Source organism: Equus przewalskii, chromosome 1 (assembly GCF_037783145.1).
Source record: "Equus przewalskii isolate Varuska chromosome 1, EquPr2, whole genome shotgun sequence".
NCBI classification, from domain to species: Eukaryota; Metazoa; Chordata; class Mammalia; order Perissodactyla; family Equidae; genus Equus; species Equus przewalskii.
In genome coordinates, this window is record NC_091831.1 from 94,867,123 (window position 1) to 94,937,449 (window position 70,327).

Here is a 70,327-nt window from a genome sequence, read left to right on the forward strand (position 1 = left end):
AAAAGTATAAGTCTGGGAACGGTGGCGAGGGATGAAGGAAAGGCAGAGAAGGAAAGCTCCACTGGGGAAGGGACAGTGGAACTGGATAAATGGCAGTGTGTTGTGTGACCCAGGGCAAAGGACATTCCAAGGAGAGACCCAGCATGTGCAAGGGCGTAGAGGCATCTACAGGGCTGTTGAGGTTTTGAGCGGCAGTCTGATATGGCCTCAGCAGGAGCTGGGAGGGGCAGGGAAATGTGACTGAATCATGAGGAGAAGTCTTGGGCACGGTGCTAGGGTTTTACGCATGGAAGGGATAAGAGAATTCCACAAAGGTAACTTTCAGCAGTCTGAAGATCACTTGGAGGGAATCAAGATGAGAGAGAGGGGGCCCAGGCAAGTCAGCAGTGGGAATACGAAGGGGCATCACTGGGCATCTGGGGGAATGAAACAGTAGGTGTTCTCCTAGATTCTAAGTAGGCTGTGACAAAATCAAGGACCCAAAGCAGTCACGTGTTTGGGGGGCTGAACCACCCTTTTCTTGGAGAAGCGGTTTACCTGCAGCTCTCTCTTTGTCACAGGTTGCTTGATGGGACCTGAAGACTTGGCAGAGTGGAAGGAGCCTGGAGGGTGAAGTTGCTCAGGCCTCAGTGTGAAGCCTGGCCCTGCGGCTCATTAGCTGTGTGACTGTGGGCTGATTTCCTAGCATTTCTGAGGCTAATATGTGCTTCCCTCCCCGTTAGTCATACATTCCCTTGGTCGTATCTTAGGTCTTTTCTTCACCTCTAACTACCATCCCCGAAATCTCAATTTAGTACACTCCCCTCTGACCCACCTCACCTTGCTTTACTACCTCCACAGACGGTCTTTGACCTCACTGAAGCCTCCACCCCCTGCCCAATCTGGACCAGTAGGGAAGTTAAACTGCTCCAGCTGAAACACCCCACAACGCAGTGGCTCGACCAACATAGCAGTTTCTCTCTCAGGGAACAGCACAGGGCAGATGTGCACAGTCAGTGAGTGCTTCTGCCACACACAGCCCTTCAGGGACCCGAGTCCTGTGGCATCCTCCTGGATTGAGCTGGGGAGAGGGTGGTGGAAGGGTGTGGAGGAGGCTCTGCCTGGTCTTAACGCCCCTGTCCATTAGGGGCACACATTGCTGCCGCTCATGTTGGAGGGATCGTAATCACTTGGCCACTTAGAACAAACGAGAGAGCCTGGGAAATGTGTGCCTGGCCTGCCAGGTGCCAGGAGTCCTCTCATGTTCACATGAGGGGGAATGAGTTTGGTGGACAGCTGGCTGTCGCCTCCCCTCAGGTCCTCTCCTCTTTCCTTATTCAGCCCGGGTTGTATATCGTCTATCGCTGTAGTCACTGTGTCGCAATTGCCCTTAATTTCCTTGTTGCTCCACCTCCTCCATGCTAATTTAGAAAAACTGCAACTCTACACGTGTCTGTGTCTGAACAGCTGGAAATTGCTGCAGAAAACCCACGTCTGTTCTTCAGTTCAGGACCACAAGCCTAAAGTGGACACTCAAGACTGCTGGGCAATCCTCATATCCTTTCCTTGTCTGTTTCCTTTCATTCCCTGAACTTGCTGTTTTACACTTTTACCTCCCTTCAAAACCCCTCCTCCCATTTCTCACCCATCACCTGCCACCTGCTTCGTGGCAGAAGTGAAACCATCGGGTGGGAATCCCCTCACCTTACCCCATCAGCCACGTGACTGCATCTGTGCTCCTTCTCTGCCCTTCTGAATGAGATGTCTCTGCTTCTATAAAAGGCCAGCTTCTCCACCTGTTCACTGAAGCCTGTGTCTTTCTCACTTCTCGCGGTCTTTGCTTCTGTGATTATTTTCTCTCCTACATCATCTTTGTTTTGATGGGCCATTTCCATTGGCATATTGATAAGCTCTGTGATCTTCTTTCTTTAAAAACTGCTTTGACCCCAATTTCCCCTTGAGTTACTGCCCATTTCTCTGCTGTTCTTCACAGAAAAACTTCTTGAAAGATTTGTCTAAATTAAATGTTTTCACTTCCCCAAATCCTATTTTTCCTCAACCCACTCCAGATAGGTTTCTGTCCCCATCACTTCACTGAAACTGCAGCTGTCTAGATCACCAGTGAGTCCATGTTGCCAATACAGTGCTCACCTCTTGTCCCTCTTACTTAGCCTCCCAACGTTGGATGTAACTGATTTCTCTATATATCAAGAAACACTTGCTTCTCCTGATTTCCAGGACAGTGCATGTTTCTGGTTTTCTTCCTCCTTAGTGATTGTTACTTCTTGGTTTCCTTTGCTGGCTTCTTCTCCTCTACTCTACCTTTCTGTGTTGGAGTGCCCCAGCCCTCAGCCTTGGATCCTCACCTCTTTTTCTCTATATATTCTCTCTTTAGTTATTTCATCCATTCCCCTGGTTTTAGATCCTAGCTATATGCTGATGTTTCTCAAAGTTATAACTTCAGCCCTGACCCCTTCCTTGAGCTCCAAATTCATCTATCCCATGGCTTACATGGCATCTTTGTTTGGGTATCTCATAGGCATTTTGAAACTAGCGTGTTCAAAACGTTGCTCCTGATTCCCACCCCCACCTCCAACCTGTTTTTCCTCTGAGATTTCCCATATGGCTTCTGGATCTACCTGTTTACTTGAGCCAAAAACTTAGTAATTATTCTTTCTCTTTTTTTCTGTCCCCCTCCTTTCCTTCCACCACCCACATATCTGATTTTGCTCTGAGGATGTGTCCTGAGCACTCTGAACCAATCACAATAGCCTATACTCCTTGCTTGTGACTAGAACTAGAAGGGATTAGTTTAGGTATATCATGTGACTTAATTCAGGTCAATGATACTATGAGGTAAAGGTTTCTTGGGCTTCCAGGGGAACATTTCCCTTTTGAAAATGTCAGTCAGGAAACATGTAGCTCACATTTCCACTTTCCAGCACCCTATGATCACACTCAAAAAGAATCAGCCTTAGGATGAAGCTGACCTTCTGGATGGCAGAAGGAAGAGGAAAGAACCTGGATTGTATATGATGTAGTTGGTTGACTAGATCACACAACGCTGAAACCCACCCTGCACCTGGATTTCCAGTTCTGTGAGACCGTATCCTTACTATTTAAGCCACTTTGAATTGGATTATCTATTTCTTGCAGTTGAAAGCAAATTTATAGATGCAAAGAGAAAGGCAGGTCCCCTGTGGAGGGTCGTGAAATTCCTGATGGCTGGGAACCTTCTTAGATTCAGTTCCAGTTTCCATGAGACCCTATGATTCCTATTCTTGGATTTCTATAAGATTCCTGGCTCTCCTATAGCCCTCGCAGCATACCTGAGCTGGCCTGACAGTTTCTTGTAACTAAAAGGATATAACTAAAATGGGAGGTAAAAGAACTCAGCCCATTGAGTACTTGACCCATGTTACTTTCTCAACCCCTATGTGTTTGTTTATATTAACTTTGTTTCTAAAGGATTTAAGGCTTCTCTCAGTAAATCTAGAGTCTTCTCTCCACAAATGTCCAATGAATCTCAAGAATCTTTGGAAAAACAAGTTCTTTGGAACCAAAATGTTTAAGAAAAATAGGGACTTCAGGGGATCTATCTTTCCGATCTAAATTCTTTCCTGAGCCTGTCTCCTCACCTCCCTCCTCTGCAGGAAGCTGACATGTCATCCATCCGCGGGAAGCTGCTCTGGACCTTTGAGAGAAAGGCTCCATTTAGATTTAGCAAAACCCTTTCATTCAGAGTCCTTGCAGAGAAGCACAGCATAAATGAGTGTAAGGCCTAAATTAGATAATTTTTAAAAGAACAGTAGCTTCATTATGTTCAAGTACACAGAGTAACTCCATCTCCGCCGTGAAGTGTTCCTTTGTAGAAGCCCTTCGGGACTTTCCTTAATGAGTAGATTATAATTATTGGTAATCAGCATAATGTTCTCTGCAAAGCGTGCTTCGAAAGCAGTTGAGCATATTAAGTGATTTTGATGTTCTGGGGGCAATTTTGTTTAAAGCATTAATCTGTTCAGCGTATACCCTTTATAGCCGTAACCCTCTGTTGTTTAAAAAGAATTCTGAAGGCTCCCTCCATCCTACAACATTTGATTAGCAGAGGCAGAAATAATGCAGGAGGAGAGGGAGGCATAGTAGGACTCAGATTCTTTACCTACGGGTGCCTGACAGGATTGTGGGAACAGCTCAGGCTTGCAAACGAGGCCCGGTGCAAAGCCTGGCTCTGTCACCCACTAGCTAGGATAATAAGAACTTTACTGTCTCAGTTTCTCCTCTGTAAAATGGGGATAATTTCTACTCTGCAGGGTTGATTTGAGCACTAAGTGACTATTAATTAAAGCTCTTAATCCAGTAAGTACTTGAGAAAAGCTGGCCCCTTCTCCTCTAGGTCTCTTGGCCTGTGCCGGAGGCTCTCTTACCTCTTTAGTGTCACAGAGACTACAACCAGCCCTGGTAGTACCTCTTCATTCTCTGCTGACCAAGCAGCAAAAGCTGGCCCCTTCTCCAGGCAAGCCCCTGCTTACCCACTGGAGACCAGTGGCATCCCAGGTGGTGCTGTTCTGCTGCCATAGTCTCTGTCCTCTCATACCCGGGTCTGAGTAGACCAGAACATTCCTAACCCTCTTTGCAGCCAAACGCGTTGGCTAAAAGGAGCTTTGTTTGCTGAGAGTTTGTTTTGTTGATTATGAACATTTATTAAGAGCTTCCTATGGGCCAGAAGCTATGCTAAGCACCTTAGGTAGGAAGATACTTCTGTCAGCTCATCAATTCTGAGATGCATTTTTCAAAATTGTAGTGTATCTAAAATTGGCGTCAGTGTCAGCCACGCAGCAGTTGTGACATCACTGCTGTCATCGCTTGTGCATGTGCAAATTGAACACGCTCTTCACATTGTCATCATTTCTGTTGAGCAATATGCACTGTTGATACCACGTTAAATGTACATGCTGTTTACGATGTCTTCGAAAAGATTATACTATGGTTCAGTATTGTAATGAAAGGTTATTTTGTACTTAGAAAGGCAAAGAAGCAGAGTGGGGGTTAATTTTGGTATGAGTGAAGCAAACGTTTGCCACTGGAGGAATGAACATGAGGCCATATTGTTTGCAAAGCAGCAACCAAGTGCTTTTCAGAACTAGGAAAGCAAGACCCTCACTAGTAAATGAAGTTTTACCAACATACTGAAGTTCGTGCAAAAGGATTGCCTATCAAACCCCGAACGAGACAAATGAATGAAGAGGAAATTGTCGCATCCCTTGGCATAGATGGAAGAAGTTTTAATGCAGTGAGAGGCCTAGTGTGACCAATGCGGAGCACAGGACTAATCGTGAAGGCAGGAACCAGTTGGCCAGGGACTCCATGCTGACTTTGAACAGAAGCTGATTAACTTCCAGGGAGATGTGATTCAATACAGGAAAAAAATGGAACTCGAATTGAAGTCCAAATGGAAATGCTGATGCAACTGGGTGCTCTTCAACGTGCCTCAGGGCCAGCCCCTGCGGCCCAGCGGTTAAGTTCAGCGTGCTCCGCTTCGCTGGCCCGGCTTCAGTTCCTGGACACGGACCTACACTGCTCTATTAGCGGCCATGCTATACTGGTGGCCCACATCCTAAAAAATAGAGGAAGATTGGCACAGATATTAGTTCAGAGTGAATCTTCCTCAGCAAAACAATACAAAACAAAACAACCCCCCCCCAAAACATGCCTCAAATGCCTCTGAATCTAGAAAAGGTGTAAAGTGCTTTTTGGATAAGTATATGTTTTAAGGATACTGGGATTTGTTTTAACTGGACATGGTAAGACACAGACAAGGAAATGAGTGTCATGAAGAAAGAAGTTTGTTGTACTCACCAGTCTCGAGCAGTAGGAGGCACAGCAAGCCACGCAGGGCCACGGGAGAAAGCACCTGGGTCAATGCAGAGGCAGAGGGAGTGAGGGCAAGTGTGGGAAGAGCCTTTATTGTGGTCTCTACAAGGAGCAGGGAGGGCAGCTGGCATAGGCTTGGGACTGGCTAATTTCAATAATTTTGGTGGGCTCTGAGACGTAGGGGCTGTCCCTACTTGTCTGATACCTGGCTCTCGGGGGATTAGGGCAACTGGATAGTGGCCCAGAGTGTGAGACTCCCATAAAGGAGGTGGGTGGGGTGTTGGCTCTGGATTGGCTTGTTGCACATGAAGGTGCCCTCCCAGGCGAGCTGTTTGCCGTCTCTAGGAATTAGTTAACCCTGGGAGGGGCTAGTCCCTACAGGCTCAGCAAGGCCCCAGGATGTCAAAGCAACAGAAAGTAAAAGGCATGGCTAATACAATGTAAAATAGTAATTCCAAGTAAAAAAAAGCATTGTCATGGTTTAATTATCTGGGTTCTTTTTCGTTAGTGACACGTTGTGGTAGCCAGCCTCCAAGATGGCTCACAACGATCCCACCTCCTAGGTTCGTGCTCTTATATATCAGGATTGGTGTCTGTGACCAATGAAACACAGTGGAAGTGATGGTGTGTCATGTTCAAGGCTAGGTTGTCGAAGACATTTTAAGGCTGGGCTTCTGCACCCACCTTGCTCCCCTCCTTGAATCATTCACCTAGGGGAAACCAGCTGCCATGTCGTAAAGACGCTCAGATGACCTTCTGGAGAGACCTGTTTAGTGAGGAACTGAGGCTTCCTGCCAATGGCCATGTGAGTGAGAGTTTGGAATGGGATCTTCCAGGCCTGCCCAGGATCACTGCAGCCTCATGAGAAGCCCTGAGGGAGGACCACCCAGGCAAGCCGCGCCCAGATTCTCGACTCAGAAATTGCGTAAGATAAATATTTTAAGCATCTGAGTTTGAGGGTAATTTGTTATGTATCGATATGTATTTAACATTCACATAAAGAAGGCATGTTTTGCAATATGACACCTTATATTTGAAAAATGCAGTATTATCCCCATTTTATAAATAAGGAAACTGACTTCCGAGACATTAAGCGATTCACTCAAAGTTTCCTTACTAGTTAACGGCAGGTAAAACTTTAGTCCAGCCTGTGTCAGAATCCATTCAAATCCTGAATTTGTATAGATCTAAACTGGTATTTTTACTGTTTACCAGAAACATTAAGAGGAAATTCTGATGTTCTTGTGCTTGTGCCGGTATCTGCCTCTGCCTGATAGGGCGATGGCCCAACTAAGGTGTCTTGTTAAAGGTGGATGATATATATCTCTCACTGTTCTCAACCCTAGTACGTTAGTTGGCTTATTTGTTCATTCATGTATTAAACACTTATTGAGGACCTACAAAGTGCCAGCAACTAGGAATATAAGAATGTGTAAGTCATAGCCCCAATGCTGAATTTCTAGTCTGTGATGCCTCTGAGTACCTGTCTCCCTCTCTTGAAAGAAAGATGCCTTGCTGTCTCTCTGGCTCAGCCTTCCCACCATCACTAAAGCTGCCAGTTAACCAGTCTTTGAGTGTGGCTTCAGGAAGACAGAGCTGCGTGGTGGACTGCTTCTTTGTGGAGCCCACTGCTTCTCCATGTAACGTTTCAGCACTCTCTGCAGAGAGCACTTACAGCGCCCTGGAGCAGCTGTCCGAAACCGCCTTCACTCTGGCGGCGCAAGCCGGTTCCAGCTCTTCTCCATTCCATTCGCTTCCTGAGACCAGAGATCTGGTCTCCAGCCACTGGTTCTCTTCCAGGCTTAGAAATCAACTTTCCGGGAGTGGAAGAAGAGACTGTCTCTTAGCTTTAATTAATTGTTGAAAGAATAGAGAGGAGTCTATAGTTCTAGAAGGAAAAAAGGGAGGAATGGAAATTTTCTGGACAGGGGACAAAGAAGTAAAAGAAAGATAATTTTCCAACTCACTCTCTTCACCCTAGTCTTTAAAAGGTTTTGTTGGGTGTTATGAGGTTTGAAATCTATCTTTAGGGAGGGATGTGTTACTCAAAAGAAATTGCCTCTAGATTGTTTTCCCAAGTCAGTCATTTAAAAAATATTTTAATGTCATTCTGCTTAAATTTTTTAAACAGTGAAGTTTATCTGCAAAGTACTTCTCAACTCAGGGTAGGATAGGGGTAAATTTGAGGTAGTAAGTGTGTTAGAATCTTGAGGTAGGTTTCCTTTGAAAAAAACAAGTAGGTATCATTTTTATTGGGAAAATGAAAAAATGCGTAAGTTTTCACATTACAAACTGAGGAGAGTTTGAAAAAACATCTGATGAGGTTATGCAGAAGACACAGGGATTCATGATTGGGACACATCCCTTCAAAACCTTGGAGGAACAGGAGATTTTCCTGGTTATCAAATAGGGGGATGAGTTTTAGAAGGCTGAAAAGCATTTAGAAGAATGTTGCGTTTCCTAAAAAGGCAGAATGAGGAAGCTGGTAGACGATTCCAGAACATTCTGTGGGTCTCATGAAGAGAAGATTCAGGGAAGGGCAGGCGGCAAGTCCAAGGTCAGGAAAGATGAGAGACGCAAAATGGACCTGTAACTGCAAAGGTTCCATTGTCTTCTGAGTTTCTGTTTATAATTCTGCAGTGAGTAATTTTAAGAAGGAAAAAATCCCCATAGAACTGAACACATACAGCTGAAAACTTATGAATGGCAAAAAGATATCAAAACAAAATCAAATAACACATGTATCAAAGGAATGATTTCCTTAGTAGAAAACATTTTTAAAATTATATATAATTTTGATATTTTTGTTCATCAAAAGATGAACAACCCCAAAGAAAAAATGGGCAAAGAATGTTATTAGCAGGATGTTCAAAGAAAAAATAAATACACATGGTCAACAACTATAGGAAACATGCTTATAAGATTTACTTTTCACCCATCAGATTAGCAAAGGTTAAAAATGTTCATTGACCCAGGGTTGTCAAGAATGTGGGGTGCTCTCACCCACTGTAGGTGGGAGAGTGAGTTATCAGATTTCTTGAAAGACAAACAGCAATGTCTTAGTAAATATGCATATCTTTTAACCCAGTTAAATTATATGTATCAAGGCAAAACATTTGCGTATGTGAGCAAAGCATGTGTACGAGGCTATTTCACTGCAGCTTTTTCATTATGGAAAAGTGGAAACTACTAAATGTGCATCAATAGAGGACTAAATAAATTATGAAATGTCCACTAAATGGGCTCTGATATAGCTGTTGAAAATAACGCGCCAGATCCATATGTATTGATTTGGAAAACTCTCTGAGACAGACTAATTGAACAACTGTTTAGTGGGATGCTATATTTTGTAAAAAACTAAACTGAAATCTATACTGAAGTTGAAGTCAATATAGATGTAAATACTTACTCGCTCGTAGCTCAGAGAACACTTTGAAAGCATACGGAAGATGCCATTAAGGATGGCTGCCTCTGGGGGGTGGGCCCGGAGGGAGGGAAGGTGAACGTTTACCTTTTAGCTCGTTCCCTTTATCTCTGTAAGTCTTTCACTGTGAGCATGTATTACTTAAAATTTTTTAATGAGTTTTTTAAAATTTGTAATTGTGATAAAAAGCATATACAATTTATTGTCTTAACTATTTCTAAGCATACAGTCAGTAGTGTTAAGTATATTCAGGTTGTTGTGCAACCAATCTCTACGACTTTTTCATCTTGCAAAACTAAAATTCTATACTCATTAAACAATTCCCCATTCCCCTCTCCTCAGCCCCTGGTAACCACCGTTCTATTTTCTGTTTCTATAGATTTGACTACTTTAGTTACCTCATATAAGAGGATTAATGCAGTATTTGTCTTTTTGTGTCTAGTTTGTTTCACTTAGCAGAATGTTCTCAAGGTTCATCCATGTTGCAGCATGTGTCAGCATTTCCTTCCTTTTTAAGGCTGAGTAATACTTCGCTGTATGTGTACACCACGTTTTGTTTCTCCATTCATCCATCAGTGGACGCTTGGGTTGCTTCCACCTCTTGGCTACTGTGAATAGGGCTTCTGTGAACGTGGGGGTACAAATGTGTCTTTGAGACCCTGCTTTAGTTCTTTGGCATATGTACCCAGAAGTGGACTTTAATGAGCTTTTAAAAGTATTTAACCAATGGATTCACTCCGAGCAGCAGAGGTGGTGCTGAGCAGACACTGTGGGCTCGTGGAGCTGCATAGTCTGAGGGCAGGGTTCTCTTCACTTAACCAGCCCCCCGGGGGCTTAGCAGTTTCCTTCCTGCCCCCCGGCCTTTCCTCCGCACAGGCAGGAGGGGCCCTCACAGGCTTGCGAACAGCCGCTGCCTGCCGCATTGATCCAGCACATTTCTGCGGCTCCCTGAAGGAAGAGATACTGCCGCAGCATTTAATTAGCGGCCAGGAACATGCCTTCCCAAGGACATGACTGATTTCTCAGCCAGCTGTTGCCAGTTGCTTCCTAGCAACATGCAGCACTCACATCTGATTGCTTTTCTCCAGACAAGGAGGGTGACCGGTCCACCTGCTGTCACAGCCTGGGGTGGGGGTGGGGGCCCTGGCTCTAGGACTGAGTCTCCAGAGGAAGGGAGTGATCTGAACCTGTTACTCCTGCAAAGCCAGATACAGTGCTAAAACCTCTTGACCCTTGACCTGCCTACCCCACCCCTCCCCTCAAGTTCATGATTAGAGCAGGTAGAAGGAATGTCACTAGCTGTAACACAGATGGAGCCATAAAGTCTAGAAACGTCCTCTGGAGTGCAAAGTGCAGCTGAGGGAAGAGAGTGATCTCACCCACAGCAGGTGGAGCCTGCCTTTCAGAGTGGACTTGGGGGTGTGGGAGACCCTGGGAGCACCCCGTCTTGGGCAAGAGGAAAGGAAAGTCTCATCCCAGGTCGGAGGCTAACCTCTCCGGGTTTCCAGCTCTGGAGAGGAGAAGGAGAGGGAGAGGGAAGAGCGACGTCCGCAGACCCCTGCTCCCCCTCAATCTCAGCCTGCCCTTCCTCAAGGGGCCTGAGAGACAGCTGCTCAGGGATGATGCTCAGGGATGATGCTCAGGAACGATGCTCAGGGCCTCAATTCCTCCCAAACGGTGGGGAGTGAGGCTGCATCTGCAGAGGTCCCCTTGTGATTCTTCACTCATTTGCTCCACCAACATTTTGTGAGCTCCTGCTGAGTGTCAGAGCCTGAGTGAGGCCCTGGGTTGAAAGCACCAATGAGGTGTGGGCTTTGCAGCCCTGAGTTTACCAGACACGGAGGCAGACAAGGAAACAGGCTGGGGGATTCACTGAGAGCAGGCGAGAGAGGGGTGTACAGGGGCCAGGGGAGCAGAGACCCTAGGCACGTGACCTGGACTGGCAGGGTCTTGGAAGGCTTCTGGCCGAGACGCCCCCTGAGGTGAATCCGGAAGGGTGAGAGAAGGGGACCCAAGCCAGAGGCATCGGGCTGGAGAGCTTGGCATGCCTGGGGACTGGCAAGACCTTGGGTTGCCTGAGGCTCAGAGCACCCTGGGGTGGCCTGCTGAGGTTTGTGGAGAGCCCCTGAAGGGTTTAATCTGAGAATTCTTCAGCTTACCCCTCCAGAGTGGATTTGGTGTGGTGTGGGCAGTCAGGAAGCAGGGCCCAGCTGGCAGCCAGGCTGGTGTTGCAGGAAGTGAAATATCCACATGCAGCTCCTCCCTCCCACTCCCCAGGCTGCAGCGACCCCATGAAAGGGAGGCAGGAATGGCTCCAGGGTGGGCCTCCTGCCTCTTCGTCCAGCCTGCCCTCTGACTGCCTCCCTGCCCACATGGTTCCCGCCTCTCCCGCGCTGACTGGCTCCTAGAACTGGTAGCTGGACTCTCATGGATGCGGAGGCTTGGCATGGGGCTGGCACAGAGTCAGTGCTCAGCAAGGGGCAGCTATTGTTGGATGGCAGGGCTGGTGGAAACTTGGCTTCTCTCCCAGCTGCTGCCTCTTGGAGGGTGCTCTCAGCACTGGGCACCACTGCCCACAGCCTGTCCCAGCCAGGTCCTCGGCCCTGCCACACTTACCTGGCCTCAGTGCCCTGCAGCCTGTGGTCAGGACTGCTGGTGGCCTGGCAGTGGCCAAGGGATGGAGAGGAGGGGATGGATGGAAGGGTTGGAGAGGAGGTGAGCTGTCGTACATGGGGGGATGAGGGAAGAACAGAGTTAGGAGTGAGGCAAGTGGGGAAGGTGGTGCCCAGCCAAGACTGGGGATCCAGGAGGAGGCCCATGTGGAAGGAGAGTCCTGGACATAGGAGATTGGTGCCCATGACCATCCAGTGAGGGCATGCCCAGGAGAGGTGGGTGACGAGCCTGGAGAGCTGGAGTTCGGACCAGGTCAGGACTGAGGAGCCAAGGAGGGCCTGAGATCACCCAGGAGAGCATTTTGTTTGGGAATAAAATGTAACAATAGCCAAATTCAGTTGAGCAGTTATTATGTACCAAGCGTGGTGTCACACTGTAAGTTGATTCACTCCTATGCCCTCACAACAACCTCAGGGAGCAGAACCGTTCTGGCTGGCGCCCTGAAGACCAGCAAGTGGAGAGGAGAAGGCCTGTCTGGGTCACAGCTGCTGGCCCTTGGTTAGTGAGTGACGTAGGGTCTGAGCCCCAGGGATCTGCTCCCAGAGCTGCTGTTGAGAACCCCATAGCTGTGTTCCCTGGGCACCTATCCCAGGCACTGTCTACATTCCTGCACCTCTAAACGGCTCTGTGAAGGGGGGCAGGTAACAGTGCTCTGTTTTCAGATGGGCACATGGAGGCCTTGAGACTTAACTTGCCCTAGATAACACGCATGGTGAATGGAAAGGTCAGGGTTTGGGTCCCATTCTCTGTGATCCTGAGGCTCCCCCAGGTGAGGGTCTCATGAAAGCCTGAGGGGGCCCAGGGGGCCAGAGGCCTGCATGCAGCAGAGAGCAGGGAGGGACAGAGGGCGTAGCCTCTCCCCAAGGCAGGCTGAGCATCAGGCCCTAGGATCCTGACCCCTCACCTCCTCATTCTCTGGCTCTGTCGTGTCACCTCGCTGAACCTGTTTGCTCACGTATGAAGAGGCATAATACCGCTGACTTTTGAGGGTTGTCATAAGGATGGACTAAGAGCCCGCATATCCGGCCCCCGTCTGACACCAGTCAGTGCCCTGTCCACGTAGCAGAAGGCACTTGTCAAGCACCAGGCGAGGCAGCCCCTTTCTCAGGGGCCACATGTCCTCTCCCTGGGTCTGGGTGGGTGCAAGTGAGGGTTTGAGGGGTTAACCTGGCATTGTCAAGTCATTCTGCCCATGGCGAGAAAGGACTGGCTTTTCCCATTTCTAGAGAGACTGTGGGATGTGACCAGCCCCGCTTCTGGCTTCCCTTCCAGCTGCTTCTTACTGATGAAGTGAGAATGGGAAGCCACCGCCTCTCGGCTTCCCCACAGTGCAGGCCAAGGCTGGCTGTCTCAGCTCGCAGACGCCTTCTGGGTGTGTGTTTTATACTGTGTGAGCCATGGGGCCGCAGGAAGCCTGGCCCAGGGGTGGCAGTGCAGAGGAAGGCCTGCGAGATCCGTCTCCTCCACGCCTTCTCCAGAAGATAGAGAGTGGTGGCTGGGCCCGGCCCCTCCGAGCTGCAGGCAGTCTGACACAGCAGCATCCCTGCGGGGAGGCAGGACTTGAAAGGGTGTCAGAGGCCGCCTAACTCAGAGGCTCCCCACGGGTTCAAGCTCGAGGCCTCCGCTCACCCCTCCCGTGACTGTGCTGGGCTCACCCCCGCAGTTCTACCTCCCATGCCCACTGAGAGACACTGTCACTGTTTGGCTCCCCAGCGCTTGAACTCTTTCTGGGTTTGTGAGATTCTACTTTGTACAGGTTCTAACAGGGAGCAAAGCCCAGCTGCCCTACGGAGGCTCTGCCCGTCAGCCCACCCCTGCCCGACTTCCGAGCCTGCTGTGTGAGAGGGCTAGCCCAGGGAGCCCCTTCTGGGGCAGCGGCCCCCAGTCCTAAGGTTTTAGTGTCAAACTGTGCTTTCTAAACACAGTTCACATCTGGAAACAGCATAAAATTCTTGAGAATCCACTGCTGGAGTAATGAGGATAAGGCAAATTGATGCCCATTTTACAGAATAGTGATGTGGGCTCGGCGAACTGAGGAGTCAAAAGAAAGATTTCTTGGACTCTCAAGGTCTGGCAGTAGTGCTCCTTTATTCAGAGAATAGCATAGAATAGCTTGGGGACAAGACCCATGGGCAGTGAAGAGCTGCAGGCATGGGGACAGGACCCATGGGCAATAAGAGCTGCAATGGGTTGAGGGCAGGGCTAAATTTATAAGGCATAGGTATGTGAGTTATTTCTTTACAAGACAAAGGAAAGATAATGCAAAACATCGTTAAAATGGTATCAGTGCAGGTGTGGTCTGGTTATTGGGTGGTCCTGTAACTTTGGGTAGGAATCAGGTCAGATCAGGTCAGGACGTCCCATGCTTCCCCGAGGATGATATAGGTCGGTGTGTAGGGCAGGATGCCTTGGGCTTCTCTCCCTGGGGCAGCCTGGATCCTCATCAATAGGAACCAACTAAGAGAACGAGAATAGGGAGCCACTGACAGGGCCAAGCACAGTGTGCAGGCCTTTCGTTTATCGTATTTCCACTAGATTCGGAAGGCCTGTCCATAGGGGTCAGCACACTTTCTGGAGAGGTTATCGAGCTGCTTGTCAGAGCACAGACAGACAGAGGTGAAGGCCCTCCTGAGTTACAGCGGAGATCTGCTGCCTGGGGTACCTTCCGGAGGGCCACAGGGAATGCAGGGGAGCTGAAAAGAGCTAGCGTTTCTTGGGCGCTTGAGCCAGACACTGTAAGTCTTTAGGATGTGAACTAATTGAATACTCTCAGCTCTCTGAAGTGCCTACTGTTATTGTCTCCATCTTAGAAATGAGGAACTCAGGCACAGAGAGACTAGGTACCTTGCTAAAGGTAACAGAGCTGGAGCCAGAACTCAAGTCAGCTTCAGAGTCTGCAGCTCAGCCACTCCCCCTCCCCAGCATGTAGGGGCCCTGGAGAAAGGTGTGGGCTAGAGGAGGGCAGATGGCGTAACTGGAACTCACACTGCCAGCAGCGGCCATGCGGGAGGGGTGGAAAATCCACGTCTGAACCACACATCCCACCCAGGAGGAATGAGGGAGATGCTCCGAGGGATGAGGCCCCCGCGGGGCCCCTCTCTGACCAGGGAGGGCAGGTGGCAGATGGGCAGCCATGGAGCCAAGCCCTGACCAGCTGTTGTTTGCAGAGGAAGGTGAATGCGTGGTGACAGCTGGATTAGGTGTACCCAGCAACTCAGTGACCATTTGGTGGATGCGCAGTGGGCCCTTCTGGCTGGCCCTTCTAGCACCTCCGAGCCCTGGGAGCTTCGTGCTTGCTAATCTCCATCCCCATGGCAGCAGGAGGTGACAGGGTCATCACTAAGGCCATGGAATCTTCCACCTCTCCATGGCCAGGGAGCTTTTCCAAATGATCAGAGAACCTCCTCCCTTCCAGAAAGTAAGATGTAAAACCAGGATGACGGGCCCAGAATGTGTGACCAGCATGAATGGCCTCTCTCCCATCCTACTCTCGATTCTCCTCTCTTCCGTGTCCTCTATGCCCCTTTGATTTGGGTCTCCTGATTTCATTTGTTTTGTCTGCCCTTCTGTCTGTTTCCTGCCTCATTTCACAAAGGATTTGAAGCAGCTCTCAAAAATACATTCAAAATAATCAGACAACAAAATAAATATTTGCCTAACTTGGGAGCAGAGGAGTATATGGGTGGGCTACCAGAGGTGTGTGCAGTGCTAAGATGCCTAGTGACCCCTTTTCAGAAGACTGCGTCTGGAACCATCCTAGTCTGTCTTGTACCTTAAAGCTTAGAATGACATTTTGGGCATATTTTCTTTTTCATACTATATAAGCAGTTGATTCATTAAACAAATTTTAGTTAACGCCTATTTAAAAAAAAAAGAAAAACATCCCCACCCTTTTCATTTGTGAGTTCTTCTGTCACATTTCGTGTCTTTGCCAAGGTGTCCTTTCAGAATGAGACACTGACTAATGTTTGAATTCTAGACCACAGGCGAGGACCCACTCCTTGGTATCATTTTAGTTGTTCATTTTGTTGGTAATCCAGTCTTTCTACTTAGGGTTTTGGAAAGTTTCTCCAGAAACATTCTAGTCAACCACCTTCAAAATCACATTTTGTAATGCTCCCCGACATTCTTACAGCATTTTCTGGAATGTGGCTGAGTCTGCAGCTGGGTCTTTGCTCCCCTGCGGTGTGGGCTGGTCAGGGCAGCCCTGGGTGACTGAGAAGGTTAGAGGCGAGGCCCCACCCTGGCCACTGTGGAGGCTTCTTCATGCAGTGAGTCCTCCAAGTGTCTGTTGAGCACTGACCACATATCAGCACCTGTCTAGGCCCTGGGAGTTCCTTTCTGGCTAACGAGACAGAACATAAACGAGGAAACGAATGAACAAGTGATATCATGGCTTTGTTTTAAAAAGATCGCTCTGGCTGCCGGGTGGAAAATAGATTGTGGCTGGGAGACGGGGTGGTGGGGACCAGGGAGGCCAAGGCTCCAGGCCGGGCAGGACCAGGGTGACAGCATGGGGAGAAGTGGGCAGACTGGGATCTGTTGAGGAGGTAGGGCCAGCTGCACCAGCTGATGAATTCCGCAGAGGGCTAAGGAAGAGGAATGGAGGGTGACTCCAGAGCTTTGGGGCCTGACCTGTGTGAGGGGTTCCGTCAGCTACGTTAGCTTAGACTGGGAGAGGGAAGAGTTTTCTGGGGATGGGATGAAAATCAAGAGTTTTATTTTGGCCATGTTATGTGTATTAGACATTTCAGCAAAAAAGATCTGTAAGTTTCTAGTGATTAGTTGCCACTTCACTGAATCTGGGCTGGCTGTGCAGGAGCAGAGGGATGGTCCCCAAGGAACCGGCTGCCCAGCGCTACACGGCCCGTGATCAGGGCAGCCCTGGACCCCTGGAATACCCACTCCAAGGCAGCTGGCCCTAGCCTCATACATTCATTCATTCATTCGACACATTTGGCATGTATTTATTGAGTGCTGTGCTGGATATTTTTCCGTCTGCCCTTCAAAAGCCCGTGTTTATAGAGTAAGCTAAACGGACAACATGTTCTTTTCTGTTGTTGCATTTACTGTTCTAACTTTTGAAGAAATATGACAGCCCGCTGCGTGAATGGTTCTGTTTATAAAATGTAGTTAAGTTCCACGAGGCGGGCTCCTGTAACCCGGGCTGGCAGGAGGACACGTGAACGCAGATTTCTGTTATCCTGTGTCTCTGCTCCTCAGGCCACCTGCTCCATCTCCTCTGAATGTTGTCACGCCTCTGATCAGAGGGCCACTCAGAATCCTTAGGCGCGTGCCAAACTCCTTTGCCTGGCCTTCCCAGCCTGACCCTGCTTTCGCTCGGCCCCACCCTGTCCCACATATCACTCAGGAGGGGAGTTTCCAGAAGATGCAGCCAGCGGGCGAGGCTGTCCTGCCTTCTAACCAGTGTTCCACTGTTCCTCGCCTCCTGCCATGCTCTCCGCCCTGTTGTTGGTGCAAAGGCCCAGCTCAGCAGCGGCAGCCCGCTGAGCCTTCCTGCCCTGGTCCACTGCCGGAAGGACCGCCTTGCTCCTCTGTGCTCCTGAGGTGCTTGTCCTTTGAGGACGGGAACCCAGGTCCCACCAGGAAACACTGCTGACCTGTGCCTGGGAAGTGGGACTTCTCCTTCAGTCACAAGGTGCAGAGGAGGTGGGAGGCCGTGTCCCCACTGCCCACCGGGCTCCGTGTGCAGCAGGAGCCGGCCCACATAATCCCCAAGGGCCCTCAGTGTGTGTGACTCACCTTTGTGCCCCGCACACCTGGCCTGGCCTCCAGCTTGTGCAGGCTGGCAAAGGCGCTTCCTCCCGCTGCCTTGGAATGTCAGCGAAAGGCCCACAGCTGAGGACAACAGATGCTAAGTCCCCTCACAGCCTAAAGCTGTGCTTTTCAGCAGGTCTGGGGCAGGGTTCCCGCAAAGGTGTTACCTGGAACTTGTGAGAAATGCAGTCTCAGGCCTCACCCAGGACCCACTGACTCCGACCTGCATTTTACAAGGATCCCGGGATTCATGTGCACAGTCGAGGATGAGAAGGGTGGGAAAGAGAAAGGCTAGTCATATCCATGGGGACTTAATAAAAGATAGTAAAACGAATCCCACAACCGCCACCCCATCCAGGCGAAGGAAGAGAACTGACATTCCGAAAGTGCTCTGTGCCAGTCGGGCTCACTTACAGGAAACGAAAGTACTTCGGCTGCTTGAGGCAGAACAGGATTTCTGACTGGAAAGTAGCTGCTTACGACGCAGTTGGAAGGGCCTGGAACACCCTGCAGACCCTCTGGGGAGCTGCTGCTCTGCCCCATCAGGAAGGCAGGGCCTCAGGAGCAGCTGTGGGCGAGGGTGACCTCAGACCACTGCCTCTCCTTGACCTGAGGATGGGGACGCCGCCACGGCCACGGCCACCGTCACCTCTCAACACCCGCAAAGCTGCTGTGGGAAAATCCACCAGCTCCCCAACCACAGCAGGGGGAAGGGATGGCCCTTCCTTCCCAGTCTTGCACGAGCACAGCTCACTAGTGAGACCTTCCATACAGCCACCACCGCTTTCCGCTCTGAAGTCAAGTGGTGGGAGGGCCTGCAGTTTGGTTAGTCCTGGGGGCCGCATCCTGGGAGGCTTGGAGCCCACGCGGTGACCCAGTTTCCTGCCTCTGTCTGAGCGCCGACTGAGCTCTGATTACAGGAGTGTGAGGGCTCTAAATGACTGCAAAGTCCTTTTCAATCAGACGGAAAATAGGTGAGAAATGCATTTCTGTTAAAGGCCAATTATCCCAACCCCAACAGGACAAAGACTCGTGCTCCCTGCTCCCAGGGCCATGTGTCCTCTGATCCTCCTCGCCTGGACGCAGCTCTGCGCTCAGCCGGCACTGCGAGGCGCTCGAGAGGGCTGGTTGTGACGGCTGAGGTCCCTCTGCCCCTTCAGAGGGCCCAGGACGCAAGGCCCAAGAAGGGACTCCGGTTCCTGGGTGTCTGTGGGGAGCTGGGGCGGCTGCAGCCGCACAGCCCCCTCTGTCAGACGCTCGCTGTGGCAGCTTTAGTGCCTCTCGGCTTCTTCGACCCTGAAGTAGCAATTTGCCTCCTGAACTCTCCAGAATGGGCCCTGCCCCACAGGCCTGATTGCCGCTCTTCTCCCTCAGACTCTCGTCTCTCATCCCTCCTCTCGGGGAGAGACCCTCCCAATCTCTTCCAGCCTCTGGTGGCTCCAGGCGGTCGTGGCTTGTGGCTGCATCACTCCAGTGTCGCCTCCATGGTCACATGGGCTTCCTTTCTTCTGTCCGTTGTCAAATCTCCCGCCGCCTCTGTTTTATAAAGATACGTGTGTTCTCATTTGGGGTCCACCCAGATAATCCAGGATAATCTCCCCATTTTAAGATCCTTAACTTCATCACATCTGCAAAGACCGTGTTTGCATATAAGGTTGCCTGTACAGCTTCCCGGGTGAGGGCCTGAGATTGCTAGGCCTTTATTCAGCCTCCTGCGGCCTCCCTACTTCACCGCATGCTCCCACTTGTGTGCAGCCTACTGCACAGATGTGTCATTTCTGTGCTCTGCCCTTGGTGCATGCCGTCCTCTCTGCTGGAAACTCCCCCGCCCCGTCCCCCACATTTGCCTCCTAACTCTTGCTCTTATTTTGAGCTCAGGTGTCACCTCCTCTAGGAAGTGTTCCTGGATACCACCACCATCACACACACGTGCTCTCACACACACACACACACGCACACAGGTGCCCTGTCCTTTGGGAGCACTGGTGGTGTGACAACGGACTTTTTCAGAATTTGCCTCCTCCACTAGCCTCTATGCTGCTTAGGGCAGTGACCAGGTTTACCCCTGAGATACCGTACCTGAGTATTGATAGACTTCCCAGGAAGGAGGGAGGGAAGAGAGACTCTCGAGTCATTTGGCTTTTTAATTTAATTTTTGCCCGCAAATTCTTAACAATCTGGCTTAATCCACAGGTGAGTGGATTTAAGGGAGGAGGAGACTGGGTGATTGGGTTCTACAGAACATTTTCTGATTAAAATCACAGGGGAAAAAAGCTTTGGTGATGACGACGACGACGATGATGATGATGGCAGCAAGACAGGCATGCGTGTGCATTCCTCAATCTGTCCCTAGCCAGGACCCCACAGACTGGGCCCGAGGGAGCAGGGTGAGAAGAGAGCAGAAACGTCCTGGATGAGCACCAGCTGTGTACAGCAAAGTGCACAGCTGTCATAGCGAGCACCCCTGACAGCCTCGGGGAGGCGGAGTAGCTGAGGTTCAGACTGACGAAGGGCTGAGACTCAAAGCCAGGCCAGAGCGCCGGTCTCCCCACCTCAGCAGGCTGGAGGGGACAGCCCGCAGGGGAGCTCTGGCTGGGGCACGCACTCCGGGGAAGGGCTAGTCGCATTTTTGGGCCCCCGTCAGGCCTTCGTTGCACCCAAGCCTCTCCCCAAGTGCAGTCCAGCACCTCAGGACTTGATCTTCCCTCCCAGCCATGAGTGAGTGGAGGCTCCTGGGAGGCCATCCCCTCAAGAGCTGCGTCCCACGCAAGCCCCTCTTTGTCTTGAGGCGGGAAATGAGGTCCTGTGAGGGGAGAGGAGTGTGGCCTGACGGCCTCCATGCTGGGTCTAGACAACAGGTGTCTTGCCTGCCAGGGCCCCTGTGATACCACGCTGCCCCTCAGTTGACATTTCCTTTCAGTTCAAGGGGATTACGCAAATCCAAGGCGGTGTAGCAGCCACAGGGCACTATGGAAACGGAGCCCTGCTCTGTTGGTCCCTCCTTCCCGCCAAGCGAGGATGACACCGAGGCCGACTTTTCTGGCAAGACTTGTTATGCTAAATCACAGAGCATGTGCACAATTTAATTTGAACCCGGGCGGGCAGAGTGGAGAAGGCAGATTAATTACCAGAACAAATTTACGAGCCAAGTCAGCTGCATTTCAGCAAATACTGGACCACCAGTAGGGCAGGGTGTTACAGGGTCCCTGGGTGTCAAAATATTTATTGAAAGAAATGTTATTGCACACTTCAGCAGATCATGTACGTAATGCCTGACCCTGCAGCTTCTATATATTGTTTATAAACCACTTCTTTATTTCTGTTTTTATTTTAATTGGTTCATTAAATAATATGAATAAGCAACAACATGTACTTGGCACCCTCTTCTAAAGGTGAAAAAGGTAAAAACTCTTCTTTCCTCCTGTCTCCCAGTCTCTCATTTCCCTCCCTGGAGCGAAAGCTGCCATTTGGGGGCATGTTTTTCCAGACATTCAATGCATATGTATTTATGTACACACATCCTGTCTTTTCTACAAAAATCAGTGACTGTACTATGCACATTGTCCTGCCCGCTCCCCTTTATTTTTCACTTAGCAATACATCTGGGCTTGTTTCAGGGCTAAGCTTCCATTATATGGATGGACCGGAATTTCTTTAACTAGTCCCTGTTGATGGGCATTTAGGGTCCAATCTGCTACCGTTACTCGCAGTGCCTCAGTGATGATCTATCTTGCGTCCTTGCTACACACGGGAAAGAATACCCAAGCTGCACTGTCAGTCTGGTAGCCACCAGCCACGTGTTGCTATATACATTTCAGTTAATTCGCAGTAAGTAAAACTTAGAATTCAGTTCCTCAGCCATGCTAGCCTCATCTCAAGTACTCGAGAGTCATGTGGGGCTGGCGGCTGTGTGCTGGCAGCACAAGTGGAGAGCGTCTCCACTGTGCAGCGAGTTCTACTGGACAGGCTGCTGTCTACGACAAATTCCTAGAGGGGAATTACAAAGCCAGAGGGCCGTACATCTTAAATGTTGACAGACATTCAAATTTCCCTCTGAAGAGGCTCTATTATTGATGTTCCCTGATTAAGGGCTCAGAGGCCCTTTTATTTTAGAACAATGGTGTGGACTGCTGGGGAAGAAAAAGAAATGTCCTCTGTGTACCGACTGTGAGGACGTTCTGTCTCTGCTGTCGGTGCCACGTTGTTCAAGTCAGACGCTGCTGTTCCCAGCTTAGAGCGGGCACGCGTTTCGCAGGCAGCCCCCACCGGCTGTCCCCCTCTGAGGCCTGGCCTCCTGCCACCTGGCCGAGGTCTACTTCTCCCCAGCTCCACTCTTCCCCCTAGCACCACTCTTCCCCCTCCTCCCTGAGGTCCAGGGCTCCTCTACACCCTGACTCCCGGCCCGCTGGGCTCCTTACACATTCCCTGTGGCCATGACACAGCCTTGACCAGAAGACTCAGCATCCTTGGCCGAATCTCCGTGTCCTCACCTTCCCCTCTCCTCCACCCCTTTCCCTTTGGTGAACGGTGGCCGTCATGGGGCCAGATCCAATGGGCACTGCCCACCCTCATCTTGCTTGGGTTCCTAGCTGGCCTCTCAGCCACAGTCTGCACTTTGTCCCTTCCTTCTCGAGGAGCTCACACCTTCGCCACTTTGGCTTCCGGGATGCCACACCTGCTGCCTCTCTGAAGGCTCCAGCCCCACCTCCTTTGTAGTCTCGTCCTCCTCGCTGCATCTAAAACTTGGTGGTCTTTTTTTCCTCATTCTCTGCTTTTTGCCCCCGGCAATCTCATCCCCACCATGGCTTTGATTACATCATTTGGGGAATGACGGTCATGCATTTTAATTCCATTTCCTCGATTACTAGTAAGATTGAGCTTTTGTATTTTCCATGGGTGCTGACCTTTTGTATTTTCTACAGAAGCAGGTTAGAAGCCGAGCAGACACTGCTCACAGGTTCCAGTCCAGACCACGGCTATGGCAGGTCCCTGTCCTCATCCCCTCCAGGCTCTACGTGCCCTCTGCTGTTTCCACGGCTTCTGAGCCCCTCCATCCAGTCAGCAGCCGAGCCCCGGCCCCAGCTCCCAGCCCAGTCTTCTCCAGGACTCTTCTCACCCCTCCCTTCCTTTCTGGTCCCTGGAGCTCGACTCTAAGGGGAGACGCCTCTCATCACCACACTCCTTCCCTTTCCTCCCCAACCCCGCACATCTCACCCCCAGTGGCGGGGACACGTGTCAGCACGCTGCCAACACCTCATCCCCCTTCCGGGACATTGTTCTGCCACGTCCTCTCAACAGTCCTTCTCTTTAAAAGCTCTCGCTATCCATCACCCGCCTCTTCCTCAACTGCTGCGCTGCTTCCTGTACTCTGGGCCTCTCCACTTGGTTGGGGAATTCACTCTCGCACAGACTTCTTCTCTATCCCCTTCCCTGACATCCGCTTTGGGGCTTCACCAACAAGACAGCTTTCTTTGGCCACATCTCATAGTTTCTTGACTTGAACCTCAGTGACTCATTTCCACTCTATTTTAGATGCCTACACACCTGGCTTCATCCCCTAAATGAGCCAGCTCTAAACTCTAACTCTGAAGTTCCTTCTTGACTACAGCCTTCTACATGCTCCCTCCGTTTCTCCATCACCTTTGTTGAACCTACTCTTTATTCTTGGAGTGACCACAGTTTTTTGACTCATTCCTTTCCCCCCAATCCTTTGATAAGCTTCTACCTCCATCTTCCTACCCAGTCAGAACCCCATGATCCACCATGCCAACTAAGCCATACCCAGTACCTGATGATCTCTTACCCCCTTAACCTGGGGCCATGCTGCTTTGCCAGTTTCCAATCCTAAGGACACCTGTTGACCCATTTGGTTGTCTTCCCCACCATCCCCTCCACAAAGCCTTCCCTTCCATCCCTTAATCTGAGGGGATCATTCTTTCACCCAAACACCAACAAACACTCGTGCCTCTTTTATGGAACTTCTTCCTGACTAACTCAGCCACATGCCTATCTAGCTCCCTTAGACTGTGAGCTCCAGGATGGTAATGACAGTGCCATGTCCCTGCACCCCCAGTGCCCAGCCTGTGTTCGTGCAATAACTTGTGCCTGCTCAATTTGGTTGAACGGACAATTTCTGCTTTGGCAGTGACCACTCCATCACTTTGGGCTGATAATACTCAGATTTAAAAGGGAATATGTCAATCTAGCATAGGGAAGAATGAATAGAGAAAATGAATAAAGGACCCCAGGGGGAAGGTACATATGCATTTTTTTTTAATGGCCACGCAGAGGCGATTGGAAAATGATTTCTCCTAAAGTGCTGAGTGATACTCTGCCAGCATCCAGGTATTCTAGTGTGAAACAGGCTTATTTTGGTGGTGACAGTATGTCTCGGTGTCAGGTGATGACTGTGGCTGAAAGAAGGGAAAACACCGTATCTAAGCTGAAAGGAAAGAAAGCGTACTTGTCTTTTTGCCGGCAGAGGCAGAGGAGAGGCGAGGCTTCCCTTTAGGCCACCAGCTTCGAGCCGGCAGCAAACCTGCAGGCGCATTTAGAGAAATAATCCGAGGCCCTGCTGCCCGGAGATGAGCAAGTGTGTCACAGAGCCTGATGCCCACCCCGCTTGTGCCGATACTGATAGTTGGACCCAGCGCTAGGTTCTGCCTCTCCTCTGCCTGGGCAAGCGTGAGCACACGGCCCCCTGTGCTCTCAGGCCGGAGGCCGGTTGCTGAGCAGGGCTTGCGGCAGCCGGCCGGGGACAGCTCGGGAATTTAGGTAAACGGCCTTCATAGGTCTGCTTCTGGTGAAGGTGCCTCAGCCTGCCCGAGGAGGGGCTGAACCCAACCATGAAGAGGTACTACAATTTAAGAGAGCTCGAGTTTCATAGGCCTCCCGGAGCCCGGACACAACGGTGCACAGGGAGAGCTCCCAGGAAAGCAGCGTGCGTTCTCCATACGCCGTGGCAATGGCAGCCCATGCTACTGGCTCCTGGGTTGTGCCAGGCATCCGTTGCTGAGCCCAAGACCCCTGGTCCTTTCGGGTTCCCAGTGTCCTGTCTGTGCTCACAGGCTCTCCTGGGCAGTACCTTCCTCCTCAAAGCCCTCTAAAACTAGTCTGCGGAGGATTTCTCCAGGAGTGACAGGGACCATCTGTGCTTCCTGTTCTGCACTTGCCCCACAGATCCATCCTGCAGCCTGAGAGGCTGACCCTCCGAGGACCACACCACCCTCTCCCTGCCTTCTTGCTTCTCTTTGGGGTCTCTCTGCAGACACCAGCAGGCAACTGGAGGGTGGGGCAGCCAGGGCATTTCGTCCGTTTCCCTCTGCCAGCCATGGTTTGGGCAGAGGCTGCATCCCTCTGTGACCACAGGTCCTGCCAGCTTCTGGAACTTTCCACCCCTGCCCCTGCAGGCAGGAGGCGGTGCCGGCTTCCTGCTCATGCTAGTCCTTGAATGCTCCAGCATCTCTTCACTCCCTCATCCCTGCCTACAGCTCTGTAAAGAACCTTCATTAAACTGCTTTCTCAAACCTTTAAACCATCTGTTTCTTGTTCAGGCCCTGACTGATAGACTGTCTCATGGTTCCAGGCCCTCTGTCTACCCGAATAAAGGCCAAACTACAGCAAATCACAGAGCAGTTCTTGACAGCCCCGTGTTTTTTACGCATCGTGTTTACATGTAGTTTTGTGGTCAGAATGTAACTCTTTCCGGCAGTGGTTAACACCAGAAGCCTCCAGCTGGGTTTGTCACTGGTCACAAGTTAACCCTCACAGGTCCTGCTAAGGATGGGAAAGGCAGGGGGGAGATAATTTTCCTTTAAATTCACATCCAGGGCATGGTCTTCCCCCTTCTCCGACCCTGGGTCACACAGCCGCTTTGCTATGTAGGAGGGCATTTGGGGGTTAACCACGTGGGGTTCAGGCGGATCCAAGCTCAGCTGGCTGGGCAGACGCGGACCCCAGAGCCCTCCCCTCGGTGGTGGGAGGTGCGGTGCTGTTGTGTATACGTGCCCCTCCTCCTGATCTCCTGGCGGTGCTCACATCCTTGGCCCTTTGTCCAGGAGGAAGGGTCTCTCAAGCCCTCACCTGTGGTTTCCGTGTAGCATCCAGGGACCCCAGGGCCTTGACTAATGAGCAGTTGGTCAGGCCTGGGGGCCCAAGCTGAGCCCCCTGGTGTCAGCACCACCTGGGCTCCATGCCACTTGCTTTCCTGCACTTCCGGATTTGGGCTCTGCTCCCGCCCATCCCTCCCTCCACCCTGTTTTCTAGAGAATCCTGTTTTCTACCTCTACCCTCCCCGCTTTAGGGCCACTCAGTGTTGGGTGTTGAGAGTGCGGAAGCCCACAGAGCATGTAAAAGATGATACTACTGGGGGGAATCTCTGATTGTCCACTCTGAGAGAATGCCAACTGCGGACAACCCTCCCTCACTGTTAGGGCTAACTTCAAATATGCCCGCTGACAGTGAAATTATCAGGATACTCCAGACGGAGGAGGCGGCAAGCAGCTCTCAATCGGGGGCCAAATTACAAGCTAGTAACAAAAGCTGCTACATGAGCTCTGGAAACCTTGGATAAGGGGCTAAAAAGGAAATATCTGAAACCAAAGAGGGAAGCATCTGGTAAAAGGCAGCTCACACTGACGTTTTACCCTGCCATCCAGGGTCTCCCCTCAAGTCAGTCTCTCTTTCAGGGGAAGCAGGGATTACTGTTTGCAACTCTGGAAGCAAAAACCTCATAAACTACTAGAGATGGTCGAGATGTTTTTATTTTGCAGAGCAGAGGCAGCATTTACTGGCTGGAGCCTGAGCCACAGCTGCCCTGGGGCTCCCCTTGTGTCCCAGAGAGGCGCGGCTTCACTTCAGTGCACAGCGACCTCCAGCCCAAGGCAGGAGCAGAGGCGACCACGTAAGGGGGCAACCTCTCCCCTCCTGCCTGTGATCTCTGACAGCGTGATCCACGAGGTCCGGCCAGAGGTGTGACCTGAGGTTGGGTGCAGCGCAGGCTTCTTTCCCCTCACAGCCTCCGAGCCTTCCGAGGGCGGCAGCCATTGTGTGGGATGGGGGTGTTGTCTGTGATGGAGATCACTTCCAGGCCCCCCATGGTCAGTCCCTTGATGGCAGACTGGAAGGAGCAGAAGGAACAGGAGAATGGCATGCTCCCAGAAACGAAGCCCCAGCACGTCCTGACAGGGCTCGGGGTGGGGTGGGGAGGGAGGAGAGTGGGGAGGCTCTCTGGCTTGGAGACCTCCCATCCCAACACTATTCTCACAAAAGTCTCCCAACCAAACCCCTTCACCGAGTCCTCAGTGCTGTCCACTTCTCTAGTTGCACCTGCCACCTCCCCCCTTGAGCTTTACGATCTAACAACAAAGACTACTTGTCAGCCTCAACACACCTTGCGCCTTACATTTTGTAGTTTCCTCTGCCTGGAGCGTCCCTCTCCCGCTATACCTGGCTAACGCCTCATCATTTCTGAAAAGTCAGTAGAGATGTCATCTCTTTGGGGAAGCTTTCCTGATCACACCAGTGGACTCCCAGCACCCTGGGCACAAGCTTTCCCACTGCCCTCACTAGTGGGCACTGATAGCCCCCAGGGACCACCTTTCTCTTCCCAGTGCCTGGCACACAGCAGGCACTCAGTCAGTGTCCGATGAGTTAAACTAAGTGACCTGGGCTTGTTCTGGGCAACTTAGTAGATCAGAACAACAGAAAGAAACTTTAAGCCATCATGGAAATCCACTACAGGGCCTCCCGCTCTCCTGACTCTGCACTCAAGCCCCACCTCTCACACTAACTAAAGCAGCGAGCACACGTGGTGGAGACTCACGGGACTCACGGACACTTACCAAGCGCCCTGGCCCCAGGCCTTTCACCACAACTCGGATGTGGGTCACGCCCTTCCCGGCAGCTTTCTGGAGAGAAGCAGAGGGTGGTTAGTGCTCTGGAGAGAGAACTGCTCCAACTGGCCTCGTACTCCCAGCGGGGGCAACAGGGCGACGAGCTCCAGGGAGAGGCACCTGCAGAGGTGACCAGGCGGAGCACAGGGAAGGAAGCACAGGACAGACGGCTGCAGTGCAGGACAGACAGCAGCAGAGAGCATGGAACCTGTCAGGTCACAGGTTTACAGTCAACTGGGATGCCTTTTAGCTCAGGACAGCACTGCCACCTAATGGAGATTTCTAATCTCGCTCAGATTCGCCTCAGGTGGGTAAAGGCAGAATTTCAGGCCATGAGGAGGTCCCCAGACTGCAAGGCTGAGCCTAAACACCCACTTAAAAAGTGTTACCATATCACTTTAAACTTTTAGGTATAGTTAAATCTTTCTTTCTGGATTATAAAGGCAGTTCACTATAGAAAGTCTGGAAAACACAGAGAGGTCATGTTGACCCACCATGCAGAAGCCACTGTTAACGCTGACGTATTTCTTTTGAGTGTCTATAATCTGTCCACTGGTGGACATTTAGCACAGTTTGATGATCATTAACACACAGCAATCAATATTTTGGGGCCCTGAGCTATGTTTGAAGGTCAGGGCTTTCCTTCAGGAAATGCTCTGGATGGCAGTGTGACCCTCGGTGAGGCCTGTGCTACTGCGGACAGCGCACAGGCTTTGTCCCACGCCAGCCTGGGGTCAGGTCAGGGGATGGAACTGGCTGCACGGCTCCAAGCGAGCCGTATGCTCTGATCTCGACTGGCTCTTCAAAACGTGGGCAGTACCAGGGTCTCCTGAGGGTCCAGGACAATAAATGTAAATGTCTGGCATGGAGCAGACGCTCGATAAACACACCCTGAGCAGTCCACTGCCAGTTCACTGCTAGAAAGGCCCGCAACAGTTCACTCAAACCGCTGTTGCACGGGAGACCTCACCATAGCTCCCCTTCTCCAAGCCGACATACCACCAACCCCGGCCCCTCGCCTGATCTGTAAACTGAGCCTTCAGCACCTGCTCTTACTGCGTCTGGAGTGAACAGCAAGTGTGTCACTTCTACTGAAACTGAGAGAAGGAGAAAAGAGAAGCCTTTTCACCAGACCCATTCGCACCACCTCAGTGTTAGCGTCTGCCAAGAGCTGGCAAATACCCAACTGCTTCTGAGCAGCTAGTTCAAGAACTCCCCCCAGGGATGAGCCACACAGCAGGTGGAGCACGCAGCAGAGGGAGCAGAGAACACACTTACCGCCGCGGCGGCTATGCCTGCCGTTTGGGCTGCAATGCCCGTGCCCTTCTTGGCGTTCCGGAAGCCCTCTGTGCCACAGGAGGCACGGGCAAGCGGCTGGTTCGCGGCAGACATGACCTGGATCTGCGTGCTGGGAAGGCAGGGGTGGCACAGAGGATATGAGGACCGACCAGGGAAACGACGGACAGTGCTAACCATGCCCCCACAAGCCTGAATGAGACAGACACCCAGCTGCTTGCACTTGGGGTTAATCGGATGCATGTGTTTTGAACTCGATAGGAGGCATCAGGAAGGGTCAGAATTATCCTGTAAGCCTCATTGAAAACGGACAAGTCACATAAACTAAAGAGAGCTAGCTCTGTTACAGACTGAACGTCTCTGCCCCCTCAAAATGCATGTTGAAATCCTAACTCCTAACGTGATGGTGTTTGGAGTTGGGGCCTTTAGGAGAGATTAGGTCATGAGGGTGGAGCCCTTGTGATGGGATTAGTGCCCTTATGAAAGGGACACGGAGAGCTCCCTCGGCCCTCCCACCATGTGAGGACACTGAGGAGCTCTCATCAGAACCCGCCTGTGCTGGCTCTCTGATCTGGGCCTTCCGCCTCCACAATGGTGAGAAAGAAGCATCTGCTGTTTAAGCCACGCCGTTTGCGGTACTCTGTTACAGCAGCCTGAGCTACAGCATAAGAGAGGCTTCATGATCTGAGGGGGGCTGGGTGTCACCCAGAAGAAGGGGGCACGTTTGCCTCCTGGGTCTTCCCTGTAGCTGCTGCTTAAATTAGATTTGATGTCCTTGTTTGGCTTTTTTTCCTAAGAAGTTAGATGTTTCACATCAGGTAATTTTTAAAAAAACTTTAAGGAAAGTTTCAAATATACACAAAAGTGAACAGAACAGTATTGAACCACCATGGACCCATCACTCAGCCTCAACAATTATTAACTCATATCCAATTCAGTTTCACCTACAGACCCTGTTTCTACTCCCTTCTTTCCCAACTAACGGATTATTTTGAAGCAAATCCCAGACCCACCATTTCACCTGTAAATAGTTCAGCGTATATCTCTAAAAGATAAGGACTCTTCAAAAAAGCCCCACAAAACATTATCATACCTCAAAAAAGTTAGCAATATTACCATATTGGATAATTTTAATGCTTATGATACTCTATTCTATGACCAAAAAAATTTTTTTAAATAAGTGAAACTTTTTCTAATCATCTCTAACGTTAACAAGTTAAATTAAAATGAAGGATGACTTCAAGAAATCCTTAGACGTGTTTTCCATCTCCCCTGGGGTCATCATCGTCCCGTCTTCTGGTCTGAAGAGCTCTGCAGCATTGACAGTGAAGGGGGTGCTGGCGGAGGGTTATGAAGAGACCTCCTGGGGTGGTCAGCCCTGGGGCGGGCCATCTGTTGTTGGCCTGGCTATGGCTATGATTAGGGCTTCTTGGGTTTTCTCTACTGAACAGACAGCCAAGAGAATTGCTTGTCCTGAGACAACCTCAGCAGAGATCTACAGAGCAGGCCATAGACACTTAACAAAACAAACAGAGGGCTAACCTCTGTCCTCATTACCCTGAGAAGGGAAGAAAAAGAAATCCAGCTGCTCTCATTTGAGCTTATCAGATGGATGCAGAAACGAATCCTAGGGCATCTCACCTGTGCCCCACGCTCTATCCATGACGACCAACAGTCTCTTGTATTGTTCTCTAAATCGTGGGGGTTGGCCTGCAAAACTGTCACTAACATCAGCAAGGCTTCTGCTGCCAACACACAGTTGGGAGCTCCCCTGGCACCCGTGTGTGAGCCACATAGCACGCTAGTCTTGTCACAGAAATCACCATTCACGTTTAGCCCCACAAGGCTGGAGGTCAGTGCACTGTGGCCCAAGGTGAGTACTTCAAAGGGACAAGACTTACTTGGAGGTTTACATTTTGGTTAGTTTGTTAATAAATCAAATATCCTGAAATCATCTCTCTCACCTTATTTATATATCACCCATCCCCTATCCCCCAGGACTCAGTAACACTTAATAGATGCCATCATGGAGGGACCTTCTGCCCCTAAATACGCTCTCTCCAACGACTGAACAGACCAGGAAATACTATTCCGAAGGAAAGCAAAGAAATCTTATCACTATGATAGGCCCAACTCAATAAACTTGATAAAGACAGAGGTGGTTTCCTGAAACAAGGAGGGAGCCCGGGGGACCTCTGCATGAGCTGTCACGCAAAACGCAGCACCTGACTTGCACCCCCAGCCGGGCGCCCAGAGCCAGCCTTGGCTCGCCCTCTGCGCCAAGGGGAAGGCGCCCACCCTGGCCCGCCAGGCCTCCCTCCCACTTACTTGTTGTAGGATGCTTTAATGTGTGCGATCGGGATCTCCTCGAATCTCTTTCCTGCCCACCTCAGAGAGCTCTCCTGTCCTGGAATTGGAGGGTAAATGCTGCAATTAGAAGAAACATTTTACATAAAATTTGCTGGTTTTTTTTTTAAATAAAAAAGGAAACACATCACACGGTTTTAAAAAAATCGAACCGCACAGATGAACTCATACTTAAGAGCAGCAGCCCTCCCCTGGGCCTGCCCCCGAGGCCCCCAGTCCTTCTGGTGCTCCCGCTTGTAGCCACAAACACGGTGCTCAAGCGGCCGTTTCTCGAGTTGCTGACTGTAGACACACCTAGTGACTTTTGACTAGGAGACGAAAATTTAATCCACAGTCCCCAGCTTCCCCATCCCTTCTAGTATAACCAGATCACTGTTTTCAATCTTCTATAGGCTGCTCTTTCTGCAATTTAAAAAATAAAGGCATTTCTTGTTTTCTTGTTTCATCACACACAAATGATATCTTGACTCTCTAGAAAAAAAGACAAAATAGGGGCTGGCTCCGAGACCTAGTGGTTAAGTTCAGCACGGTCTGCTTCAGTGGCCCAGGTTTGTGGTTTTGGATCCTGGGTGCAGACCTACACCACTCATCAGCCATGCTGTGGTGGTGACCCACATATATATATATATATGAAAGAAGAAGATTGGCACAGATGTCAGCTCAGGGCTAATCTTCCTCAAGCAAAAAAAGAGGAGAATTGGCAACAGATGCTGGCTCAGGGTGAATCTTCCTCAGCAAAAAAAAAAAAAAAAAAAAAAAGACAAAATAATTTTAATAATACTTAAAAAAAAAAATCAGAATAGCAGCCAGCAAACTTTTTCTGTCAAAGGCCAGAGAGTAAATATTTTAGGCTTTGCTGGTCATGAAGTTTCTGTTGCAGCTACTTAACTTTGCCACTGTAATACAAAAACAGCCACAGACAACAGTAAATTAATGGGTGTGACTATGTTCCAGTTTGTCAACCCCTATCCCAGACCACGGGTTCTCCATACTGGCCGAACAGCAGAACCACGGGATTCTGATGTGTAAGCTCCACCCCGAATTCTGGATGGGACGCGAGAATCTATTTCTAAGGTACTCCAGGGGAATCAGATGTGAACCAGGGTTGAGAACACCGGCCTAGACATGGTGTTGAGTTCAAGCTCTTTCACTGTCTCAGCCCAGCCTGTTCTCTGGCTGCCTCTAGGTCAGTACTCTTCATTTTCAGGTGGAGAAGCCGAGGGACAAATAGGGGGACAGGGTTCGCAAGGGAAGTCGGGCCTTGGACCCAGGAGACCTGCCTCAGTTCGGAGTTGGCTCACCAAGCCGTGCTTTCTTTAACTCAAATACACACGACTGTCGCTCAGCAATTGAGAAGCCAGTGACCGTGCTGTTGTGGCCTGCCCACACACACAGATCAGATCCGGGCTGGACCCCCCACAGCCTCCTGAGACACAGGATTCTTGTTCAGAAAATACACTATTATCTGAGCACCGTCCTCCCCAGCCCTACCTGCTTTCCTAGAGATATTTTTATTTTTTTTTTGAAAGATTTTATTTTTTTCCTTTTTCTCCCCAAAGCCCCCGGTACATAGTTGTATATTCTTCGTTGTGGGTCCTTCTAGCTGTGGCATGTGGGATGCTGCCTCAGTGTGGCTCGATGAGCAGTGCCATGTCTGTGCCCAGGATTCGAACCAATGAAACACTGGGCTGCCTGCAGCGGATGCACAAACTTAACCACTTGGCCACGGGGCCAGCCCCAAGATATTTTTAAAAAACAAAACAATAACAGTAGTATTCAAGCATTAGTGTATTCCTTCCTGCTGGGCCCGATCTTAGAGGGTTCACTCCCTCCACAGCGGCCAGCTGAGCAGCCTGCACACTGAGACAGAAAACGGACGAGGCTTCGAGATGACGTTAATGTTTAAGCATTATCATTTCCCCATTGATTATTTCCCCTATTGACTTGGGGGTCAAAAAACTTAAGACTGCTCAAGTCTGAACGTACCCGTGTAATGCTTTTATGTGCAGCAAGGTTTTCAACCAGGAAGGATTTGGAGCCTGAACCATTTAATTGAAGGTACGGACAAGATCAGTCCTTTAAACCTCCAGGTGCAATGTACACACGGACAAGTGGCTCACCCCAAGAAGCCCAGAAAAAGGAAGGAAAGTTTTCTGGCCCTGGTCTGCTGCCCCTTCACGCCCATCCTCAGACAGGGAAACGCAGCGAGGGGCCAGCACACACGCCGTCTCTTCTGAATGGCCCAGGAGGACTGGAAACAGTGCTGAGGGTCTAAGAAGCAGGCTGACTTCTGCCGTGAGCACTTCAGGCAGGAGTTCGCTGATCCCCGAACAAACCAACACAAACTGACCCTGACTCCAGTGGCAGATGCCGGAATGTGGGCTGGGTAAGCTGTGGCTCTACTCCCAAAGAGGGAGGGCCCTGCCTCTCGGTCTTCAACCCATTTTCTAATTGTGGCTAACAACATTTTTTAAAATGCAAATAAGTGTAGAGAAACGCAAAGATTATAGCTCCTGGCTCACTACTCCCGTCATCGGTACATGTGTAATTTCAGCAAGATCTTTCCAACCCCATGGCTTCTGTTTCTTGACCTCCTTTTCCCCACTGATCCCGTGTCCTCTATCCTACCCTGGCTACTTGCTCCTGTGGTCAAACCTACCCTTGTCATCACCACACCTGCAACTCCATCATGACTGTGGTTTCCACCACCACTCAGGCCGCCAGCTCCTGGCACAACCCCCCGCTCCCTCCAACCCTCTCACTCAAGGAACCCTTCAATCCCCGATCCTACCACCTGTTCACTTTCCCTCACACCCGTCATGCCCTCCCTTCCCCCTTGACCTGCAGTGAATCCCATGACCAATCCTTATGACTACTCCCTTGCATACACCCTCATTTCTCTGCCCCCTCTTACTTCACTGACCTCTCCTGGCAAACCCTGAACCCTGGTTAAATCCATCTCTCCAGCCACTCCGAGCCTGTGCATGCATCTGCACAGCTGGCTAGAGAAAAACACAGCAATGTCAACTGCTCTCTCTACGTACCTTGGTTTCTCAGCCTCAGCACTAGTGACACTTTGGACAAGACAGTTCTTTGTTGTGGAGGGCTGTCCTGCACACTGTGGGGTGTTTAGCGCATCCCTGGCCTCTCCCCACTAGATAGTGTCTTTGAAGCTGTGACAACCAAAAATGTCTTCCGACATTGCTAAAAGTCCCCTTGGAGCTAGAAACTGCCCCCCGTTGAGAACCACTGCTTTATTTTAATGACTTCTAACATCAAGTGGGCCCTCAGCATGGCCTGGCAATCATACAGCATATCTCCAGTTCAATTATCCTTCCACTCTCCTGGACGACTATTTTATATCTTCTTTTGTCTCCTCCAACCTCCAACTCCTTCCTGCTTCCTCACTGCCAGCTGATGACCTTCAAGAAATAGAAGCAATCAGCGTCTTCCAGCTCCCACTGTCAAACATCTGTGCCCGCAATCTTTGCCTTCTCTCCTGTTATGATGCTCCACTTGTGTGTTGGCCTCTCAAGGGCATCACGCTGGCGATGCTCCTGCCCCCACATCATCCTTCTTGTCCCTCTCTGCTGCATCAGTCCCATCAGCAAAACATACTATCATTTCCCCAACTGAGAAACAAAAACCTCTTGATCCCAAAGCCTCCTTGAGTTACTGCCCAGTTCTCTATCCCCCCTCATGGCAGAACCCACTTAAAGAACGACTATGCTCGCTGTCTCTCCCTGCCTTCTTCTATTCTCTTTGAACCCATTCTAATCAGACTTTAGCCCTGTCACTCCACCAAAGATGCTCTAGTCAAGGTGACCAACCAACCCACAATGTTAAATCCAATGAGCATTTCTGTCATCAGTATATGGACCTATCATATCGCAGTATCTGACACAGCTGATTTCTCTGCCCTTGAATCACACTAAAAAAAAGAAAGAAACTCTCTAGGGGGCTGGCCTGGTGGCGCAGAGGTTAAGTGCACACGTTCCGCTTTGGCAGCCTGGGGTTCGCTGGGTTTGGATCCTGCGTGTGGACATGGTACCACTTGGCAAGCCTGCTGTGGCAGGCATCCCAAATATAAAGTAGAGGAAGATGGGCATGGATGTTAGCTTAGGGCCAGTCTTCCTCTGCAAAAAGAAGAGGATTGGCAGCAGATGTTAGCTCAGGGCTAATCTTCCTCAAAAAAAAAAAAAAAAAAAAACCCAAAAAACAAAAAAAACCCCCCAAACTCTCCAGGTTTTCTTACTACCTCTCTGGAGGTTCCTTCTTCATCTCTTTTCCTGATTCTTCCTCACCTCCCAAATTACTAAATGTCAGAGGGCTCCAGGGTTCAGTCTGGGACCTCTTCTCCTCTTTATCTACACTTACTCTCTTGATGATCTTGCACAGTCTCATGGTTTTAAAAATCCTCTATATGACAAGCCTTCCAAATGCATATCCGTAGCCCAGATCTGTCCCCTGAGCTCCATTTCTAACAGCCCACATTTGTACCTCTGTTTGGATGTTAATCAAGCATCTCAAACTTAACCACCCAAACCCAAACTCCCACAGTCTGCCCCGTCTTAAGAAATGATTTCCATCTTTCCAGCTGCTTACGCCAAAATTTTAGAGGGTTCCTTCATTCCGCTCCTTTGTCACACTTGACATTAACAAATCCTATTGGTTCTACTTTCTAATTGTCTCACTCCAACAATTTACACTCCCCTTACAGCCATCAGCCTGATCCAAGCCACCATCACTTCTTGCCCAGATTACTTCAAAAATCATCTAACTGTTTAGAAGACTTCTCCCAGCTTCCATCCTTGCTTCCTTGTAGTTCGATATCAACACAGCAGCCAAAGGGACTTCTTAAAATGTAAGCAATGCCATTTCAACTCTCTATCCAGAATTCTCCAGTGGCGTCCTATCTCACTCAGAGTAAAAGCTGAAGTCCTCACGATGGCCTACAAGGCCACACAGGATGCAGTCCGTGTGCCTGCTGCAGCCCTCGCCCCCTCTCCTATTTTCACTCCTCACTCCACATAGCCTTCTTGCTATTCCTCACAAACACTAGACGCACCCTCACCGTCTGTCATACTCTCACATTTTACTTGTTTTCTGTTTGTTATCCTCCATCCACTAGAACTTAAGATTCCGTGGAGGCAGGATTTTTGTGTGTTTATTCACTGATGTGTCCCCAGCACCTTGAACAGTGCCTGACATCGCTGAATGCCCACAGACTCTGGGCTTAAATTCCTTCAGCAGCTCCTCACTGCCTGCCACGGGGACCGTGTCAAAGCCCCGGGGTTACAGACAAGACCCTCAGCATTCTGATTCCTCCTTGACTCGCTGGCCTCAGCTGCCATCGCACATGCACTTTGACGCACCATGCTCTTTCATAGTGCACGCTTCTAGACTGTGAGCTGTGCCTAGAATGATCCCTTTCCTCTTGTCCGGTTGAACTCCCATCCAGTTCTGTCCTTTGCTCCACGTTATCTCCCGCAGTCTCGCCTGACTTCCTCAGGAGTGAGACGCTCATTCTTTCACACTTCCAAGCAACCAGGTCTTACCTCCAGGCTACTCTTGATCAGACTATGGTGCAAATGTTTGCATCTCTGTCTCCCCTGGTAGACCGTGAACTACTTGTGGGGCGGAACGACCCTTTGTATTTGCATTCCCAGCGCCTGGCATGGTGCCTGGCACCAAGCAGGTTCTCAGCAAATGTGCGTTCAATGGATGTGAAGCACGTCCACTCAGCACACAGAGGTGGTGGGACTGACAGAAAGGAAGACGCGGGGCCCTAGGGCTGAGCACAAAACCCACCCAGGACCTTAGACCAGCTCTAAAAAGTGCACAATAATTGTGCCATAGCGTAGATCCCTCGGCCCCGCTTTGTGTCCGAGGCCCGGGAAGGTTGTTAGTCTGCCTGATCTCCCTTTCAGACGGAAAAAAGGCTGACACCTCCCATACACCTCCGACGTTCACTCATTCACTCGTCAAACGGTCACCGAGCACCCTCTTTGTGCCAAGGCTCATCTCATGTGATCCGCTCAACCTCTCACGGCATCATCTCCATTTTTAGATGGCAAGTGACACAGCTGGCAATTCACAGGCTCTCTGACTCTGGAGGGTGGGCAGCCCCCCGAGGGCTGGACCAGGGGCCCTCACCTGAAGCTGCTGCCGCCCGAGGTCGGGGCTGCCGCCTTCTCAACTTCCGGCTTGGCCGCCGCGTCTTGCAGCTGCCAGGCGCCCGTGTGGATGGCGGGGGCCGGCGCCCCGGCCGCGACCCTGCGGGGAAGGAAAGCTCAATGAGGTCCTCGCGGCCACTGGCGTCCACGTGGCTCGTGCGACACGGGTAGGAGGGCCGTCCCGGGGGTGGCCGTGGGCTCGTAGGGGGTAATCACTCTTACCTGGTCGTCGGCGGCCAAATCCATGACCGCAGGAGCCAAGATCCCGCGTTTCTTACAACCTGCATGACTGGAATTGACCCCAGTCGGCTCCCGTCCGCGGCGTCCGCGGAGCCGGCTTAGCTGGGGCGGCGCCAGTACCACTAGCGCTTGGGTGGGAGGGTGCAGAGGAAAAGTCACCTGGTTCCTCTCCATAAGCCCCATTAAAATTTTTTATTCCCATTTAAGTGCTCTATAATAACTATCGTTGCGAGCGTCCACTGAGAATTTCCCCCCTTTTCCCTAATCTTCTCACATGAGATCTCCGCTCACCCCTCCATGTTGGAGTGGTTTGTTCTAGTAGTACCGGGGACTGAGGACTTTCCTTCAGGCCGCTCCCGCGCTGCCTTGTGGGAATTTGGGATTAGCCCAGGAGCCCGCTGGGAGCCGCGGTACATTGTGGGAGGGCGGAAAGATGGCGGCGCCCGTGAGGAGGGCTCTGTTAGGGGCGGCGAGGGACTGGCGGCGGTTCGACGGGCTCTGGGCCGGTAGCCTGGGTTCTCGCAACCTGGCTCTTGCGGCCGCACCCTCGAGCAGCGGGTCTCCATGGCGCCTGTTGGGCGCGATGTGCCTGCAGCGGCCACCGCTGGTCTCAAAGCCGCTGACCCCGTTGCAGGAAGAGATGGCGGCTCTGCTACAGCAGGTAGGTTTGAGGTGCGGGTCGCGGCTTCAAGGTGCGGTTGGGGAGCAATAGAGGCACGTGGACCTGGGTTTATCCCGACTCCGGGACTAGTTAATTTGTGTGACCTTGGGCAAGTTGGCCCACCTCTCTGAACTTCAGTCTACTTACCTGCAAAACGGTACCTACGTTGGTGGGTTGGTTTGGTACGTAGTAGGCGTTTAATAAGAGACAGTTTGTTTTCATTGGCCTTCTTTCTTGTCACCTTAAGCAGCTCTTTGGAGATGCTCTCCTTTTTCATTCAACACACTAGGGATGCGGTGGTGAACTAGACGGACTCCGTTCCTATCGCAGGTAGTTGAGTTTGGAGAAAGTCTTTGTGTGACGAGTGTTAGAAGGCCGTGGGCACATCTGTAAGGTGCCTGTGATAAAGTCTGTTTGTGTCAGGGGCAAGTGAGGAAACGGGCAAAAACTGGGTGTAGTGTCTGTGAGGGTCTTAAATCCCCAAAGACAGTTTCTCCAGAATCTGCGATATTTTTGTCTGAACTGCTGAGAGCTATAAACTTCACTTCCTGCCTTTTTACTTGGTTTATTCATTTACTCTGCAAATATTTTATTAATCACTTTACAGATAATCATTTCGCACCTACTTTGTACAGAGACTGTGCTAAGTGCTAGGGGAGCGGGGATGAGTCAGACAGACCCAGGTCTCGTTCTCGAGTGCTTCAGTCTAGTGGAGGGGTGCCAGCCAATAACCAAATAATCACATGACTATACACGAATTGCAGATTCCGGTTGTTATAGAGGAAAACACAGGGTACTGTGAGAGGGTTTAGCAGGGACATCTAATTTGATTTTATGGGAGGTGTCAAGGAGTATCTCTCTGAGAAAGAGATAAATTGAGATGTGAAGGAAGAGTAGGAATCTCCCAGGAGAAGAATGTGAGGGAAAACATTCTAGGAAAAACGAACAGCAACTGTAAACTCCCTGAGGCAGGAAAGCCCACGGTGAGTGAGATTCTGTTCCCAAAGTGACATGACAAGCGTGTAAAAGGGCACGCAGTGCCTGTCCCGTCCTCTGTTCTTTGTAGTGGGCTTGAGCTCCAGTCACATTCTAAGATTTTGGCAAATGTAACTCAAGCCCAAAGTGCAGGTGACCTTTTTTCTTTCCCTTTTTTCTCTGTGGTGTTTTGGTTGTATATCTGTTTATGTTCAGCGGTAAACTTCTGAGTCTGTCAAGTGTGCTATATCTGTGTTTTATTCTGCCCGTTTTTTTGTCCTTATAATTTTCCCAGATTGGGGTAGATTTTTGCCCTTTTAATATTCCCAGATCGAGATCGAGAGAAGCCTGTATTCAGACCATGAGCTCCGTGCTTTGAGTGAAGCCCAGCAACTAGCAAAGAGGAAGGCTGACCTGTATGATGAAGAAGATGGTGAACGGAATATCCTGCTGGTGCAGGACTTGGAAGATGTGTGGGAGCAGAAATTCCTACAGTTCAAACCTGGAGCTCGCATAACAGGTTGTGGGCATTTCAGGCCAGCAAGAAGGAAGGGAAAGCGGGGTATTCTGGTTCCCAGACAAGGGACAGCTGCTTAGCCCCTGCTTCACGTTTTCAGTAACAAATAATTTCAAATAACAAAACTGCTTTCAGGTGGGAGAAAAGTAAATTCATCTCCCTGTTCCTCACATTTACTCATACAAGTTTTAAGACGCCTGTGTTATTTTTGAGTGGGAGGTAAGGGGCTTGGCATAGCCTCCTCTCTCAGTTAAACTTTATGAATGTTATATGAGTTTAACTCCTAATTGAGACTGAGAGTGGGGGAGATTAAGCCTTTCCCACTAGCATCCCTCTTAAAGCTGGGGGTTGAATTTTCTTATCCTTATGTCACAGATGAAGACTGAAGAACAGAGAAAGTGGGGGCTAGTTAAGTCAGTAATAGTGTCAAAACCGATGAAGTAGCAGTGTTTGAGTTAGTATGGATATTGCTTCTTTTCCAAAGGCTCAAAGTGCTTTCTTTCTGTTTTGCCCCTCAAAGGAGATCAGCTTTGCCTTTCCTCTTCTTACATTTTAGTTTCCTCAAGGTTGTGAGACTCCACCCTGAAAGAGGTTGGAGGTAGAGAGATGAGCCAGGGTCGTCCGTGGATTCTGAGTGCTTTGAGGGCATGCGTTGTTGCTCTGCCTTAGAGGAGGACTGTAGAACTCCCCTCCCCTTGGTTCTGGCAGCTCACAGTCGTCTTGTCCCCTCTGACCCCGTTTCCTCCATAGAAGCTGATAAAAAGAATGACCGAACCTCACTGCTCCGGAAGCTGGACAGGAACCTTGTCCTGTTGGTCAAAGAAAAGCTCGGAGATCAGGATGTTTGGCTGCTGCCCCAGGCAGAGTGGCAGCCTGGGGAGAGCCTGCGGGGAACAGCGGAGCGAACCCTCGCCATGCTCTCAGGTGAGTTCTCTGCCTCCCTCTTAACCCCACAAGACTTGCTTCCGTCTCAGCCGGAAGATTTATGGGCTGACTGTGAGGACAGCTTTAGGAGTAGGAGGTGGAGAGGTTAATGGACACTTTGATATTTGTAAGCATTTCAGCTAGAAAAAAATCTTCGATCAGGTGAAAGTCTATCCTTGTCCCACTGAGATTTTTAAACTTTATTTCTTTTTTATTATTTATTTATTTACTATAATAGCATGTTTTATTGATGGCAGAAAGAAAATTCTTTCACTTATAAAAAAGATATTTGCTTTGTTTAACTCTATTTTTTCCCATTCTTTGTGTGGGTTAAATTTTTTTCCTCCTAAAATCTGCTTTTTTGTTCTCCAAATAATATCCACCATGGCAGCATCTTATTCTGAAGGGAAAGTAGGTCTGTCAACAGGTTTTGACCAGGAGGCTTCAGTCAACGACTCCTTTCTTTGCAAAGACTCTTCTCAGATGAGTTCCGAGCCCGGGGTGTTTGGTAAACTGCTGGGTTGGCTCAGCGGATTGTCTTGGCCGGCCATCACCTCCTTTCTGGAACTCAAGCGTTCGGTCGTAGGCACCTTCTTCCTCCCATGCCTCTGTTTGAATGGGCCTGATGTTGCTTAGTTGTGCTTCTTCAGAGTTTCCATAATCAGTGAATTTAACAACTGCTGTCATGCCTGGAGAATGGAGAGCTTCAGCTTCTGCTTAGTAAAACTTGTCGGCTTCCCAGTGAATGCAAACATTTCTTCTCCAGGTTTCCACAGTTTTGCCTGCTCCCTGGGAATAGATAATTCTAGTACTTTTTCTGGTTTAATTGGTCTGGATCTTCTTCTGGGCCCACTATTCTCCTCACAGGATGTAGCTGTGATGGGCCCTGCTGGCTTAGGAGGTCCTACTCGCCTTTGCCTCAGGGGCATTCCTGTCTGTCCGTTTGGAAGACCAGTGAGACTGTTAGTTCAGATAGGATTCTGGAAGTCTGTATTTAGATTAAAATGCTTTTCAATTCTTACATCATTGAAAGCTTCATTATTGAGATTTACTGTCATAAAAATGATCAGGGTTTGCTGTTTGGTTTTCTTTTTTCCCACGTATATTTGGTTATTATAATCTATGGATTCTTGAGGAAGCGGATTTTCTTTTGTCTCTGCATAGGATGGACCTTTTCCTGATCTGCTTTACGTAGAGTGATCCCTTTTTTTTAAAAGCACCGTCATTGTTCTGAGAACTTAAAGGGTATGAAGTATCTTTACTTCTGTCCTATCTAGAATATGGTCTGTCACACTTGGTTCTTTCTTTAGCCCATACTTTGTTTCTAGGTAATCCACTGCTTTCTAAAATTGACTGTGAATTTTGGGTGTCCCTTTGAAAATGAAGAGGTTTTTTATTTCTTGACTGTCTGGTATCATTACGAAGAAGATACCCTGGTTCATTATTATCTTTGACTCCATTTTGCTCAGTATTTGATACTCTGTTTAATGAAGCTAATGAAGCTGCTCTGGCTGTGATTTAGGTTCCGCCCCAGGGCCCCGCGCGGTGGCAGCTGATGGAAAAGCACCCAGACTTTGTGTGAAAGAAGCTTGTTTGCTTATCTTAAGACATTGGCCTCAGGGGCAAGCATCCAATTCAGGATGCGTCTTGGGACCTACGGAAATACCCTCCAGGATGGTGCCAGCCCTGCACTCACCCTCTCCCCACTGGGAGTTTTAAATTTAGTGCGTTCAGAGTCAGTGCTCCTCCCGTCCTCCCAGCCCGCTTCTCTTCCTGTCCTCCAGCCTTGCTTACTGACACCGCCACTTACCCATTCACCCGAGAAACCTCAGAGTCATCCTTGACCTCATTCTGACATCCACAAGTTCTCGAGTCCTACCTGGCCTGTTCTAAATATTCCTCTCGTTATTCCACACCTTAGCTCTGACCCCTTTCACATCTCACTAGACCAGCGTTTCTCAACCTTGGCACAATTGACATTTGGGGCCGGATAATTCTTTTTGGGGGCTGTTCTGTGTGTTGTAGGATGTTAGCAGGGTCTCTGGCTTCTACCCACTGGATGCCAGTAGCACTAACCCATCCCCACTCGCCCTAGTGTGACAATCAAAAATGTCTCTAGACATTGCCAAATTTTACTTGAGGAGTGAAATCACGGTAGTGGAGAACCACTCGAGCGGACTCTTGAAGTAGATGCCAAATAAGTTCCCCTGTGCTTTCGTCTCATATCCTTCGGCGCGGCCAGAATGAGCTTTCAAAAACGCAAATCCCTTGTACTTCTCTGCCTACAATTCTTGGAAAGCTTCCCATGAAAGTTCAGACTTTTAGGCATGGCCTATAAATCCTTTATGCTCCGGTCCTGAGCTTGTCAGTCTTCCGTCTTGCTGCTTATAAGTGTATGTTTTAAGTTCTAACCTGGCGCACCTTTTGCATTCCTTGAATCGTGGTCTTTCACGCAGCTCTGTTTTGAGGTGTGCTGGTCCCTGACTGGAATGCTTTCTCCTCCGTGTGTGCCTGCTCAGCTTTTAAGACTCAGCTCGTACATTATACCTCTGTGGTGGAACCTTCTCCAAGCCTCTAGGTAGAGCAAGGCTCCCTCTAGGCTCCCATAGCACTGTGCGTGCCTTACTCAGTTTATGCGAGAGACATCTCCTCTGTGCCGACCGTTTGCTGGGCACTCTCCAGGCAGTGGGGTCACAGTGATGAAGAGGACACTCCCCCTGCTCCCCGGGAGCTTTAGCTCCAGTGGAGAACACGCTCTTTCACTTACCCCACTGCTCTGTAATTGTTTGTTAGCACAGTTCTCTCCCCAGCCAGAATTCTGGCTCCTTGAAGGCGCACACAGTATCTACTCCTCTCCATCACCCCAGCTTTCAGCAAAGGACCTGGCACATAGTAGGCACTTGCTGAATGTTGATTTGGTAGTCTCAGTGCAGAGCCACTTTTACTGGCCCCACTACCAGCATAAGCACCTGCTAACGAAACGTCAGCAGCCTGTGCGTGTCCCCTTGATCCTTTCCCATGAGGGGCCTGCGCAGCCTGCAGGAGAGGTAGCGAGACAGAATGGAATGGGTGGGGACTTCTGCTCTCCTGGTTTCCTCAGCCGTCACGTAGGAGTTGGCAGCTGGATGTCTGCCCAGGATCCTGTGTTCAGTTGCTCAGCTTCCCTCATGTCAAACATTCCTGAGTGATGCTTGTCAGCTCCACCTCCTGCATACCTGTGGAAGGGGCACCACTTGGCACTACACTTTCCTCCTGTAACATTCTCATTGTCGTAAATAAATGCGAAAGGAAATATATAAAAGATAAATTGTTTCATAAGTACGTATAAAATGTTGATTTGTTGCAAATTTATTAAAATGGCAAATAACATAAAATAATGACAATGGCAAAGAGAAAGTCAAGCAATATAAAAGTATACATATAAAAAAGTCAAAGTCCATTCATTTCCTCCTGGTTAGCGCCACACTTCCCCAGTATTTCTGCAAGATGGAATTCCCAGAGGTGGAATTAAAGGGCAAGGACAGGCACATTTAAGTTTTTGATAGGTGCTGCCCCTTTGTCCTGTAGAATGTATGTAACATTTGACATTTTCAGGAGTGTGCACAGGGGGGTCTATTTGTCTGCACCTCACCAACATATGAAATAGTCTCTCTTTCGCTTTTGCCTATCCAGTCAGTATAAAATGACTCGTTTGTGTTAACATTTTCCTGATTGCTAGTGAGATTAGCCATCTTCTCTTATGTTTATTGGCTGTTTGTATTTCTTCTTCCCTGAACTGCCTAGTCAGATTCTTTGCTCAATGAACTGTTTCTTTTTTTTTCTTGATTTGATTATTATTATTATTTTTTTTAAGATTGGCACCTGAGCTAACATCTGTTGCCGTTCTTCTTTTTTTTTCTTTCTTCTTCTTCTTCCCAGAGCATCCCCCCCAGTATATAGTTGGATATTCTAGTTGTGGGTCCTTCTGCTTCTGCTATGGGGGACGCCGCCTCACTGTGGCCTGATGAGCGGTACTAGGTCCGTGCCCAGGATCTGAACCAGGGAAACCCTGGGCTGCGGAAGTGGAGCACGTGAACTTAACCACTTGGCCGTGGGGCTGGCCCCTGATTATATTTTTTAATCCAGTTTTTCCAGATTATGGAAAAGTAATACATATTCATTGAATTAAGTGGAAAATTCAGAAAAGTATGAGGACACGTATAATAACTGTTTATCTGCTAATATAATTCCGCTCACAGATACACATTGCTGACATTTTGTGTTGTAGGTGAGCCCACATGATACATGAATTCCTCATCTAATGCTCGTCATGGTATTGTTTTCTGATATTGAGAAAGCAATTCATTGTATATGGTGAGAAAGTTATCAGTGTCTAGTAAATGTAGTATAGGATAAGAAGTAATTTTCCCTTCTTAGAGGCAACCATCATTAGCAGTTTCTTGTGGATCCTTTTGGAAATGGCAACCATGTGTGTATTTAATCTGTTTCTTTTTTCCACATGGTGGGAGCATATATATTACGGTTGCATACCTTCCTGTCTTCTCTTATATACTTTTAAGCGTCTCTGTACATCAGCACACAAACACATATCTTACACTTTTTTACACCAGCATGCTGTCTCATGGTGTGCATGTACTGCAGTTTGTTTAACCAGGCTGTGACTTTTACAAGTGAAGCCGCAGTGGACATCCTTGTACACTCATCTGGGCTCACGTGGGCAAATAAATATATTTGGGAGGATAAAGTTCTAGAGGCAGAGTTGCTGGATCAAAGGGTGTCTATAATTAAAATTGATAACTCTTGCCAAATAGAGCAGTTAACTAATTTACGCTCCCACGATAAGTGTGAGAGTACCCATTTCCCCCTTATTTTTGATAAGTGACATATAGCTCACAATTTTTGAACTTCAGTTATAATATGTTGTTGTTTTAATGTGTATTTCTTTTTTTTTTAAAGATTGGCACCTGAGCTAACATCTGTTGCCAGTCTTCTTTTTCTTTTCTTGTTCTTCTTCTCCCTAAAGTCCCACAGTAATGGTTGAATAGTCTAGTTGTGAGTGCCTCTGGATGTGCTCTGTAGGACGCGGCCTCAGCATGGCCTGATGACGGTGCCATGTCCACACCCAGGATCGGAACTGGCGAAATCTTGGGCTGCCAAAGTGGAGCACACAAACTTACCCACTGGGCCACAGGGCTGACCCCCTAACTTGTATTTCTTTAATTGTTAATAAGATTGAGCATCTTTTAGTTAGTTTATAGGTCATTGAATGTATCTTCATGTGAACTTCCTGTTCGTATGCTTGGTTCGTTTTTCTTTTAGATTTGTTGGTTTTTTCCTCATTGATTTTTAAGTACTTCTTATACCTTAAGATATTATTCATTTGTTGAATGTGTTGAAAATATTTTTCCTATTTTGTCCTTACATTTTTATGCTTCATTTTTCTTTGCAGACAGATTTGATTTTTGGGTAGATAAATATGTCTTTTCTTTGTTGGAGTTTTGAATTTTGTGTGTTGGTTAGGACTTCCTGTCTCAAAAATGACACAGAAAGTATCCCACATTTTTTTTTTTTTTCAGCAGTCGTGGTTTCTTTTTTGTTTAATGAAAACTTAAAAAATACAGAAAAATTTAGAAAATATTAAACATCCATGAAACTACCATCCAGAATAAAGAAACCTCTTAGGAAAATTTAAAATTTTTATTGTTAAATCTTTGATCTATATGGTATCACTTTTGATGTGAGGACTGAGGTAGGGATCCAGCTTCACTTTTCCTCTTTAGCTAGCCAGTTTTCTGAATGCTCTTTAGTAATTAATGCGTCATTTCCCCATCCTTTGAAATGCTGGGTAGGGGTTATTAACCCTCTGTTATAGATTACAGATATGATATTATCTATCTATCTGCCTTTGTCTTAACTTTGATTATGATGTTTCACCCTACAGAAGTTAAATTAGGTTCTTCTTTGGCTTTCGATGTGACAGTCCCTTTAAAAGGCAGATGAACTTTGCTTTACAGATACCGAGTGTCTTGGTCCTTCCTCAGCAGATGGGGCTGAGTCCAGAAGCTCCGCGCTCTGACTCCCAGGTGGTGATATTTGAACCGTATTGCTCCCTTCAGTCTAAATGCAGGAGTTTGGCGCATGGAGTGGACCCAGGGAGTTGGGAGCCCTGCGCCGGGAGCATTTTGATGGGAGGAGAGCAGGCCTTTCAGGAGTGACCCTTGTCCCCACTTCCGGGGATTGCTTTGACCTCTGGCTGGAAATGGCTCTCCCAGAGACTCCTGGTGAGTTTGGGAGTCAGAGTAAACAGGTGGGTGTATCCTCATCTTCCAATTCTGTCCCCCCCTCAGAAAACAACATGGAAGCCAAGTTCCTGGGAAATGCACCCTGTGGCCACTACAAGTTCAAGTTCCCCCAGGCAATGAGGACAGAGAGTATCCTTGGGGCCAAAGTATTCTTCTTCAAAGCACTGCTACTCACTGGAGACTTCTCCGAGGCTGGGAAGAAAGACCGCCATGTGTGGGTCAGCAAGGAGGAGCTGGGTGACTATTTGAAACCAAAATACCTGGCCCAGGTTAGGAGATTTCTCTTGGACCTCTGATGGACTGAGCTGCCTGTGGACAACGCTCGGACAGGTCTGCAACTGGTGCCTCAAGGACGTTTTGTGGTTCCCCCATCTTTGTAGGGAGTATCAAGCAGCAGACTACATTCTGAGAAATAAACGGGTTTGTCCTTGTGTATTCTCGGCTGATCGGCCCTTCGAGGACCACTGACTTCTCCTGGTGGGGAGAGAGCCGTCTCTCAGGGGGTCTTTCCCTTTCTTCCCAAGCTGATAATTGAGTATTGCATTACTTTATAGTGAATCAGCTGATTTCCTGGGTCCAGGAAGAAAAAACAGAAGAAAATCAGTCAAGCTTCTAAAAGCCTGGAGTTTTGTGAAAGCTTCTATCCCTGTGGGGAAAAAATAGTTTTGTGTAGTTTCTTAGCCGTTTTCTGTTTTCTTTTCCCTCCCTTCCTACTTCATATGAAAGTATGTCAGTTTAACCTAGGAAATAATTATTCCTCCTTTTTTTTCCTTTCTTCTTTCATTCATTCTTCCTTTTTTTTTTTAAGGCATTTTATATTTAAACAGAATTTAATCCTGTCTTATCTGTTTTGAAACAGTCATGTGAAATAAGCAGGGTCAGCTTGTTGTCTCCGTTTTACAAACGGAGGAATCACGGCTGAGTGGCCCTCAGCTAAGAGTCTTCCTGTGCAGCACTGATGGTGCAGGAGAAGCCGATCTCTCGCCTCTGGGTTGGGGCTCTTGACCCCTCACTGTGTTGATTGGGTCACCACTGGTCCCAGTGCCTGGCACAGGGAAGGCACTCAACGAACATTTGCTCAGTGAGTGGAAGAAGCGAGGATCTCAGGCATGCCTCTGTCTGCCTAGAAGAGTGGCTCTAACCACAAGGCTGCGGTCCTGGATCCCATCAGACTCCCTGGTTTCCTCGCAGACAGCCTCCTGGGTTAAACAGATGGCCCTTTATGATACAAGCTTGCGAATGTCATATCATGATTTATAATATTTGATCTTCATCCTCATTCCTGGTACAGAGCTCCTAAAACCCTTGGAATTTCCTAAGTGTCGAGAGCAATTAAGGTGTGTTTTGTTATATTGATGAAGTGCCTTTTGGAAAGCCCCTTGGTGACCTAGGAATAGGGGCTGCAGCCTGGGGAGCCAACCCTGCCTACCCCCGACCTCTGGGGAGGGGAGAGGGGCTTGAGGTTGAAGCAGTTACCAGTGGCCAATGATGTAATCAATCATGCCGATGTAATGAAGCCTCCATAAAAACCCAAAGGACAGCATTCGAAGAGCTTCCGGGTTGGTGGACATGTGGAGATTTGGGGAGAATGGGGCGCTCGGAGAGGGTGTGGAAGCTCCTTGCCCTTTCCCCATACCTAGACCTACATATGTCTCTGTCTGCCTGTTCCTGAGTTATATCCTTGTATAATAAACTGGTATTCTGGTAAGTAAAATGTTTCTCTGAGTTCTTTGAGTCGCTCTAGCAAATTAATTGAACCCAAGGAGGGGGTCCCTGGAACCTCTGATTTATGGCCAGTTGGTTAGAAGCACAAATGATGACCCAGACTTGAGGGTTGGCATCTGAAATGGGGTGGGGAGTCTTGTAGGACTGAGCCCTTAACCTGTGGGATATGATGCTTTTTCCAGGCAGATAGTGTCAGTATTGAGTTGAATTGTAGGACACCCAACTGGGGTCTGAGAATTGCTTGGTGTAGGGGAAAAACCCACACTCTGGAATTGGGACCATAATCTTAATGACCTGTCATAAGATGGTTTATTTTGTTACAGAGTTGTCTCTTTCATAGGAAATAGCATATATACAATTGGTAAATAGAGAAGTGGTGTCAGGGCAACCCAAAATTAGGTTAGTTCCTGTAAGGTTTTCCCCAGAACATTAATATTTTGAAGTGCTCAGGGACAGAATTGAATACCTTAAGAAAAAAGCCAAAAATTTTGTAGAAGTGGCTTCCTTTATTACAAGTGGTGGCTAGTTTAGTAGCTCCAAGAATCACTACCAGCCTTTCTACTGCGTTAGGCTGTGTGGGGAAATTGAGTAGAAAGGAAGATGCTGTGCCTATGCCAGCCTTCTGTTTGTTTTACAAAATTGATGACGAAGGTCTTGTCCTGGGTCACATTTTTTATTTTGATGTAACTGGTCTCTGCTAGGACCTTCATCTCAAAGGACCCACATCTCAGGAAGATGCATGAGCCCCAGGATTGAAGGCTGCAAGGGACCAGTGCACATGCCAGTGGGAGTTTAACTCCAGGAGCATCATCTTTGGGCTTGGTTCTATTTTGTGCTGTGGCTACAACATTCTGTGGTTTTCAGTGGTCTGCTCCAACCCCTCTTTCCCAGAAGCTTTGTAAGTTTTTGGAGTGTGATTTTGCAGAATGTAAGTTTTTTTGGCTTTCTAGTAGAAATGATTATACATGCTGAATGCCAGTCTGAGTCTTCCCTTGGCTGCCACATGTGACCGAAAACTTGTTTCTAGTCTATCCTTTGAGAGAAGATTGCCAGAGAACAAAGTAAGAGGTAATGTTCTCTGTGTTTTAGGGGATGGGAGCCTTCAAAGAAAGCAGTGGGAGGAGGAAAGAGTAACGTGTGTGATGTGGGGGTCAGGAGTTACAGTTTGAGGTGTGTTTATGCACCCTAAGAAGAGAAATGCCCGTGTGTGTGTGTAAAACATGTAAAACACCCTAAGAAGAGAAATGCCCGTGTGTGTGTGTGTGTGTGTGTGTGTGTGTGTGTAACATGTAAAACACCACCCAGCTCACCAGTAAGCTCCTGCAAATGTTTAGTCCCCTCTTGGTCCTTGCCATCCCAAGTGATTTCCAGTCACTCGTTTTTCAACATGCCGGTACTACGGAGAAAATGCTACCACTCTTAGAAACTTGTTTTCCTGGTAACTTAGCCTCAAGAGTTAACCTCCTGCTCAGCCTTTCCTGCACCTGGTCTGTGCTTCCACACTTAGCATTTTATAGGACCATGGCTTGTTTGTTAGTCTGGGTCCTATACCTAACTGAACTTCCGCATCCTAGGACAGAGCCTGCCTCATGGCCATACTCAAAAAATGTTTAAGTCAGTCAGTTTCTTTCCCCATGAGCACTGAAGTTGGGAATCAGGAAACCTGGGTTTGAATTTGTTTTATGACCTTGGGTAAGTTACACCTGCTGTCGCTATTAACAACAGTGGCGTGAGCCCTGACTGCCAGGAACTGGGCTAGGGTCCATCTCTGCAATGTACACTTATGTTCAAACCAGCAGCACGGCCATCGTCCCTATTTTATAGAGGAGAAATAGACTCGGAGGTTAACTTGCTTAGGGGTGCTCGCTAGTAGGTAGTGGGGTCAGAATTCAAACTCAGATCTGTGTACAAAGCTAGTTCTTAACCTCTTTTTCCCTTTCTCATCTGTAAGATGAAGACGATACTATTTCTCAGGTAATGTGATACTTTATGTGAAAGTACTTAGCACCGTGCATGGCTTGTTATAAACACTCAGTAAATGTTTCCCTTCTTCCGGCATGTTTAGGCTCCTCAATTCTCCTGAATTCAGCTGTATCATCTTCAGCCTTTACAACTCCTATTCTCACCTTTTCCAGGTTATACATTGTGGCAACCAAGTGTTTCTGACCTATTTCGGAAGGGACATGGGAAATTTGGACCTTGATGGATTCCTGTCAGCCCATCTCAAAATGGGTGGGTGGCGGGTCAGTCCCATAACCGCATCCAGCTGGTTGGGCATGTCAGCCCTGTCCCACTGTGCACCAGGAAATCCAGAGCCAGCATTAGGCACAGGCTTATGAGGCACCCTAAACAGAATGGACTTGCTGACCCATTCTGTTAGCCCGGCAGGGGCAAAGGAGCACAGCCGAAAGGTCGCAGCAGCCCTGTTATTAAGAGCTCACAGCTCACCGGGCTGCAAGCACACACAGCAGGGCAAAGCCTGTCTGCCTGGAGTTGCAGGGCAGCCTCAGTTCCTCTGCTTTCTCCCTAGAAGCCTGGGGTATAGCCAGTCACTTCTGGCTATCAGTCACCTCCCATATGCCTTGGAATGTCACTGCTCAGACCCCAGGAAGTGAAGGAGGAACTTCTCTCCCTGCTCCCAGGAGAGGTGCTAGAGACGCTCAGGAATAGGCCCAGACAGCCGAATCACTGCTGCAGCCGCGGGGCTGGCGCTGGGAGGCCCCCTGAGAGTCGGGATGGGGTGGCTGGGGAGGGCGTTGCTAGACCAGAGCAAGGAATAGGTGCCTGTGCGTGTATGCATGTGCACACATGTGCATGCACACACACACACACACACACACCAGCTACCCTGCCCCAAGCCATCCTCAAGTGGAGCAGAGGAGCCAGCAGCAGGTTTTGTTCAGAGGACTTGGCAGTACAGGTACCCGGTTGATCGCTGAAAAGTCGGATCCCCAGGCCCCAAGTAGCTGCTGAGTGGCTGAAGAAGGGCCTGAGGTCGGGGGAGAGACCCCCAGGTCCTCCTTTGGCCTAGGAGGGGGAGGACCATCCAGAGGAGGGGTCTTTGAGAACGACAGGTCTGGTGGGCGAAGTTGAGAACATCCCGGGCCTAGGGGCTTTGGGAGGACACCTCCAGGTCAGGAAGCCTTGTGGTAGACAGGGGTGAGAAGAGGAGAGAGGACACCCTCACACTAGGCAGCCAGCAGGGGGCAGAGAGGGTAAGGCGGGGCTTCCCGACTGGTGGACGGGGCTCATGTGCATGTGCACCACAAGGTGGCAGGTTTTGCCTGACAACCACTCTGTTCCTTGCTGCCTCACTGGGCCTGGCCTTAGGCTGCTGGATGCCTTGGAGAGGACCTTCCCAGGCTCTGCAGAGCCCCCAGTGCCTTGTCCTCGGGTTAAGGGGTAGCCTGAAGCTGACATTCACCTGCCAGCACAGGTGTGGGGTGTGTTCGCGTGCTCTGTCTCACATGATTCTCAGGGGAGCCCCGTGTGGGGACTTTCACTCACACCATGTTTTGATCAGCAGACGAGGTTGGGGAGGTGAAGGGACTCTGAAGTTCTCACAGCCAATGTGTGGTGGAGCCAGGGTTGGAACCCAGAGCTATGTGATTCTAAAGCCACTCACTGCCCCATGCTGCCTGGATGATTACCTTTGTATCAGAGTTCCCACGCCTGTCACCAAGGGGCAATCAACTACAGACCCCTGGGCCCCTGGAAAGCCTGAACTGGAGCAATTTGGGAGAAGAGGAAGAGGGTTTGGAGTTGAGAACAATGAAACTGAAGAGACTGAAGTCATTGAACTTAAAGAGGAGAATGAGGAGAGTCATGGTCCTCAGGTGTGTGTGTGCTTACAGAGTGGGTATTGGGCAGTCTCCTTTGACTTAGAGGAGTACGCTTGAAATGCAGGGAGTTACAATGTGGGAAGAATGCCTTGACATTTCGGATTATTAGACTTTAAAGTGGATCCCTGAGACCTTCCAGTTACCATTCAACAAATGTTTGTGGAGGAGGTGGTTTGACTGCCAAGTACTGGGGATAAAATGGTGATCAAAATAGTCCTGGCCACCGTCCTTGTGCTGGTTTAGTGTGAGGGTGGGGGCGGGAAACAGACCTGTCAACCAGCAAGGAGGAGCTGTGCCGTGGGAACACACGGGCTGTGCACCCAGCCGGGTCCAGGCTGAGGGACGGCCTCCTGGGCAGTCATGGGAAGAATAAGAAGGAATGAGTGGGCGGAGGGGAAGGGTGGGAAGCATGTGTATGTAGCCCACAGAGACCTGAGAGAAGTTCTGCGGGGCTGGAGTGCAGTGTGGGAATTATTTTACAGTGTTCTAAGTTCTTAACTGTCCAAGACTGCTTAAGAGTTGTTCTGTCTGAAGGCAAGAGAATGGGTTCCCTGATCTCGTATTACGTGGAGCCATATCTTACCTGGAGGCTGGATCCTGAAGTCTGTGCATATGTCCTATATCATGAATAGTCAAAGTTCCCATTGAGCTATCCTTTTGAAAGGCATCACGTTGGTGACCGGCACAGGTCCTTAGGGGAGTCCATTGGTTTTCTCCAGGGATGGGACCAATCATGGTTTATTTGGTTGAGCACAAGGTTAACCAGTTGGCTGGTGTTTAGGGACTGTGGTGTGTAAAGTACTAGGGCTCCCATACCTCTCACTGAGGGGCAATTGACTGCAGTCAATTCCTGTGTCTCCCCAGGAAAGGCCCATCTTGGGGCAATTTGGGAGAATAAAGGGGATTCAGAATCACACAGTATCATGTGACACTCACCAAGATAGGCATTCGGGATCCCCGCTGGATTCTCCTCACCGGTCTCAGGCTCACTCCAGAGCAGGAGCCCATGGGAGCAGTAAGCTCACCCATAGTGGATAGAAATGCCTGCACTGTTTACAGATTACTAATCTCACCTTTAAAAAATCCCAGATAATAATTTGAATGCATAAAAGTCAAATGTGCATATCATGTGATTCTATGGTATTCATTTGGTTCCCTGTTGTTCCTCTAGCTCCCTGCACCCTCTCATCTGCAGCAGCTAATTATCAAGCTCTGAAGCTTGTGTTTTAACCCAAATACCCAATGGAGGCTTGACCTCCACGGTGATAAATTAGCATTCCTTTTTTTTTTTTTTGTGCTGAGGAAGATTTGGCCTGAGCTAACATCTCTGCCAGTCTTCCTCTGTGTTGTATGGGTTGCTGCCACAGCATGGCTGACGAGTGGTATAGGTCTGCACCCAGGATCTGAACCCACAAACCTGGGCTGCCAAAGTGGAGTGTGCTGAACTTAATCAGTACGCTATGGGGCCGGCCCAATTAGCACTTTTTTTTAAGGAGAGAGATTTGGGTTTTAGAAAGGCTCTTAAGTCAAGCCAGTGATGGGAGTGATTGAATGATTAAGTTGGGTAGTTCTAACCTCAGCCAATAAGAATACGTGATGACTGTAGTAATGGTTGTAGATTTTGTGTATGGCACACAAACTGCCTGAAAGCAGGCCCCAAAACTTCCTGGAGCTGTGGCTGCATCAATAAAATAAGAATTTAACTTTTTAAAGTGACTTCTTTGAAGCAGCTGATATTCATTTGGATGGAAAAGTATGTTTGCTAAATTGTTTATGTAGTTGTAAATTGTAATAAACAATTATTATGTTTCTTGTAGCCACACCTCCTATGCAGCCTTCTCTGGACACCATCCTCTTAGCCATTTTGTGTGCATATGTGAGAATGAAAGTTTGGATGCAGGTCTGTCCCCAGAGAAGACACATGGCTACATTTTCTACCATGTCCATAGAGGACATTCCTGTACACATCCTTTCTCCCATCCCCACTTCTTCTCACCAGTCTCACACACAGCCACACGCACACACACTTAAACATCATGCCACACAGCTTTGAACATTCACAGCACACATACACCTCCTTGAACATTCACAGCACACACCCCCCCCCAAGAGCTTTAAATATTCTCATCACACATATACATACCCTTGAGTGTTCAACCACACACAAACCCTTGAACGCTTGCTCCTGTCACACATTTATACGAACCCTTGAAGTCCCTCTGATACACACATACCCTTGAACAGTCCCGCTAACATGCACATGCACGTTCTACACACACACACCCCTTTGAAACTGATGTCATAATACACATGCGCATTCTTGAACATTCACATCCTACATAGGCTCTTTAGTATTCGCCTCACATACCGTTCAGGTTGTTGCCTGTTGCTCTCAGACCCACTCCCCACCCTTCCCCTGCTGTGCTCTGCAGTGTGCGTGTGTCTGTGTGTGTGGTGTGTATTCGGGGGAGGTGCTGATCCTTGAAAATTACATTTCTCAAGCCTTCTTGCTACTGGTTTCCGGTTGGGTTTGGCTAATGAGAGGTGCTGGTGAGAGATTGGAGGGCGAAGGGAGAAGGCAGATATTTCTCCTCATTCTTTCTTAGGTGCACGCCTGATGTCCCCTCTGCGGTCCCGTCTCCCGCAGGCAGCCGTCTGCATGATTCCAGTTCCTGCAGGATGGTTGAGGCTCCTGGCGGCACCACCTGCCTCCTCTGTGCCTCCAGCTCTAGGGCTGGCGGTGGCTCTACTCATGCTGATCCCTGGGTTGCTTCGCCATTGCCTGTTTTTGATTTTTGGTCTTTCCAACACTTTTGTGACTAGTTCCTCTATTGAATCCCCTCTTCTGAACTCCCTGGCATGGGTGACTTTTCCCTAACCAGACCCTGACTGCTGCTCAGGTGACATCTACGCTTTAGAATGTTCTCGTCCCTGACTGATGGTCTTTCCTCCAAGTGTGCTGGGATCTTTGTTGGATCCAATCCTGGTACAGAGCAGATGTTCAGTGTTTGTTGAATGAATGAGTGCAGTGACCTTCCCCCCGGCGCCCACCCATTCCAGGATTTTTCTGGGGCGGAGCTTGTTGTAGCCCTGAACTAGGTGGCTCAGGGGCATCTTCAGCCTTCTCTGCATGGATCACAAATGACAACAGTGAGCCCAGCCTCGTGGGGGTCCACGTCATCTAGACCAGAGCATTTGGAGAGTGTTGGGAGAATGGCCCTCAGCCGAGTCGTGGAAATGTTCATGGAGCCTCCTGCATAACCAGATTTAGCATCAGTAGGCCAGAGCAAGGGTTTCAGGAGCAAGGGCACTCTCGCTGCCTGACATAAATAGGAAAGGATGGGGGGGTCTCTCTTTCCTTAACAGTTGGGTTGTGCACCTGTGGTCTGAACACTGGCCCCCAAATCTGAATTCCTAGTTCTGAAGCTGGCTGTGGCGAGCTGTTCTTTGTGTCAGAGTTCTTGCCTATGGAATCACGAGGGACTATTACCCGTCACTTGTTCCTGTTCGCAAAATGTCTAAGGACCTGTTGGATCTTGAACGAGTAATACGCCCCCATGTGGGCCTCGGTTTCCTCGACTGGGACATAAGGAAGTTGGACTCACAGTGCTGGTGGGGGCTGCCACGCGCTGGTGATTGGGTTTTGGCGATCAGGGTGGGTCCCAGGCAGTATATGTGGTGTCCACAAGGGAGGCGCCACACACAAATGCATCCATGGCCCTGGATGATCCAGGCCAAAAGCTGGGCTGCCCAGGGCTTCAGAAAGCCCAGGCTGCCCCTTCTCCAGAGCCTCCTGGCATGTGAGGGCCTCTGAGTGGCCACCCACCTGTTACACACTGAGTTAAAGCATTGAAGGCCACTGCAAGTATGCAACGATGTGGTGAGGTGGAAGTCGCCAACCAAGTCACCAACACATTAGGACGAGCTCATGGGATTAAGCAGAGTCATGAAGAGGGTGTGGGAACCCAGGAGAGGTGAGATTTGAAAGGGAAGAAGAGCCAGGGAGAAAGTAATAGCGCCAACATCCAAACATTTCACACGTATTTGATTCAATTTAATATATTTTTACTTCGAGCAGACTGTTTTGCTAGATTCTCCCTGTCATCTGGTGTCCTGAATTTATGTGATCTTTACAACAAGCCCGAGGAAGGCAGGGCCGTGTAAATATCACTAATGGACAGGCGAAGGGAGCTGAGAGCTGGGGAAGTGAAGTGGCGTGGCCCTCGTCACACCTCTGGCCAGTGGCAGAGCTGTTACTGAAATCCAGGTCTTCAGGAGCCATGAAGGACACCCTGGGGTACCAGAAACAGTCAATATGGTGGGCGCCTGCCTTAGGGTGGCCTTGGGTGAGTCTGTCTGGCGAGCAGCACCTGACGTGTGACAGGGAGGCAGTGCTGGCTGGATTCAAACCCAGCAGTGGGCCACGCAGGTGAGCTCCTTCAGTCCCCTGCTTCCACCTCCTCTAGATCTGGAATAATAAGGCCCAGAGAGGGCCAGTCTTGTTTTAGGCCTCAAACAGAGCCCGAGGCAAGGATGAGCAACCCTGGGAGTCCTGACTCCCAGACTGGGGCTTTTGCCCAGATGCCGTGTGGAGTCTCCCTGACCCCAGCATGAGATCCGATACCTTCTGGAAGGCTCTGAAAGCCTAGGGGCCTCCCCTCCTGCCCTCACATACCAGGCTCTGAGGAGCCCCCTGGCAGGGCTCCTTGGCCCTCCTGACCCCCTCCCAGCAAAGTAGGGATTTCCCAGCACCCCGGGGCCTGTGGAGTAGGGCGGGCCAGGCTTTTTGCTGTGCACAGCTTTCCCTGGGATTACAACACAGTGCACCTGACGGAATATGAGTCATCCACGTTTATGGATTATGTGGAAATTGAATTGTGGAAATCTCCCCGGCCATCTGGTCCTGGTGCCGCTAGCCAGGGCCTCCCAGAGGCCTTCTCAGGTCCTGCGCAGGGCTGGGGCAGGGCCGGGGGTGCTGGCTGTGCCTAGGGCCAGGCCAAGATTTCCCAGGGGCCTGGAAGGGTCTCTGCCCCAGCACTGGAGCGAGGAAGGCAGGACAGGGCGGCTGCAGCTCAGGCAGGGATGTGAAAGCCCATTCATTCCTGTTAATGGTGCATGCGGATGGTCTACCTGTTTCTGTAACGGAAACTCAACCTTGCGTTTTAGAAGGCATCAGCAGGCACGTTTCTGGGGTTGGGGTGGTGGAAGGGGAATTTTTCTCAAGACTAAATGCAAACCTCCCCTGCCCTCCTTAAGAAGTGCAGCCCGGGCAATGGAGTGTGCGTCTGAATCCTAGGGCCTTCCCTGCCTGTGAGGACAGCCCTTGGCCCCCGGAAGCTATTGCCTGGGGTGGGGGTGGGGTCAGAGGGGTTAGGGGGGCAGTGTCAGGTAGGAATGTAGCAGTGAAGCATGTGGACTCCTGCTCTAGACAGCCAGTGTGAACTCAGCTCTGCCACTTAATAGCTGTGTGGTCTTGGGCAAGTTGTTTGACCTCTCTGTGCCTCAGTTCCTCATCTGCAAAAAGGGGATACAAATAGGACATATGTGGTGGGGTGGCTGTGTGGATTAAATGATTAAATGCGTGTGTGTATTTAAAGCACTTAGAAGATTGCCTGGCCCCCGGGTCCCTGAGTCCAGAGACTGTCCTGAGTGTGGGGTTGTAGCAGATACTTAGCACCAGCAGCATGAACTGGTTCTTGGAGGTGCTGGGCAGTGGGGAGGGAGTGCTGTTTTGTAGCACTCATCCATTTCCATGGTGTAAAAACTCCCGCTGTGGCCGGTTTTGAGCCACTATGTGGTGTCACTAAGTGAGAAATTGGGAAGAGGCGCCCAAACTTGGCTTTCAAGGGGGTAGCGTGAGCTGGTTCCAGCACAGCTCTGGTATGATAAGGCTGCTTAATAAATATTACAAATTTTCATCCTGGTTGGTAAATAGCTGCTGCCTCAAGAGTCCACCTCCTAGCCCATTAGCCCTGGTCCCTCCCCTCCTGATGCTCCCCGACCCCCCGCTGGTACATTAACTGAGAGGGTTGTGAGAGCCCTGCTCTGTGATTTGGCCGGTGTCGGTTCTGATAGGTCAAGGCTGTGCCAGACCAGTAGATCAATGACTCGAGTGTCACAGGTCTGCAGCCTAGAGGTGCCAGGCCAGTGGCTGAGGGACCTGGCTCGTGGATGTGATATCTGGCCCAGCACTGTCAGCTGCCTGGTGAAGCCCCCTCCCTGTGGTGTCCCCCAGCACAGCCGCAAGACCAAGGTGGAGCCTGGTGTCTGGAGGTTGAACTGGGGCAACAGGGAGTGCACGTCTCTGTTAAAACAGAGTTTGCACATGATTTGCTTAAATGATTAAAAAAGTAATCAGTATGAACTGCTTCACCAGCCTGGAATGCAAATACCGTCACATTTCTTTTATTTCTCTAATTAATTGCTTGAGCAGTCTTTATTATTCAGAAGTTGAGGATCTCTTTTTTGAGGCTTTCTGCCCCATTGAATTGTTGGTTCAGTGTGAAGGACAGACCTGCTTTCAAATGCTGGGCAGAAAAGCAACTAGAGTCTGATTGGTCCCCTAGCTGGCGGTCTGGGTGGGTGGCTGCTGTGGTGCCTCCCTCAGGACTCCCAGCCTGAGGTGGGTGCCAAGGTGGTGGGATCTTTGTGCAGTATGGAGCCAGGCAGGTAACAGAAATGAGTGTGATGGGTTGGAGGTGAACAATAGAGAGTGGTGGGGTCTGTGGTGTAGTACCACGTGCATTCCTCCAGTCAATTGTGGCCAAAGGTGGGCTGTGTTACCAGATTTTCTCATGTTTTCAGAAGAAACAAGATATATGTGGGGCTTTATTTCTGAGGCATAATTTACATATAATAAAATGCATGAATCCTAATGAGTTTTACATATGTATACATTTTATATATGTCATCGCCATCCATATAAAGATATGGAACAATTCCATCTTCCAGAAAGTTCCCTGTGTTTCTTTCCAAGTCAATAGGTACCCTTCCCCACCAAAAGGTAACCACTGATTTCTATATCCATAAGTTAGTTTTGTCTGATCTTGAACTTCTTATGAATAAAATCTTACAATATGTATTCTTTTGTGTCTGACTTTTCTTGTGTTATATAACATTGAAGATTTATCCATGTTGTGTGAATCAGTAGTTCATTCTTTTTATTGCTGAGTAGTACCAAATACCACAGTTTGTTTGCCTGTGCTCTTGTTGGAGAGTGTTTGGATTGTTCTGACTTCTTGCCTGTTGTGAATATAGCTGCTGTGAACTTTCATGTGTAAATCTTTTTTGTAGACATATACACTCATTTCTCTTGGGTAAGTATATACATGGGAGTGGTATTGCTGGGCCATAGATAGGTCTGTGTAACTTTATTAGAAATGAACAGTTTCCCATAAAGGTTATGTCAGCTTACACTTTGACCAGCAATCTTTGAGGGTTCCAGTGGCTCCACATCCTCACTAGCAGTTTTGGCCATTCTGGTGGGTGTGCAGTGGTACCTCTCAGGTCCCAGTGAATAATGAAATTGAGCACCTTTATGTACATCTATTGGCCATTCAGTATTTTCTTTTGTCAAGTTCCTTTTCAATTCCTTGCCCTCTTTTTTAATTGAGGTGCCTTATTATTATTTTATATAATATATTGGATGTATATATATCTGATATGTATATATGTATTCTTTATTTTTTCATATGTTCTGAACACACGTCCTTTGTCAGACATATGTGCTGTGAGTATTTTCTCCCATTCTGTGGCTTGCCTTTTCACTTTCTTGGTTGTGCTATTTTTTTTTCCTCCTTAAATGTTTGGTAGAATCAGTGAAGCCATCTGGATTTGAAGTTTGATTTGTATAAGATTTTTAACTATAAACTCAATTAACAAAAATAGGATTTCCTCTTTCCTCTTGTATCAATTTCAGAAAGTGGAGTTTTTCAAGAGTTAAATAAAAACTTCCTCCAAGTTGTCAAATTTATTAGGATAAAGTTCTTCATAATCCCCCCATTACCTTTTCAATATCTGTAGGTTCTATGATAATATTCTCCTTTTTATTCCTAATATTAGTATTATGTTTTATCTCCTTTCTTCTTGATTATTCTCACTAGACATTAGCCAGTTTATTAACCTTTAAAAACATAAATTTTTGCTTTGTTGGATTTTTCTGTTATTTCTCTTTTTTCTGTTTACTGGTTTTTGCTCTTATGTTTTTATTTTCTTTCTTATACTTTGGGTTAAATTTCTTCTTCTTTTTAGCTTCTTGAGGTAGAATATGTAGCCATAGATTTTATACTTTGTTCTTTTCTAATAGATGCCTTTAAAGCTATAAAGCTCCCTCTAAGTACTGCTTTAGCTGCATCCCATAGATTTTAGTATGTTGTTTGTTCGTTTCAAAATATTTTTTCATTTCCTTGGGATTTCTTCTTTGATTCCTGGAGCTTTTTTTTTTTTTTTAAGGTGTAACTTAATTCCTACATATTTAGAAGTTTTTAGGTTTTGTTTTGTTAATGATTTCTATTTTATTCCATTGTGGTCAGAGAACATACTCTATGATTTTAGCCCTTTAAGATTTATCTAACTTGCTTTATGTCCCAGCATTTGGATTATTTTGGTGACTGTTCCCTGTGAATTTAACAAAAGTTATATTCTATAGTTGTTGAATATTGTTTTCTATGAATATTAATTAGGTCAAAGTAGTTGATAATGGTCAAATCTTCTATACTCTTCTCGATTTTTTGATTAGTTGTTCTACCAATTAAAAATATTCAGCTATGATTGAGGGGTTTGTTATTTCTCCCTTAGGTTAATTTTTGCTTCATGTATTTTGAAGCTCTGTCTTTAGGGGCATATACATTTGTGGTTGTTATGCTTTCCTGATGAATTGTCTATTTTTTTTGAATTGACCCTTTTATCATTATAAAATGTTCTGTTTATTTCTAGTAATAGTCTTTGTCTTTAAGTCTATTTGTCTGATATGAATATAGCCACACCAAGTTTCTTCTGATTAACATTTATATGATATATCTTTTTTCATATTTTTACTTTCAAACTGTCTCCTTATATTTAAAATGTGTCTCTTGCAAACAGCACAATTTGAACTTGATTCTTTATCCAGACACTCTTTTTTTTTTTTTTAAAGATTTTTTTATTTTTTCCTTTTTCTCCCCAAAGCCCCCCAGTACATAGTTGTATATTCTTCGTTGTGGGTCCTTCTAGTTGTGGCATGTGGGACGCTGCCTCAGCGTGGTTTGATGAGCAGTGTCATGTCCGCGCCCAGGATTCGAACCAATGAAACACTGGGCCGCCTGCAGTGGAGCGCGCGAACTTAACCACTCAGCCACGGGGCCAGCCCCAGACACTCTTTTTTTTAGTTGAAGTGACTAGCGTACTTACATTAAGTATAATTAAGGATATGATCGGGTTTAAGGTTGCTTCTTTTTTTTGAGGAAGATTAGCCCTGAGCTAACGTCTGCTGCCAATCCTCCTCTTTTTTGCTGAGGAAGACTGGCCCTGAGTTAACATCCATGCCCATCTTCCTCTACTTTATATGTGGGATGCCTGTCACAGCATGGCTTGATAAGCAATGCATAGGTCCGCACCCAGGATCCGAACTGGCAAACCCTGGGCTGCTGAAGTGGATTGGGTGAACTTAACTGCTGCGCCACTGGGCTGGCCCTTATGTTTGCTTTCTTACTATACTATGTGTCCAATGTCTTTCTTATGTATTTATTCCTCATTTCTAGCCTTCTTTTGAATTAATCAAACATTTTTTATTATAACATTTTATTCTTCTGTTGGCTTTTAAACTATAATTCCTTATATTATTTTAAATGTTTGGTCTAGAAATTATAACATGCACCCTTAACTTTTCACACTTAGTGAATCATATAATTAGTATTAATTAGTATTATACCATTAAACAATGTAGAATCTTATAAAGTATGATTCCTTTTACTTCTCCCACCATTTGTGCTATTTTTCATGTATTTTATATCCGAGCATGATGTAAACCCCACAATTCAATGCTAGGGTGTTTTTTTTTTTTTGGCTTTAAATATATATAAAATCACCAATATTTACCCTTTTTCTCTGTTCTTTATTCCTTCCTGAAGATCTGGGCCTCCATATGTTCCTCAGCCTGAAGAGCTTCCTTTAGTATTTCCCTTAGTGCTGTCTACTGCTGATGAATATTTCCTTATTTTGTTTTTCTGAAAATGACTTTATTTTGCTTTTGTTTTTGAAGAATCTTTTCGCAGTATATAGAATTATAGATAGACAGGTTTTTTTTCTCTTTTTTTTTTTTTTTAGCACCTAAACAATGTCATTCTGTTGTTTTCTGAATTCTGTTGTTTGCTATAAACAATGCTTACGTTGTTGAGATGTTTGCTGTAAATCTTATGGTTATTCTTCTAACTTTAATGTCCCTCTTTTCTCTGGCTGCTTTAAATTCTCTCTTCATCTTTGTTTTTCAGTGGTTTTACTATGATATGCTTAGATGTGGTATTCTTTGCATTTTCCCAACTTTGGATTCACTGAGCTTTTTGGATCTCTGGGTTGACACGTTTCACAGAATTTTGAAAATTCTGGTCATTATCTCTTCAAGTACTTCTTTTGCCCCAGTTCTTTCTCTCCTCTCCTTCTTGGACTTCAACTGTTTTTATATACACTGTTTGATTTTTTTCCCCCCACCACACTCTGATGTTACATTGTTTTTATTTTTCATTCTTTTCTCTTTGTGCTTTAGTTTTGTTATATTTCTTATTGACCCGTTTTTGAGTTTACTGGTCCTGTCTTCTGCTTTGTCCATTGTTAAGTTACTCCTTCATTTCAGATAGAGTCACCTGTTGCTTAATGACAGGGATCTGTTCTGAGAAATGCACAGTTTGGCAATTTTGTCATTGTGTGAACATCATGGAGTGATGGTATAGCCTGCTACACACCTAGGCTATATGGTACTAATTTTATGAGACCACTGTCGTATAAGTGGTCTGTCATTGACTGAATTGTCATTATGTGGCACATGGCTATATTTATTTTTTTAGGCCTGAAATTTCCATTTGATTCTTCTTTAGAGTTTCTGTTTCTCTGATGAAATTCTCCATCTTTTTACCCATTACATTTATACTTTATGCCAATTTCTTAAAATATTTGTAATTGTCATTTCAAAGCTCTTCTCAGTTGATTTTACTACCTAGGTCATCTGTAGATCTGCTTCTCTTGTCTGTTTTTCTGTTAGTTAGAATTGTCATTCTACTTTGCATTTATTGTAATTTTGGGTCACAAGCTAGAGGTTGTGTATAAAAGAACAGTAGAAAATGAAGTAGGTAATATTTATCCCAAGAGAGATGATACCCTTTCTTCTCTCAGCAGTAAAATAATGGCTTCATTCACCATTGGTTTCAAATGTTTTGAGGATGTGCTCAGGCCTTTTTCTTGGGATCTTTTCCTGTGGGAGATCCCTTGCTCTCTTTTCCAGGCCAGGTCCACATGATGATGCATATGCAATAAACATCCTGTGGTGGAGACTTGGCAGTGAGTGCCATCTCTACATGAGGGCTCCATCAGAATCCAATCCATCATGCCAGCCCTAATGGTCATTATAAGTTAATCTGGTTTCCCCTTCATTCAGCAAAGGACCCCTACCTGTTGCAGGTTTGCTTCTCTGCCTGCCCATGTCCCCAAGGATAAAAACAGCCACTAGTCTCTATTCATTTATGAAAGGCTTCTCTCTCTGTAGAATTTAGTTTATTTAGATTTCTCTGTATCCTCAGCTCTTTGTTGGGTTTCCAAAATTTGGTTTTGTGGTATATCTGATGTTTTCTCATTATTATAGTGAGAGTGACTGTTTTTCATGACTTTCTTCATCCTAACTGGAAGCCCAGATGATTGTTTTTTTAGTATGAAATCATCTCATTTTCATGGTAACAAAAAATTCCAATATTTCAAAAATGTTATGCAGGCTGAAGGAAATACTTCTGTTGGCTAGACTTCTTTTAGCCAATGGGCAATAAGTTTGTAGCCCATGATCCAAAATTATTTATTGATCAGTAAATCATAATTGGTGGAATAACTATGAATTATTGTAATATCCTACTTCCTTGAAAAATGGTGTGAGGTTTTTGTTAGAATCTGCTTATACTTTGGGAGTCTATCATACTTATGTTCTTCACATCTTTCACAAGTGTTATGATGGGGAAAAACATTAAGAATCTGGTTGATAAGTCCATTGGTTCTTGTAGGTGATTATGGAGAAAACCAGGACCCTGTTGTTTTGAATATGGTGGGCAAGAGGGGTAGTGAGAGGTGAACAGTGCCTGAGTCCCCTGGGATGCTTATATTTGTTATATATTTTCTATCTTGGGCCCAACCATGCTGATTATAGCTCAGCCTACCCTAACAAAACACCATAGACTGGGTGGCTTAAACCACAGACGTTTATTTCTCGTGGTTCTGGAGTTTGGGAAGTTCAAGTTCAAGGTGCCGGCAGATTCAGTTCTTGGTGAGGGCTCTCTTCCTGGCTTGCAGACAGCTGCCTTCTTGCTATGTCCTCATAGGGTGGAGAGACGCAGCTGTGTTGTCTCTTTGTGTCTCATAAGGACACTAATCCCATCATGGTGGCTCCACCCTCACGACCTCATCTAAACCTAATTATCTCCCAAAGGCCCCTCCTAATGTCATCATATTGGGGGGTTGAGCTTCCACATATGAATTTTGAGGGGACACATTCAGTCCATAACACTTATTGGTGATTTATAGCTGGAACATCTCTTTGTTCAGTCAGTTCTGCAGCATTTTCTTTTCTCGGATTTCTATTCTTTTCTCCCCGCTCAGGCCTCTGCTTGTCTTCATTGTCATTCTTTTATTTCAACATTAGAGTTTATTTCAGTTCCTTTGTAGTTTCTCAGAGTTCTTACATTTGGTTAGCCATCTTTACCCTTCTTGAAAATTAAAAACCTTCAATTAATTAAATAAATGCATAAACACACACACATTTTCAATTAAGCAGATAAATGCTCAAAAACAATGCAATTCTTGTGAATATTTTAATGTACTGTGTTAAGAGAAAAAGTGACATGCTTAACGAGGTACTTTGCAGAAATTCAAAGGTTAATTTAGAAGATTAAGTAAACACTTGGAAATGCATACAGTTCTCATAAACACTTTTATATACAGTTCAAAATAGATGGCACATTTAATGTTAATGCTGTAAAAATTCTAAATTTTATTTGGAAATATTAAGTAAACAAATGCTGAGAAGCATATCAGTTCTTTCAAAGGCAGTCATGAAATGGATAGGCATGTTTTTCAGTGGCTGGAGTCGTTATTGAAAACATGCATGCTCAGCGGAATCTTGGGGAAACAAAGCTTCGGATTTTATATGTCAGTAAATGAGGTTCATAACTCAGCCCTGCCCTGGTCCCAGCCTCAGTAGAGGCCTGAAGGTTGGCAGGAGGTGGGGACACTAACAGAGGCTCAATCAGGTTGCCTGGCACCACAGGCTCAGCTCAGGATTTATTCCTGCCCCCAGGCCACATGACACGGCAGCAGGACCATCTCCCGCATGTAGGGAAGGAGACCCCGCCGGCCAGCCTGGCCAGCAGGTGGGAGGTGGTTTATTGTGTCTGAGTCTGTCTGGGCTGGGACAGCAGGGACCCAAACCCTGGTGCTGATGTCCTTTCCTTGCTCCCCTGGGTGACCACACAGTGGAGAGGAAAGAGCCTGTGTTTTAGGTTGAAAAATCTGGGGTTAAGACTCTGCTCCAATACTCACCAGCTGGGCAAGTCACTTACCAGTTGACGAGTTCCTTAGCCTCTCTGATCTGCAGTTTTCTTATCTGTAAAATGAGGCTAATAATGCCTTTTTTACTGGATTTTTGGGAGGATGAAATGAGATAATGGATATGAGAGTGCTTGGTTAATTATATAAAGTGCTGCATACAGTGCTAATTGTGATCAGGTCACTACAGATATTCAGTTCAATCTGAGAAGCAGATATTAAGTGCCATTGTTTACCAGGTGGGTCATGTCTTAGGCACTTCATGGGGTAGAATGATGAATAAGAACCAGCCCTTGGTAGGTGGATATGTCAAAAGTAGCTGTGATGGAATTCTTTCCCACGAGGATTTCCATCTGCAGTGGAAATGCCTTCTCAGCAACATGCCCACTCAGTTTAGGATAACTTGCTGTAGAGGACACAAATTATTTGCCTGTCAAGCATCCATTCCCCGTGTTTCTGGTAATAGCATGCTCCCATTTTCATCTGAAGGTCCACCCCTCCCTCTCTCTCAGCCCATGTGCTTTGACTTGACTTCATCCCTGGCCCCAGGGGTGGAGCATAAGGCTCAGGTGTATACAGGCAGTGCATTTCATCCCCCTGTGGTCAGTGATAGCTTCAGGAACTAGCACGTAACTCAAGTCAGGCCAATCAGAGCTATTGAGATTTAACTCTGGGATTTTTATTTGTTTCAGTGTTGGGATAGCAGACTTACACTTTCTTATAGGATGAGCCTGGAAGTGTGTGGTGTTAGAGCCACTGTAGTCATCTTCTATGTCAGGAGAGCCTTTCTGAGAATGGATCCTATCCAGAGAAAGCAGACTTTAGAGATGAAGAACGAGGTTTTGGTGATACTCTTTGAATGCCTGCATCTAGCTGTGCCTGAAGCCAGCCCCACCTCTGAACTTTTCAGCTATGTGTACCATTAAATTCTCTTTTGGCTTAAGAAAATTTGGGTGGGGTTTCTGTGCCTCGTGACAGAAATGCTCCTCATATCAGGATGCCTTGAAGAATCCCGCAGTAGGCTCCTTAGAGACCCTGTAGAGAAGAACACACTAACAAAATATTTTACTTCATGGTTGCCCCCTACTACTCTAGCTCCTCCATCTGCATACCCACACCTACTGAGGATCATGAGGCAACATCAGGACCCAAACCTTTTTTCCCCAGCTTTATTGAGATGTAATTGACATATAACATTGTGTAAATTTAAGATGTACAATGTTATGATTTGATATACATAGTGCAAAATGTTTACCTCAATAAGGTTAGTTAGCATATCTGTCACCCCACAGAGTTACCATTTTTTTGTTCTTTGGATGAGAACATTTAAGATCCACTCTTTCAACTTGCAAGCATACAGCACAGTCGTGTTAACTGTAGTCACCGTGCTGTACCTTAGATCCCAGAACTTATTCATCTTATAACTGGAAATATTTACCCTTTGACCAACATCTCTCCATTTCCCCACCCTGCAGCCCCTGGCAACCACCATTCTACTCTCTGTTCTATGAGTTTGGCTTTTTTAGACTCCTCATATAAGTGAGATTACGCAGTATTTGTCTTTTTCTGTCTGACTTATTTCACTTAGCATAATGCCCTCAAGATCAATCCATGTTGTCACCATGGCAAGATGTCCTTCTCTTTTATGGCTGACCAAATCTTTCAGCAGGATGCCAGTCTCCTGTTCAGCCAGATGTACTTGTCCCATGATAGCGACTCAGCCCTTCCCCCAGGTGGCACCAGGCCTGAAAACCGTTTCCAGTTGTTGTCAACTGCCCTCTCCCTTCCATCTTTTAACCAATTCTGGGACCCAATCTCATGTAGGGAATCTTTTCCAAGTAGGGAAAAGCATGAACCATCTTCTCTTTTACATACCACCCCACTAACCTTGTCCAAAATGTCCCCCAACCAAAGAAGCTGGAAGGGCAGACTGTAGAGGTCATCGGGTGCAGAGAGAGGAAGTTACTTGTCCACTTTCACTTGGTGAGCAAGTTTCAGGGTCAGGACAAGCAACTGGGTCTCGGCATTTCTAGTCTGGCCCTCCTCCCACCATAGGACTAGTTTATTTTTTTACGTTCTGTATTTTCACATTGTGATATCTTAGATGCTTTCAGATCAGTGTAGTCTGTGTTGACATTTATGATCCTAGGGAGCAGGGATGGTATTGTTTGGTTGGGTCATAAAGCCACCTCTAACTTCGCATTCTTCTCACGTAAGAGTACACCAGAAGTTTCTGATGACAGGCTGAGGATGGAGAGGTTGTTTTGGGCTACAGGCTCAAGTGGCTGGTCACTGGGGCACAAGGATGAGTCTGTGTGAAGTGTGAGTGGATCGCTCCCATAGGGACCCAGATTTCCTCACCTGCCATGGGGTTTTCTGCTTTGGACCCATTGTTCTTCTCTGGGAAATGGGACTGATGTCTTGCTCTCATTTCGTTTTTGGAGAGTATACTTGAAGCTCTTCCAGTCGATGGTGAGCTTTTTGAGAGGCAGGGCCAGTCTGCAGTGGATGTGTGAGTGAGTTTGTGTGCCTGCCTACAATCTACTTATTCACCTTGTAGGGCTCCCAGTCTCTGGAAGGGGCAGCTCTTTGTTCCACATCATCTCTCTCCTGCTGAACTTTAGCTGATTAGGCCAGGGGTGGACATATGACCTAATCTGATCAGTTCATCTCTCAGGAATTTGGAATCAAGACTCTGAGGGGAGGAGTTGATGAGCCGTGGGGTACCAAGCTGAGAGGTCCTATGGACTCAGAGCTCAAGTCAGCCTGGCACCTGGAAGTCTGTGGAAAGCCTAGGTCATGGGTGAGCCCGAACCACAGTTCCTAGATGAAACCGTTCTACAGAGAGAACACATGATCATGCCACCCAGAGACAGGAGAGAGAGAGGGAGAGAGAAGCCCCGAAAGATTGGCCAGCTCTGTGAGAGTTACTTTCACTTCCTGCTCAATATTTCTTTGAGTTTTCCTGGTAGCCTTCAATAAAACCCTCCATTAGTTGAGCTAATTTGAGGCCTTTATGTTCCTTGCAAGCACGTGATCTCTGATTAGGACAGTGTCTTACACATGCTGCATCCCCGACTCCTTGCAGCAAACCCTGCACGTTTGCTGAGTGCAATGTGTGCCTCCCAGGACTGCGGCTGCGATGGAGGAGTGTTCAGCAGTGCAGAGGGCGCGAGGCCCGAGACCAGAGTGTAGACACAAACCCTTCTTAACTTGACAAGACACTGGGGAGGGGTGAGCTGCTGGATGTTTCTGGATGTTCCTAAGGGAGGCCTGGTTTCAGGGACGAAAGGCAGGCAGCTCTAGCGCCCACTGCAAAACCATGTGGGCCAGGGGTGTTGCTGGTCTCCAGTGTTCTTATCTATGTTTTTAGAGCACCTGGGCCTCTCTTTCCTGTGACCTGAGGTTCTCAAGTTGCTCCCCGGTCCCTCTTGGGCCCCTAATTGGTGAAGACTCAGTTCTTTGAGTCTGAGTTAATTTCAGTCTCATTCTCTCTCTCCTCCTCCGTCTCCTTCTCCTTTTCTTTTGTTGTTGAAACTTGTGTACGTAGCAATCAGCGAGTCTGTGATACAAGGTGGCAGATACTCTGCTTCAGCCCTGTGTCCCCTGGGCCCAGCCTCACTCCTGACCTCCAGTAGCTGGTGCTCAGCCCTCTCTTAGGGCTGGGACCTTTGTTTCACATCCTCTTCTCTGCCTGATGCATGGTAGGTCCTTAGCAGACATTTGTGGAATTGATTTTGGGAGAATATACCTGACATAATAGGATGCTCTTCCAGGGGGACTTAGGCAAGCTGAGGAGGGCTGTAGAGCTCCAGGGCCTTGGGGGAATGCAGAAGGGTGGGAAACAGAAGTCTGGGAAACAGGCAGAGCTGTGTAGGAGACGGAAGTAACCGAAGACGTGTTTTGGCAACTGA

At 48.1% G+C, this 70,327-nt stretch overlaps 2 protein-coding genes and 1 pseudogene across 3 annotated transcripts; 1 reads left to right on the forward strand and 2 right to left on the reverse strand.

Annotated features, from left to right (window-relative positions):
- Nucleotides 1–26,469: 26,469 nt before the first annotated feature.
- Nucleotides 26,470–37,819, reverse strand: MRPS11 (mitochondrial ribosomal protein S11). The gene is made up of 6 exons (XM_070618137.1): nt 37,680–37,819; nt 37,438–37,557; nt 31,243–31,341; nt 28,897–29,026; nt 27,568–27,633; nt 26,470–26,843 (listed from the first exon to the last, which is right to left on the reverse strand). Exons 1-6 carry the CDS (start codon nt 37,742–37,744, stop codon nt 26,736–26,738), a joined length of 588 nt encoding a protein of 195 aa, XP_070474238.1. The 5' UTR covers nt 37,745–37,819; the 3' UTR covers nt 26,470–26,735.
- MRPL46 (mitochondrial ribosomal protein L46) lies at nt 37,813–48,790 on the forward strand. Of its 2 annotated transcripts, none has more exons than XM_070618132.1 (4): nt 37,813–38,358; nt 39,664–39,853; nt 40,601–40,774; nt 47,122–48,790. In XM_070618132.1, the coding sequence occupies exons 1-4, from the start codon at nt 38,131–38,133 to the stop codon at nt 47,370–47,372; spliced, it is 843 nt and encodes a 280-aa protein (XP_070474233.1). In that variant the 5' UTR covers nt 37,813–38,130; the 3' UTR covers nt 47,373–48,790. The 2 variants fall into 2 exon arrangements, 1 of the variants encoding a protein (XP_070474233.1); XR_011539699.1 differs by having other exon boundaries at nt 38,070–38,358; nt 40,601–40,936; nt 46,094–48,790.
- On the reverse strand, nt 41,223–42,588 carry LOC103545033 (tudor domain-containing protein 3 pseudogene; annotated as a pseudogene).
- Nucleotides 48,791–70,327: the final 21,537 nt, after the last annotated feature.

What these genes read in the sequence shown, in the direction of transcription:
- MRPL46 (XM_070618132.1), top strand. Translation starts at nt 38,131, where the DNA reads ATGGCGGCGCCCGTGAGGAGGGCTCTGTTAGGGGCGGCGAGGGACTGG. An exon ending in TGGCGGCTCTGCTACAGCAG is followed by an intron (nt 38,359 to 39,663) that starts GTAGGTTTGAGG and finishes TAATATTCCCAG; the next exon opens with ATCGAGATCGAGAGAAGCCT. An exon ending in AACCCTCGCCATGCTCTCAG is followed by an intron (nt 40,775 to 47,121) that starts GTGAGTTCTCTG and finishes TCCCCCCCTCAG; the next exon opens with AAAACAACATGGAAGCCAAG.
- MRPS11 (XM_070618137.1), bottom strand. Translation starts at nt 37,744, where the DNA reads ATGCAGGTTGTAAGAAACGCGGGATCTTGGCTCCTGCGGTCATGGATT. An exon ending in ATTTGGCCGCCGACGACCAG is followed by an intron (nt 37,558 to 37,679) that starts GTAAGAGTGATT and finishes CCTTCCCCGCAG; the next exon opens with GGTCGCGGCCGGGGCGCCGG. An exon ending in ATTAAAGCATCCTACAACAA is followed by an intron (nt 29,027 to 31,242) that starts GTAAGTGGGAGG and finishes CTGCCTTCCCAG; the next exon opens with CACGCAGATCCAGGTCATGT.